This window comes from Leptosomus discolor, chromosome 10, assembly GCF_034619465.1.
Source record: "Leptosomus discolor isolate bLepDis1 chromosome 10, bLepDis1.hap2, whole genome shotgun sequence".
NCBI classification, from domain to species: Eukaryota; Metazoa; Chordata; class Aves; order Leptosomiformes; family Leptosomidae; genus Leptosomus; species Leptosomus discolor.
This window is the reverse complement of record NC_141400.1, coordinates 16570041-16639865: the sequence shown is the minus strand read 5'-3', so window position 1 is coordinate 16639865 and position 69825 is coordinate 16570041. Positions and strand designations below refer to the sequence as shown.

Genomic DNA, 69825 nt, shown 5'->3' with positions numbered 1-69825 from the left:
CGGTGCCGCCCCGCCGGGGCAGGCGGAGGGGGCTCTGCCCCGGTCCGGCCCGGTTCAAACCCTCCTGCCAGGCACGGAGCAGCACCGCTGGCTGCTCACCGCACAGCCTGGCGTACGCCTCGCTCCTCTGCTTGATTTCCCAGATTCGGGCTTGTGGTAATAATTTATAAAGCGAGTGTATAAAGAGCCCCGCGAAGGAGGAGCGAGAGAATGAGAGAAGACATTTCTTCTAACGGCAAATTTTCGCTTAAAGCAATCTCTGCTGACAGGCACGCTCCAGAGCCCTTCCCAGCAGCACAGGGGCCGACACCAGCGCTCAGGGCAACGTTCCCCCGGCCACCACATCAGGTCCAAAATGTGAAAGGACAAGCTCAGTAAGGCCTATTTAAATGAAACATTTGCAATACATTTACATATCCATAAAGTCCACTTACATTAAAAACAGTGGGAACAAAAAAATACATCAGGCCGAAACTGGCCAGCTCTCTAATTCAATTAATCCTCTAATTATCCGCTTGGCAAATGCCTGCTGTATGAACCGCTGTGATACTGGAATGATACACTCTCCAAAGAGTTACTTCGGAGACGCCACGTATCTGCTACATATGTTTGCTAAACCCAAGTTTATTAACAAAGTCTGTGTGTTTCCCTGTGGTCAGCAAAATAGTCAGTCTGTTCTGTCCCATCCCATGCACCAGCAAAATGTATCCTCACAGAGTCTGGCAGTGGTGGCTGATGACATGAAAAATACAAATTGATTTTTGGACACACTAGCTTTTAGTTACTGGCTTGACTGCTGAAAGTTTAGATAAATATTGTTCTGTCTGATGAACTGCAGTTATTTTCTCTGGAGCGCAGCCTGTTACCTGAATGATCAGGAATCCTGACCGGAGAATGAGATCCTCTATTTCTTCTTCTTTATCAATGACGTCTGGTTTGATGAGGGCCAGAGTTCTTTCCACAAAAATCTGAGGTTCGGGCATTAACATCTGCATCTCGGCTTCTAAATTAGGAATCCACGCGCCCCTTTCGTACTGCAATGACACCAGTTCATGACAGTTGGCACTTGTGTACTGCGTGGTCACCTGTGGTGACATTTACCAGGTACTCCAGGAACAGTGAGGGTCACCCCACTTCACAAAATCCATGTGAGATTTTCTCTGGACTAGGCAGTGCTCCGTAGTGCTATTCAGTGCCATAGCATTTTGTGGAAAATAAGCCACAAATTAAATGTTGTTAGCCAATCGTAAAATGTAAACTATTCTAATATTTCACTAATTAACTCATACAACGTATGAGAGAAAGAGAAGCGTTATCATACACTCTGCTATGTGCAAGAGCCAGCCAGGTTCACGGGCTGTCGGCACTCCCGCATCCTCCATCCACCACCCTTGTATTCCACCAAACCCACAACCTGTATGCTCACACATGCTGACCGTGGTGGGGGACTTGGTACTCTGACCTATTCCACCTGTAAGCCCCAAGGTATTCCTCAATTGTTATTTAATTGTTGTATTTATGGGCTCAAGACAAAGTGCCAGTTTTCCAACGGAGCTGATCAGGCCATTAGCAAGCTATTAGGATACAAAATCGTTCTGTGAATAGAGGAACTAGCGCAGATGGGTTTCCTACAGACTTGTGACCACTTCTGACCTTCTTTTCCCCCTTTCCCCTCTGCCTCCAGGCTCCCAGCCCTGGCTCTCTCCACCTGCACCAGACAAGGCACAGGTACGCAGATGACTGGTCAGCTCGCTGCTGCAAAAATCATATATCATTGCTCAGTTACACCTGCCTTCTCGGGTGGGATGATCTTTTCTGCACCTAGATCTTGAAGCCTCCTTGGTGGCTTTCAAATTTGAACAGGCTGCAGCCTCTGTTGAGGAGGAAAGATGGAGAGCTGAGCACAGGACGGCCGGGCCTGTCTTTCCCTAGGAACCAGGCGGAATGTACACACACCGGGGCGCTCGGAGCAGCCGGCCTGGAGCTGGAGCACTCCGCCACGGAGACCGGCAGCCCGAGGGGCCCAGGACTCGATGGAGACCAGAGGAAGCGTCTCCCTCCTCTCCACAGACCCCTCCTCATCACCCGACCCGCAGAAGCGCTGACCCGCCGCCACACCACCAGCTCCCCCTGCCCTGCCCCCACAGCGGCTGCGGCCGGCCGAGGGAGACCAGCACAGACCCCGGCCCGGCCCAGCCCCGCGGCCCGGCCCCGCGGCCCGGCCCGGCCCGCCGCGGGGCCTTTCCCGCCCGCAGCGCCATGCCACGCACCTTCCCGCTCCGCCGCCGTTGCTAGGCGACAGCGGGGCCGGCTCCCCGGGCGGAGCGGCCACAAGATGGCCTCCGCGCCCCTCGGCTGTGTGCTGAGCCGGGGCGGGGGGGGGCGCGGGGGATAAAAGATGGCGGCCGGGGAGCGCTGGTGTGCTGGCAGCGAGAGGCCGCCGCCCTGGGCCTGCGCCGGCACGCGCCTCGCGGGCCCGGACAGCCGCGGTCTGCGGGCAAATAACTGAGGGTCACACCTGCCTGTTCGTGGGCACCTCGTGTGACAGGAGAACAAGGAAGGGAGCGGCGCGATCGGGGGGCATGGGCTATCAAAAATCTCATTTCTCTGTGACAATAAAAGCTGTGTGTCAGTTTTACCTCACGCTCAGGGCTGCTGAGGGAGGCGTGATCTCACAGCAGATGTTCATGAACTGAGGTAACTGGAAAAAAGAATAAGCACGCAAGCCCTCCTTCAGGTTATTTAAATACCAATATTTATTGTGGGAGCACGCACGAGGTTTCCTGTTTACATGCCTGATCAACACCAGCGGGATCGGGAGCTTTACAGTGTGCAGCCTTCAGGCATGCCAGACGCACTAACCTGAATATACATCTCTCTAATTCTGTTTTTCAGCATTTTTTTATTGAATTACAGTGTCTAGCCAGTGCTACTTCACTTTTATGGCGAAAACAAACATATAATGAGTAAGAAAGTCAGTGTTTTCCATGTTAAACCATAATGACATGAACCATAAACAGGGCCAGGGAAGCCATGCTCCCTGGAGATTTTTACCAGTTTTGCCACCATCGTGCCGACACATTTGCTCCTTGCACACTCCCCATTTCCCCAGCTCTCCAGGGCCCCTCCAGCTCAGAGCGATGACTGTACAGCCATCATCCATCCGACATGACCTTCCGCACCGTAGCCCAGCCGCAACCTGGGAGCCCGAGCGTTGGGTGCTCCAGCATCGCCTCCCCATCCGCCCTGTTTACGCCGACAGGGCTGCGCGTGCTGGGGCCGGCTTGCCGGGCTGAACGCCTGCCAGCTGGCCCAGCACTATCGGGGTGTGGACCGGCGAACGGCGCTGATAACTCTGCAGCCGTGCTCCTCTCCTTTGGGCCTCATCCCCTCCTTTTACCTATTTCTCAAAAATTGTGGCATCCGAGGCACTGTTAAGACCTCTGGCCTGCTGGCGAAATCAGCTGAAACCGGCCGTTGCATTTGAGGCCTTGAGGTGACACTGACAAAGGGACAGAGAGAAAACCCAGGTATATGGGCTTCAAATTTGTTCATAAAATCAGACTGAAAGTAGATGCAAAGGAGGAAAGACGAAAAAAACCCGCCAATTTGAGAGCGGTAGATGCTGACACTGTCAACCCTGGTTAGCAGAGGAAATAGCAAATTTACTGCAAAAGCTGGTTTTAGTGTCAGAAAAATCCACGTTGCCTTAATCTTCTTCATGAGTAATGTAAATAATGTAAAAATAGAAACAAGAAACAAAACTATGCAATTCTTTCCTTGCAGCCAGTTTGAAATATGTTTAAAAATCAAAGACTGAAGTTTTTATTCACATACCTTAAAAAAATAGAGGTTCCAAGTGCACAAGACTGAGTAATTCAGCTACAGACATTCCTTTACTGATACAGGCACACGGTGTTTGTTTCTCTAACAGAGATACCTTATCCAATATTTAATTTGAAGACATTGTAAACACTGCAACTATACACACAGAGATAATGGATAAACAAGTTTTATTAGAAAAACCAAACCTGATAGAGTTCACCCGTTTTTTAGCTTAGTTCAGAATTAGTTCAGCAGGAGTTGTTTCTTTTCAAAGTCAATGAGCACAAGCCCTAGCTTAGATTTAGCAGTTCAAAGGCTTCCTCAGCCTGGATGAATACTTCAGAATTATTATTACATAAGAAACCTGACATTTAATATCCATGTAAAACACTGCTAACATTAATCGCTTGCAATTTCTTTATTGTGTGCATTTTTTTTTCGTCTAACCAAGTTAAAAAAAAAACAGTATCCTTCTGTGCACCCTTACACGCTGCAGTTTTGCCAGGAGCTGGGTCATGTGCGCTTCACTCCCCACCACGGGCCCTCTGTCTGTGGCAGAATTTCTCCTCCTCGCTGTTTCCAGAAGCATTTCTGGAGGGTGGAGATTGTCTAATTTTAGCACCTCGGAGAATCCTCCGCTCGCCAATGACCGAGCGGCTGCAGCTGGAGCTGCAGCCAATTACCCTGGGTTTCCTCCCGCTACGCTTCCCACGACGGTTTAATAATGCAGACTTAGAAATTTAAAGCAGCCCCACACGTTAAGAGAAAAATAACGTTACGTGTCCCCTAACAAAGACATCTCTTTTCACAGCAGCAGAATCTTGGAAGATTTCTTCTAAAACCTGTGTTAATAGCATTATCTTACGTATATTATCTTTATAGTGCTTGAAATGTATTTCTGGTAACTAAAAGCATCTGAAGCACCTTCCTTAACTTCTGTAGGCCAGGGATGTGGCTTTAGGAAAAGAAGCAAAAATAAGTACAATTATAATTACAATGTAATGAACCGTTACTGAATACTTCCCTGGGCAGAGCTTTGCTGCTGTATCTTATCTGTTAAGCGGTTTAACAAGCCTTAGTTGCCTCACTTATTTTTAGCTGGCACGGCGTATAACAACACTGGAAGATTGTGGCTGCAGATGCATTTGCATTCTAGTAACAACAGATACGTAACTTTTTAAGGAAAAATATTATTTCAGAGCTTTGTACTCCCCTACTGCAAGAAGTGGAGAAACTAATGTCTTACAGACTGTTAAAAAAAAAAAAAAAAAAAAAAAAAAAAAAGAAAAACAGAACTGTGAAATAACAGAGTGAAGAAAAGCTAAAGAAGTAATACCAACTAGTTACATTAATTAAAAACGAAGCTTGCACGTCTTTTAGGTTTATTTGCATTTTGACGTTAAGCACAGGAAAATTTATTGCTTCAGTAGTAATTTACTAACTGTGCATTTACCACAGGTACAACTTGCGTCCACCACTGACTGTTTTTTGCTCGTGTCTCATGACACGCTGCCTTACCTACCCACAGCACCAGCTTACCTTCAGCACTTGCTTCATCCACGCTTGCTTTTGCAGTGCAAAGTGTCTCTGACGGAAATCCTGTGATCAAGCTAACTTCCTCTCCTGCAAGCCCGCTCTCTCCTCCATTTCTGCCTTCTTACAGCTAAACAATTCTACTTCTGCAGCTTATCTGCACGCCTCTAATCCTGGCTAGCTTTTCTTTGCTGCTGACTAACCCTCATCAAGCCTTCCTTTCTGCTTTCCTCTACCTGCTATCTCACCATTTTCTTTAAAGATAAAAATTAACAAAGTATTCTCTTGATGTTTCCACTTTCTGCAAGTCTCTAATGGCAATAACAAAAATCGTACCTACACATCTGTAACTCCATCGTTTGCCCTATTAACCTCACCCTATTTCATTTCCTGATCTTCCTCACATGCACTTTCATTTGTTCACAGCTTTAGTCATTCAGTCTGCTCTGACCCCCCAGCACCCACACAGATATGCTTGTCTCTTTTACATTAAAAAAAAAAAAAAAAAGACAAGCCTTTGGTAGAAGTGCATCTCTCTTCTCACTCTTCCAAGTCTTCCAATCGCATCTCTTGTCTGGTTCTACCCTAAATCCCCTTCAAACTTGGTTTTGCTTCCTCTTGCCATCTGAAAACTTCTCAACTCACTTTAATCCAGTCTCTTCTTCAGCCTTCAGTCACGTTTAGCACAGCTAGCTGGTGTCCTGCCTTAGCTTTTTGCAATTATTCTCACCTCCTGCTGCTTCTCCTGTCTTTGCTGTTTTTCAGCTGGGCTTGTCAGGACCTTCCATGTGTGTTTCCTTCCCTCTTCTGCAGAGGCAGTGGGAAGCGCCGTTCTTGGCTCTCCTCCCTTCCCTTCTAGCTCATAGCTCCACATCCTAAGGAGCAGGTACAGATGCGATTGCTTCTCATTGCTGTCTCCTTTCACACTTCAGGTGTCTCTGTTGCAATTTACTGGCTTGGCAATGAGCAAACCACCTGCCTGAAACCCAGCCACTCTTCTGATGAGTTATTGTACAGCCAACGGTGCAAAGGAGTGGGTGGAACCTTACAGCCAGGAACAGGGGCTTGGGCTCAGATTAGTCTAAATGGCCAGGGAGATGTCAACCAAGATGCAATCTTTGTTATTTATTGACGTGGCTGGGAATCTTGCTTGAGCTCTCCTCAACTCAGTTCTTGTTGACATCCTCTGGCTTCAACAAATAAAGCATTTGCTTCCACTCAGAAAGCTCTGCAATGCCATTTTCTCAGTTCTGAGTTTAACTGTGTGAGTTCTCCACAGCTTTCCAAAGAGAGTCTTCTCTATCACACAAACTTACTCTCCAGTTGCAAGCCCATGCACTGACTGATCTGGTCCTGAGTACCTTCTGTTTGACACTGAAAGCATATCTCCTATCTCCTGCCAACCCTACAACTGAATCCCACAGCTGCACTTTCAAATAAAGACCTCCCTGCTTTATCCCACATTGGCGCTTAGGATGAGCTCCCGCTGAACACCTGTAGAGGTTGGCATCGACAGCTTATTTTCCATAAAGCTCCTCCTCATCAGTATATAGCCACCGTGTATCGATGCTGCAGATAGATATTAGGCTTTTACCTAACCTTTTGGAGCAGAAACGCTTGCACGCGTTGGCTCTTTCATTGTTCTACATAATGTTTAACATAATACTGGCTCGGATTATCCCTGAGGCCACTAAGCTCAGAGATAAGTATTCAGTGTGATACTCTCCACAATGAATAAATGATTGTATGAATAAACCAATAAAAATCTTTTATTGGGCAAATTACAAGAGGCAATCTGTTAAACAAGGCTTTTTTTTTTTTGAAGTTATATTGTCAATTCTTCCTTAAATGTCTTCATCGTAACTGCATGTGGCATAGGGCATCCTTTTTGCCATTCTTATATTGAGCAGTTACTTTCAGCCGTGCTGTTAAAGTCAATGGGATTACTTGCATAGTTATGAATAAAATTTATTTATTTATACCATGCATAAAAAAATAACTCAGGCAGAAGCTTCCTGTAGCACGATAGTATTTGGTACATAGGAGGCAGTCTGTGACCTGAGCTGCTTACAATCCATCTAGACAAGACAAGCATAGGGTTTGGGAAAGAGACAAATTACATCAACAATTTCAAGGCAGTGAAGGATATGTTGATTCTCTTTTTTAGAAGAGAACTAGAAAAACCAACACAATGGAAGTAATGAGGAAACAGAGAGGATAAAGAAGAAAAGGAAGGAAGCAATGGCACAACAGTGGTATGAACAGGCTGCAAGTTTACTCAGGGCTTAGAGTAAATAGCAAGTTTGATAGAACAGCAAAATTAGGCCCAAGATCAGGAAGTCCATAAACAAGTAAAATTCAACTGAATTTCAGTCAACACCATGAATAATCACAGTAACTACAAGATTAAAGAAATGGCAAACAGAATGACAGTGTTTTTTTTCTTAGCAGTAAATGTGTCATGTAAGGAGGATTACCACCTGAGAAGGTATGTGTGGGTTTGTCTTTGATTAACCACAGGCTCTGAGTGGGGAGCGAAATGCAAGACCAAAACCCAAGTCACAACCCAGAGGAATTCTTTAATGCATGATGGGGCTTGGTGAGACAAGGAATAATCATAACACCCCATATGCTCAAGCTTCTCAGTCTTCGATGTCTGGATAGGTAAAGGGCGACTTTCTTAGTGGTGGCAGTCACAGTTCTCAAACCAAGCTGCTTGGCCAGTCTGCAACCACATTGTTACCCCGCTGGTGGAAAGGGGCCGTAAGGCATCAAACAGCTATTAAACTGGGGCAACTGGGAATCGCAGAGAGCCATGGCAGTTGGAAGCTGCTATCTGGAATTGCCAAGGCGAAAGATTGAGCTGGACCAGACCAGGAGAAATGGGCAGCTGGAAAAGAGCACGGCTTCAAAGACAGCACAGTTAAGCAGGAAAAGGGTAACACGGGCAAGTACCAGTGCAAGGGCTATGAAAGGAAGGACAAGACAGGTTCAGCAAAGGGAGAAGGAGAACTGGGAAAAAAAAAAAAAAGAGAAAAGAAAGAAAAGGGAAATGTATGGAGAAGTCCAAATGAAATGACAATCATTCAAGTCCTTAGCAAGGCTTGATGAAATACAAAGGAGCTGTTTGGGGCAGCGAATCTTGCAGGGAAATTAAGTAATAAATATATCATCAAAAGCACTCAGGTTACATCCATCAGCTGAGCCTAAACTTCCATGGCAGGCTCCTACAAACTGCTGCCAATTTCGGTTTACTGGTCTATAAACTTCTAACTTCAGCGCAGGTGTATTTCTGCAGCCAGCTCCCGCAGCTGCACACACAAAAACCTACAAAAAGAAGGCGGACAGGGCACAAGTGCGGCAGCATTTACCACTTCAGCCACCCCAGTTAGATCAGCCTGCAAATACCAGTTTGGCCTTAGTCTCCTGTAGTCACTTAAGCAAATGCATGATATTTTCCAACTAAAGCAGGCTGACAGCATGGTGTAAATGCATGCAGTCAGCTAACAGACAGTGGCTTGGCTGTTTTTAATCACAAACGATACCTTTTTGGTACAGACCTGATAGGTGACAATCTAAGCCAAAGCTGCCTAAAAAAAAAATCAGAAGTTTTCTTGCTGGGTGTGGGGTAAGTTCCTCTGAGGTGGTATAAATTAGGATAAAGAATATCTTATTAAAAAAATTCTTTGCTTCTAACATTTTATTTAAAGTTGAATACAAGAAACACAATTAACAATCTTTATCAGATAACAGACACACCCTGTCCTGCAGACATTACAATTTTCAAGGGTACTGGTTAGGTCCTCTCTGTACTTTCTTCACTAGACCTGACCCCATATAACATTGTTTCACAAACTTCAGCCTAAAGAGCTGGTTGTAGAGCTTGTCATAGTACCCTACCCTGTCAGCAGATAGGTTGAGATAAAAATCTCTAAAGTTCTGAGCTATTGTAGCTTGGGCTAAAATTGTGGCAGAATACTTACAAATTAATACCCTTCAGAGACAGAGCACCTGGCTGACAAATCACACATGCCACGCTATGCTCGTATGCTCTTGAAATTACTCATGTTGGACACTTATTGCTGCTTTAATACTTTTCCGTTTGTGAGCAGCGAGAATGTGAGGGGTGGGGGGAGACTTAGGTAAGCAAATAGCCACTATGGCTGGGGATTTAAAATCCAGAAATTACAAGAGAACCAGTTGCAATTCCAGAAACAAATGTGATGCAGTCCTGCTGCACGTGTATCAAAGCAGAAAGCTCAGCCTGGACCAGGTGAAGTGATGCTCGTGGCAAGTACCACAAGCACCAAAGCAAAAGTGTGGCTTGAAATTCCTGTCTGTAGTGAGGGGCTATTTTTCATACAATCTCCCAATATAAGCACAATTCCCACCCCCCGCCTTCCCCTGAAGAGGTCTGGCTTATAGCCTGAAGCAATGGAATGTTTTTATTAAAAACAAACAAAAAACGGATCAGGCCCTTACCCTTAACATACCATGTTATTTTGTGTTCAGCTTTAACGCTCTGCTTGTTGCACTGCTACAAGGCTTACAAAACCAAACCTAACGCCCCCTCTTTTACCAAGTTTGTACTTCAGAAAATGAATCCTGTAGAGGATAAAAAGCGCTCTAAAAGCAGTTCACTGAAGGCCAGCCTGGATCCCAGACCAGATTACTTAACCACAAAATGCATCACCACATTCACAAGCGGCTGTGTGCACTCCTTCTGAATTGTAATAGCAGACGAAAACACACAAGTTGAGCCAGAGGAGATATTTGACAGAGGGTGGAGCAAGCAAGTAATAATGTATGCATTCATTACTACAGAAAGTTAGGTAATACTTGTTACTTTTTGCCCACAAGCAAAGGGCTTAACTTTTTTTTTTTTTTTTTTTAAGATGTGGCAGTAATCTTTGGCTCTCTATCCAAAAGGCAAACTCTGTCCCTTTGACATGGACAAGTGGGATATTAGGAATGGCATATCGTACAAGAACTTGAGTATGATTACAAGGAGGAGTTGTCTTCTGCACTTTTCACGCGCAACTTTGTCAACAAGGTTGATATATCCTCGGGCAAAAAGAATTAAGGCCTAGGCACATGCTCAGGACTCCCGCTCCTGGAGTTATGTAATATCCAAATCTAAGTTTCCATTAAAAACAACAAATTCTGGCCTTCTCGGTTGCAAAACCAGCAGAGCTGGAAACATTAAATAAACCTCTCGTACTGGAGTAACTGACTCAGTGTACATACCACACCTTAAGTTCAACCAGCACAACGCTGTAAGTAAATACTGCGCTCAAGTCACAGGCGGGTTTCCAGCACCGCACCGTGCGGGACCCGAGGGCCCGGCCTACCACGGCAGAGCCCGGCCTGCCCGCGGCGCCGCGGTCCGGGTCCCACCGCGACGGAACAACGGGGGAGAGTTGGGAAAGCGCCGCCTCCCACTACCCCGCCCGGGCCCCGCACCCTCAGGGGTTGGTTTCCTCCCTGTCACGCTTGTGCTTTTCGTGAAGCGCCTCGCCAGGACGGTAACGCTCGCCGCGGCGGCCGCCGGAGCGGGCCCTTTCTCGGCCGCCACACGGGGACAACGCACCGGACCCGCGGACCCCGAGGGAGGGCGGTGCTCCCCAGGCTGCCCTGGCCATAGCGGCACGGCGGCCACCGCCGCCGCCGCCGTCCTCCTCCCCCCCCCTCGCAGACGGACCGGGGCGGCCCCGCGGCGGGGAGAGCCACCCTCAGCGCTCAAGCGAGAGGCCCCCGCGCGCCTTCCCTTCCCTCCCAGCCCAGTCCCGCGGGCCGCCATTCACCTCACTCCGCCCGCCCCCCGCAGCAAAGCCAATAGGAAGCGTCAAACGGCGTGACTGACAGGCGGAAGCAGCCAACGAGGAAGCTCCTTATTGCTGGGTGGCTGTGGCTCCGGCGGTATAAAGGCGGCCACGCGTTAAGGCTCCGGGCCGGAGAGTACGTGTCTCAGGGGGAGGAGAAGGTGGCGGCGGGGCCGGTGCGGAGCAGCCGAGCGCCGCGGGGAGGGGTGTCAGCTCCAGCGCGTGGGGGATTTTAATCCGATTCCGGCCGGCCCGGATTTTATTGGGAGCGGGTTTTAAAGTGAGTATGAGCAGGATGGCGACGGCGGAAAGGGAGGGGGGGAGGGGCGGGACCGGACCGGATCAGACCGGCCCGGTGGCGGGGGGGGGAACCGCCTCGCTGACCCGCGGGCCGCGCTCGTCTCTTGCAGGCGCCTGTCGTCCCTTTTGCCTCTGCGGACGGGGCAGCATGTCCGAAGCGGAGCAGCAGTTGGCGGCCGCCGCCGGCGCCACCCAGAACGGGCACGAAGCGGCCGAGAGCGCCGGAGAACAGCAGGCCGAAACCGGCGGGGCTCCGGCGGCGGCGGCGGGCGGCGCAGCAGCAGCAGTGGCGGCGACGGCGGCGGGAACGGCAGCGGCGGCGGGAGCTGGACCGGCGGCGGGAACAGCGGGAACGGCCGCCAGCCAGAACGGAGCCGAAGGCGACCAGATCAACGCCAGCAAGAACGAGGAGGACGCGGGGTAAGCGCCGCGCCTCCTTCGGCGGGCTGAGGCGGGAGTAGGCCGCGCCCCCCCCCTTCCCTCCCCCGGGCGCCATGTGCGGCGGCGGAGCGCGGCCGCTAGGCCCCGGCGCGGCCCTTCGGCGGGAGCGGAAGCGAGGCGGGCGGCTGGCGCGCTCCGCCGCCCCGGGCTCCGCTCCGCCCGGCGGGGGAGGGCGGCGGGCGGCCCCGCTGCGGAGGGATCGGGCGGGCGGTGAGCCGGCGGCCCTGCAGCACCAGCGCTTCCTTTGTTCTGGAGCTGCCTTTTGTTGGCGCCATGTGGTGGCGGGGGGGAGGGGCGGGGAGCGGGTTTGTTGCCGTCTCACGCTGTAAAATGGAAGGGGATTTACCTCGGCTCGCTTCGCATCCCGCGTTTTCCTCATCCTTTCTCTTTTTAACGAAAGGAGCCGGGGGAAGGAGTTGCTTTCTGTCGGGGGTGGGGGGGAACGGTGGGCTTGTTCAAACTTTGTGGGGATTGCGTGACCGATCGCGACCGGCGTCGGTGTAAACGCGATCATGTTTTGTGTAACGCATGTATATATATATGTATAAATCCTGGCTTTGGAGGCCAGTTGGGGTAAGCGAAGTATTTTTTGAGGAAGTGCTGGAAAAACAGCGTGATGGAGACTGTGTACGGTGCGCTTAAACTACTAAGAGCGATTTTGGTGTACTTCGCAGCATTGTCAGAAAACGGCTTGTCTCTTGCGAGTGATTTCTGGAGGAGTCGGTGTGGTTTCCCCTGTATTTTGGTACTACATCCTTGCGTGCAGCAGTAATTTCTTTCCTATCGTAGTTGGTTTGTTTATGAATATGCAGGCTTGATTTGAAAATTACCTGCCTGTTCCTCAAGTGGGACTTCGTGATTCAAGCTACCCCATGTATTGAATTGGAATCCCTTTGTTATCACTGGGCCCTGAACCAGAGGGTCGGGTCCCTCAGGTTGAACACGGAGCTGAAGCCACAGTAGTGCAGTAGGTTTTGGCTTTAAGGGAAGGAGTAAGATGTGCACAAGTTTCCTATCAGCGAGGGCCGGATGTGCCTTTGCAAACACTAGGATTGAGAACCAAGCCTTTTAGTTGTGTGCGAATTCTCTTTTTACTTTTTTAGATTCTGCCCTGAAAAGTGGGTGATACTCTTTCCCTTTCTCACATAGGAGGTCAATCTGTGTGAAATGAAACTTCTAAGAAAAGCAGTTAGAGGGGTTGATCTATGTGGAATATTTAGTGCTGTGCTATAACAAGAGCTGTCCAAGGCAGGGTTCAGGGTGACATTATTTTGTTAACAGCTGAAACATGCTTTGATTTAGCTGCACTAATACACTCAGGAGGGGAAAAAAAGACACTACATGTTAAGAGTGCAATTTTCCAGTTTGCGTGGCCTCTGAGGGCAGAGCCACATGCTAGTATCTTAATTTTAAAGGCTCTATGTGTTATTTAAATGTATGTAGGTATCAATCATTCCAATTGCAAAACAAAGGACTGTAAATTACAAAGTGTAATATCTACCGTGGTGATAAGAGGTGAATTCAGCATGTGGCAGTATCTGTGTGTGTACCACAGCCCCAACACGATGGCATAAAGCAGCTAAAGCTGCCTGTGGACTAATTCCTGGCATCCCCCAACCATTGAATTTCCCTTGATCGTTCTGTATGTATAGTCAATGATGACAGGGTGTGGGAAACCACTGTCAGTCTGTACAGATAACAGCAGTCATGCTTGGTCAGTAAGCTGTTGTGATGAGAAGAAATCCATCAAGTTTCCTTTCAGCTGTTATTGAAAGGCTTAGTAAACTTTGTAAGGCTGTGCTGTAATGGCTGCAGGAAGCACACAGGCTTTACTTGGACCCTATGTATCACGCTGCACTTGCCATTTAAGAGTTTATAGCTTGATCTGAAAAAAAATAAGGGTTTAGCCTACAAAGGGTATGGTTTCATCTAGTTTAAGAGGGGAAAAAAGGCAAAAAAAACCCCTACAGCATGTACAGCTGCTTCCTCATGTTGCCTTTTGAATATAAGTGGATGCTAGTTCTAGCAAATCAAAATTACACATAAACACCAAAAGCCAATTTTATTTAAACATAGTCTAGTTTCTAAAGTGCTGCTAGCTTCTAGTGCCAAATCTAGGTTGCCTCTAAACAGAGTAATGACAACTTAAACTGCTTTAGTCTATAGTTAGATAAAAAGGCTTGAATGCTTTTAAAAGCTTAGTTTGTTACCTTGGAAACTCTGAAAATAGAAAATACAGCCATGTTATTAATGTTTTCATTTGAAGTGAGGCATTTCAAAAGTACCTTATTGACTGACAGAAGTTTTTTTTGTTAGCTTCACTTCTGTATTGCACTTGACTAGTATTTAGTTTGGTGAGATGCTTCAGAAGATACTTTATGTGGGAATGTGGGCAGGGAAGTACTGTATTGGCCTTTTGTGAGAGTAAAGACTAATACTGGAGGTAGTCCAGTAGTACTGATGAAGATGGAGCTAAGATTCAGTAACTAAGCAGGAAGAAGTGCACAGCATAGTTAAGGCAGGTCCAAAGTCCTGCAGTTGTATGCAGCTGTTCTTGGAGGTCATAGAGACCTGGTTTAAATTTTGCAGATTATTCTTTGGACTAAAATTTTTACAACCATTTACAAACCTAAAAGAGCTCAAGTATTTTGCTTTGCTGGTTATTTTATCCTGAATGCTTCCAAAGCAGTAGGAATGATCATCCTAGGCTCTTTCTAAAAACGGAGCTGGCAGTACTTGATAATCGATACTGCTTTGTTGCAAATAACTGAACACTGTTGAAAGAACGTAAGTTATTGGTGAGGAATATTTTTGGCAATTTTTACTGTTGCTTATAGCCTGTAATAAACTTCAGGGTACATTCCCTCAAGAAGTGGTGGGGGGAACCCACTCTTGTGCACTCCTGGTGTATCACTCGCTTTTGATAAGATGCAAAAGTGTTCAGCTTTCAACAGTTGGTCCTGTTTCTGACAGTGCTGCTGAGGTGTGTGTACCACTGTAAGCATCCTGCTGCTTGTGCTTTTCTGTGGTGCTCCCCGAGTCTAAATAGCTCTTACCTCTTTGACATTTCAGGAAGATGTTCGTTGGTGGCCTCAGTTGGGATACAAGCAAAAAAGACTTGAAAGATTACTTCACCAAATTTGGTGAAGTGACCGACTGTACGATAAAGATGGACCCTAACACGGGAAGATCCAGAGGCTTTGGATTTATTCTCTTCAAAGAACCTGGGAGTGTTGAAAAGGTGAATTTAAGATTCATATTTCAGATTCTTAACTTCTAGGGGAGACTTTTCAGTTTAAGTTAATCCTGTCAAAATCTTTCAGGTTCTGGAACAGAAAGAACACAGACTAGATGGACGACTAATTGACCCCAAGAAGGCCATGGCAATGAAAAAGGATCCAGTGAAGAAAATATTTGTTGGGGGACTTAACCCAGAAGCCACAGAAGAGAAAATCAGGGAATACTTTGGAGAGTTTGGAGAGGTGTGTAATGCATCTTAGTAAGCACTGAAACACAGTCTCCAGTTGCTGTTTAGCTTACTAATAATTTGCAAATTGCAAATTAAATTAACTTGAGATGTATCAAGCCTTCCATAGCTGATCCAGAGGTTCCCCATCTTGAGAGCAAGGGAGGCACACACTGCAGTAGATGCTCCCGGTGCTAGTTAGATACCCTTGTCTTAAACTCAAACCATTTGATCTCATTTGAGTTGTAAAATTGAAACATCTGGTCTGAAAGCCAGTGTTGGTATAGAAAGACTATTGCAACTTTGGTGTTGCATAATATGCATAGATAGGAAACTTACTTACAGTTTTAGTGTCCCAAATGCCATGCACTTAACTGTTCTGCTAAAAAGCAAGTCTGAAAATAGTATTTAATGTCTTCAGATTGAAGCAATTGAACTTCCAATGGATCCAAAGACCAACAAAAGAAGGGGGTTTGTGTTCATCACTTTCAAGGAAGAGGATCCGGTGAAGAAGGTTTTGGAGAAGAAATTCCATAACGTCAGTGGAAGCAAGGTAGAAACTTTGATTTGTACATTTTTGTCCCAAGTTACTAAGCATCATACCACTAGATCTGTAATCTGAAAAGGATTTTGTAGACCTCTGATCTGAAGGTACCAAAATGACAGGAAGGACAGCTTGCAGTTTACCATGGGGGGGTGTGTTGCAGTAAGTTCAGTCGCAGAGGCTAGCAAGGTTCTTTGCCAATACTTGGGGCTTTAATACTGGCTGTGTTCTAGGGGCTTTTGTATATGGAGTATCTAATCCTATTCATTCAAGATATGTGGAAAAACTGGCTTATTTATGTATCAGTCTAGCAATGTAAGCCACTTCAACAAATACACACCTGTTTTCAGCACAGAGCACTTGCATAAATGTAAGGCTTACAGACACTTTGTAAGCATCTGGCTAAAACTGGCTCTGTCTGTTGTGGGGGCAGCTTCTAGTGTTTACTCTGAGGCACACCCCCCCCCTCCATGCAGCCCCCCTGCTACCAAAACTGTGTCATGTTAACCCAATACAAGGATCCAGAGAGTCAATGTATGCTTATGGCAACTTGCAGCTGGTCAGCTGAACTGCTGTAAAAGTGGTGTGAGCTGCTCTGGGCAGCTGGCTGCACATCTGTGGGAACAGCTAATAGAGGCTCATGTGTTGAGCTAATGAGGGGACTGGAGGCAAATGATGTGTGCTGGCTGGAGGCATCCCTCTTCCCTTGCTCTGTGGCCAGTGCTGACCAAACACTAACTTCAAAGCCCTGTCAGATCTGGTCATACTGTCTGACACAGTGACTTACGTTGCACTTAAAGACTGGTCTTGCCACAGCACAGAATAAACTTTGACAGACCTAATGCACTGGTAGTTGTCAAGACACTGTTGTTAGCAATAAAGTTTGTTTTCAGGAGAGCTGAATGCTTACATGCCAAGGGAGCTGAGCAATACCTGTATCTCTTAACTATGGCTTGTTTTTCTGTCAGTGATAATAAAAAGAACAGGTTACCTTAAAGCTCCTGTGGTGAAGAATTCCAAGCCAGGCTTGCTCAGGTGCTGCTGTCGCAGGGAGTTGTTCCTTTCACAGAGCAGTAGCTTTCATCTCAGACTATGCACAGATTCAGGAACCAGGAAGTTGGCTGACAGCTTGAACTGCGGCTTGGGAACCTGTCTTGGAATTGTCAGTTCTGGTTGTTTTTAGCTGTTCTTAGTATTCGATAAGTGATGACTGCAGGTGTTGGCAGGTGTACTGTACAGTCCAACACAGATGCTCAGTGTACAGGGTGTACGAAGGCTGTCAGGAAAACTTTCCTGGTGCATTTCTCAGACCCTTGTTCTTCCAGTGCAGCTCAGGTGAAGGGGTCCAACAGCAACAGCCTTGTCTTGGAGGTTGTGCCAGGAGAGAGCAGCCCCATGGCTCCTACAGGAGCGGTGGCCATGCTGAGCATCTCTTCCATGGGGATGTTGATAGGAGAGAATAGGCAGTATGAAGATAGTCTGAAAGCAGTCGCCTGCCTTGAGTGGCCAGTAATGACTGACCTTTCTCTTCTGTGGTGAAGTTGGTGGTACGGAATAAGTGGTATAAGATACTCTGAAAGCAGTGGTCTGCTTTGAATGGCTGACAGTGACTTACCTTTGCCCAGGTGGCACACTAAATCAGACGCTTCTGGCTATGCATTGGTGCTGCTCATATGACAGGGAGCACAGCACGTACACCTCCTTTGCCTCTAGAGTAACCTCTGGCTTTCCTGGGTGGTTAGGCTGGGCCCTGCTGCTATAAGACACTATACACACTCTTCCTTATTTTTTACTTTCAGTGCGAGATTAAGGTAGCACAGCCAAAAGAAGTATACCAGCAGCAACAGTTCAGTAGTGGTGGAGGAAGAGGTAGCTATGGAGGAAGAGGCAGAGGTGGAAGAGGCGGCGGTAAGTACTACACACACTACTTTAGTATGGACACATTCTAAATAAGTTGTGTGTACTAAAACGGGATTTTGTGGATGGTTTTCCCTTCTATAGCTCAAAGTCAAAATTGGAATCAAGGTTATGGCAATTACTGGAACCAGGGTTATGGGAATCAAGGATACGGCTATCAGCAAGGTTATGGTGGCTATGGAGGCTATGATTATTCAGGATATGGGTATTATGGATATGGACCAGGCTATGATTACAGTAAGTAAAGAGAACTGTATTGGGTATAAGCAAGCGTAACTAATTAGCAGTTTAATGCATTTGTTCTCTTGTTCATAGGTCAAGGCAGTGCAAATTATGGGAAGACACCGAGACGTGGTGGTCATCAGAATAACTACAAGCCATATTGATCAAACTTATTCAGGTATGCAGTGGCATGGTCTCTTTTGGAAAATGACTGCATAGGTTTTGTATACAATGCTGTAGATGGATATTTCAGTTCTGTACCAAATTTAACTTTACAATAAATTTCTATGGCCTGTTAAATGTGCATCTTACTTGGAAGAGCTCCCTGGAAATGTTTTACATGTTTAATACTTACAGATAACTAGTTGTCTAGACAGTGTGGTGTGTAAATTTCAGCCTTGCTGAAGATATTAATTAATGATTTTATTAATAGGTTAAACTGAAACTGATTTTGAGGGTCTGCTTAAAGCTGCAGCTCTGCATCTAGGGACTGCCTCTTGGAGTTAACTATGGACTCTGCATTACTCCAGTTGTACAGAATGAGATGCATCTTAGGGAACCAGTGTCACTTTCCACCTTTTTATTTTGTATTGTTTTTGTGTCATACATTTCCTGTAATGGAAGTGTTAATTTTACTGTACTTTTTGGTACCTTTTTGGAATCTAATGTATTGTAAGGTATTTTACATGTGTTCTGATTCACCATGACATGGATATTGAAGCTATCCTAGCTTTTGAAATAAAAAAGGCGTAATCTAGTGTCTTGTGCCATTCTTCAGCTTATGTATTAGTGAAACGCCAGTATACTGTTCCCAGAACTTAGTTCATGGCAGTACCTTGATAGATGAAGAGTTGTGCTTTTAAATGTTTTTAATCTTAAAACTAGAAGGCTGTATTGGTAGTTGGGCCCACTTGCAGTTAAGTGGCAGCTAAAAACTGCAGTCACTTCTGCCTGGAGGTTGAGTGAGCTCGGGCAGAGAGCCCCAGCTGTTGTGGAGGCTGTGCTGGTCGCTCTTGTTGTAGACAAGCACAGAGGCTCAGCATAACTGTGTTAGTGTCTGCATCTAGGGCTCTGCTAGGAGCCAGAGGCGTTAGGCTTCAGGTAGGGTGTGGGACTCAGACAGCATTGCAGGAGGAAGCTAAGAGGTGTGCAGGAAGCTGGCTTCACTTCCTTTACGTTTCACTGTCTTGAGTCTGAGACTTATCTACAAGTTCTTAGTAGTATGTATACCTGCCTTGAAAGACAGGTTAGACAGACATTAAATATTACCAGTGCAGAGTCTGAATTTTTACAGCCTTTTTATGTATCAAAAGTCTAAAAGAACACCCACTAAAGTTGTGGGTGGAAAAACCAACAAAACATCTCTTTTTCTAGAGATGAGTGGCCAGCTAGAAATGTGCTCTCCTTTTGACTAGCTCACCACTACTTTAAGGCAATAACTATCATGTGATTTGCCTGTCTTGCTGCAGGATAGTCCCAATTTCAGATTTATAAACAAGTAGCAAGTGCTGCTGCACAAAGTAAACTTGTAATATTTGCTGCAGTAACCAATTTGATTTTTACTTACCTTTTAAAGCTAAAATCTGACAACTTTATAATACATTCTATTTGAACAAATGAGAACCAGAAGTGGAATCAAACTAACTGAGACAAGACATAAACAGATCTTACTAGTGACCTTTTCAGGTTTTTTTAACAAGGGATGCAGCTATTCCTGCAGGGACTATATGATATGCTGCTCCCTGCTGGCTGTCCTTTGAAAGAAATAACTTGCTGTAAAGTTAAAATCTGTAAGACTTTCTGGGGTTAAGTGGAAATCTTGAGTACAAAAAAGGTAAATCAGATTTTAAATCTGATAGTTGACATGACAACTTTACAGCTGGAGTATGTAACCTAATGCCCAGCTTAGTTGCAAATAAAAACTACAGATCATTGAAACAAATTAGTACAGTATTTAAAAGTATTACTGTCTCAAGAATTAAAATTTTGAAATGCTTTACCCTGTTGCATACTTCTACTCATTTTCTTATGAAATAAGGGATAGCAGTATATTTTTCTAGCAACCAGTTTGCCCTCTAACTGGGAATTTGCATAGTATCAGGATGATACTGCTGCAGTACTTCTGGCTACTCTATTAGCAATAGTTTGTCAGCTGGCTTGTGACTTTGGTGTGTTTTGGAAGTAGGTTCTCAGGTAATGCTTCCTTGACAGGTGATGTGGCCTTAAGCAGAAGTCGAGGATACTGGTACTTAAATGCAGAGCTGGCTTTCCCTTTTTTCTTTGCATGAGAAGTTTGTGATACAAAGAACATGTAATTGCTGGTGGAAGCAAGGGCTTGTACATGAGGTTGTTGCTTATGGCTGTAATGTACTCTTAATTTACTAATCTGACTTGGATTATTTCTTGAGGACAGAATATTTTGTAAGAACCGGTTTGGGAGCCATGGCCCTCAGCTGTCTGTTCCTCATGAATTTGTTGTTATGAAGTTTTTGACTTAATCTGGTCACCGACATGGTTGTTTGAGTAGAGTGCTACTAGGGAGCTTGTTATTAAACTGGCTACTGAAACTGGTCAGAGGAGACTGGGAAGGACTGTGTGTACTGGCAGCTAGAATGGCGCTTGCATCTGTAGCAGCAGATTTAAAAAAAAAAACAAGAGAACCCATTGGCTCGCCTCAGTTTGCAAAAGTCATAACCTGAAAGAGCATAAATTTAGAAAAAGTAGTTTATGGTAGCTACTAGAAATATATTCCTTTATAATTAGTTTTAGATACGCTGTTTTAAATAAAAGGCAATTCCACACTTATGCCAGAGTTGAAACAAGCTCTTGTAAAATTTATTTCTCCTAAAGCTTTTACTAATAACAAGATAACTGGAAATAACAAAATCAAAGGTAACTTATCTGGTCTAAGACGTGCTAGGATGAAGATTAAATGTGCATTATTATAGTAGAATAATGTTTCTTAGTAGTAGATCTTGAACATTGTTTGAAACCTATGGAAAGAAAAGAATGTTACGGGTGTTTTTTTGTAAAAGCATCATTAAAAGGAATCTATTTCATTGCCTCGTTTTCGCTTACATTATATGTAAGTGTCATACTAGTACTGTACTTAGGAAGAGGCTTTTTGCATTCTTTGTTTCCTGTAGAAAATAAAAGCATTTTTCTTGCTTAGTTTAGATTGCAGATGAGCACACTAAGTTATTAGGCCTTGAAGTTAAACTGGCACTGTTGAATAATTTTTCTGTTCTCAAGAATAAGTAGTACAAACAGCTGTATGTCTTTCCATTAACTTGCTAAATAAAATATTAACACATTTTTCTTGTGCCTGCTATACTAATATTGCACTGAACTAAAAGCATGTTTCTCCTTAGCTCAGGGCCATAGCACTGTGAAATTAGTATGGTGCTTGAGGCCACCAATGATTACACTGATGACATTAGGTACATTCCTGTCCTGTACCTGGAGTTTTACTGGACACTGTGTTAAAAAAGACATGGTTGTCTTAGAGTAGGTTGAAGAAGTACTCAGTGTACCAAAGTAACTGCAAGCATGCATATGTTGAAATGAGTTGCAGCTAGATATTCTCGGGAAGCAAGCTATAGAGAGGACCTCAACAGACACTAAGATTTACTGATGCCCACAAACTGCTGAGTAAAGGAGTAAATTAATGCTTAAGCATGAGGTAACAGCCATGAACCTGAAATGATCCTATGAAGCAGTCAAAAATGCTAAAGAGAACAGAAGGCAATGTTATTTCAAAGTCGGATGTTAGGCAAAACAGGAGCTGTAGTAGTAAAAGTACTGTTTATAGCTCTTCATCATGCTGTTAGCATAAGTGGAGGTTCCCAAATTGTGGCGTGCAGAATGTGCACTGCTCCTGCCCTTAAGGGCAGCTAAGGGAAGACTTGCTGAGAAGCATTTCTGCAGCTGGAACAGCTTCTGTCTAGACACTTAAGGCACTAGGCAGCTAGTATGAAAGCTATGTTTTTGTCTTGATGTGCATATCACTTGCATGCCAAGGGTTAAACACAGTCCCTCTTACAGCTTCCCAGCCAAGCACAGCATGCTCTAGTGGTAGGCATTTCTGGGACACGTTGGACCTAGCTTGCAAACAAATCAATACACGTAGTGTTACTAGAAGTGTCAGGCTCTGATAGAAGGTAGCTGTGAATGCCAGATGTACACAAGTCTGGTCCATGTTTCTAGGCTGCCAGAAATTCCTCCAAACCAACTTCAAGTAAAAGCTTCTCTGAGGAAGCTTGATCCTGCTCTACTGCCAGAGATGCTGCTTGTGCAGTTATGTTTAGGAACCTTGGCTTTTTAGTAGAAAAGGGTATAAGATACCTGCTCAGGTGGAATGAGTGGATGTTTTCTGTTGGTTCAGATATTCTTTTTCCATATCTGGAGAGAGAATAAGCAACAATTAGGCAACTCATGACTTTGAGACAAGTTTTCTCACTAACTTGGATAATGCTGAGTGTGCAAAAGCTCTATAAAAAGTAAGTGGCAAATGCACTCAGATCAGGGCTTTCAAGAATGGAATCTGGACAGCTTTTACCAGTTGCTCTTGTTCAGATAAATGAACACTTCAACCTCTACCAAAGCAAAGTTATTTCAAAAGGCATGTGTATGTATGGAGTAAATAGTTTTGTTAGAGAAGTTTAAAACAGAACAATTCAGAAGTGAAGGCTACATTGGAATTGACTAAGACTTATTTTCCTGTGTGCTTAGCATCTACTGTCTTGGCTCTGTTTTAGCACTCTGGAAAAGCAGGCTCAGCACTGGCTTTAAGGCAGTCCAACAGTAACCCTCTATAAGGCAGGTTTGATCTGTACTACCTGTTAGTAGCTTGTCAATTGTGTCCACAACAAATTTTGCATCCTCCATACTGAAGCACATCGGGGGCTTGAATTTAAGCACATTTCTTCCTGGCCCATCTGTGCTCAGTAGAATAGATTCTTCCTTAAGTCTGGAAAGAGGAAAAAAAAAAAGACTCATGTTTACCTTTGCATGTAGTTAGAAAAACTTCACAAGCATCAGCATGTGGGCTGTCCAGACAATGCCCTTCTGCACTGACTGGTTTCTTTTTCTGCCAGTTGGCCATGTTAACAAGGGCGGAGGGGCAGGGTTACTCTGTAATGGGGTGCTCGCCTGGCACAGTGAGGAACTGCCTGATTGCCCCTTGTACCTTGTTATTAGATACTCTGCTTCTGCTGTGGCTGGGGTCCTTTCTGCTTGATCCTTGATTAAGTCCACTCCAACAAATAAGCCAGAACCCCTTTAAAAGAAATAAGAATAGTCAGTGTGTGTCAGAGGAAGGAAATACCAGTGAACTAAAAAATTGAGACAGGTTTTTTTGTGAGACCAAACCTGTACTGCATGAGAACTACCTGATGTTTGGCTAGCAACAGAAAAGGTAGTGCTGGTCTAAGAAACACAGTAATACAGTACAGACTTTTGTCTGCTCAGAATGGCAGCACAGGACATGGTGGTTAAGCATATTTTCTGTTCTTTGTACTTGAAGTAAGAGTTCAAACAGGAAAGTGAATTTCTTTAGCAACTAATAAATCAATAAAGCAGTACTGGCCTAGAGTGCAAAGTATATCAGACTTGATAACCTCAAGTTTGTTTTAATCTAATGTATAGTAGGCTCTTGATTTTTGCTGAAAACACAATGAATTTCTTAAAACCACATCAGTTGATTGACTGCCTGAACCAAACAAAAAGTATAAATGAGGCACTGATACCTGACATCACCAATGATGGGATGCTTGATTTTCTGCTCCTTGAGTAGCTTCATCAAGAAGTTGCCCACTTCTGTGGCATGAGCCTGAAGGTGTTCCTTCTCAATCACATCTAACACAGCTAATCCAATTGCACATGAAACAGGGTTTCCTCCAAACTGAGCTCAGGAAAGGAGCACACAGAGCCAGGGAAAGGGGAGACAAACACAATCATGTCACTGAAAGTGTAGCCTCAGTGCCACAAAGAGCATACTGGCATTTTTTTCAGATGGAGCCAATAAATAGAAAGTTATATACTAGAAAGATGCAAATAATATAAACAGTAACTGTGGGAGTGATAAAGATTAATGAAAACATGGCATGATTATCTGACTGTAATACTTAAGAGTCCTGCAGAGAAGTAGAATTTGGACAATTTTTTACTTACTGTATTAAAATACTCTACTCCTGTGGCTGCAAATGCTTCTGCAATTTCTGTTGTTGTTGCTACGCAGGCAATAGGGTGCCCATTTCCTATTGGTTTCCCCATAGTGACAATATCAGGTGTAAAATCCTCTCCCTGAAGCTGGAATCCCCAAAAGTGCTTGCCAACCCTGCCAAAGCCAACTTGAATTTCATCAGCAATAAATATGCCTCCTGCCTTGTGCACATGCCTGTAACATAGCAGATTGTATTGTCTCTTAAGAGGAAACAACATAATAGTTACTGTTTAAGGACACACAAAAAGCATTACTTTGCAGACTTCCAGGAAACAAACCTGTACAGGCCTGTATTCATTATCATGTGTTTAAAAGCAGAATGTAAACTTTGTATGGCAAAGGCCTAACAGGAAGGCATAGGCTGTTTCCTGGCTATCAAGCTATGTGCTACAGCAGGCAGGGAAACTCCCTATCATCTGTATTTAGCAAATATGTTAAATTAAAAAAAGTTAAGATAATGAATGACCACTTACTCTGCAACCTTCTGAAAATAGCCTGCCGGTGGAATGATTTGGCCACCCACGCTTGGCAGAGATTCAACAAAAAATGCAGCAATCTGAAACATACGGAGCATGTAATGTTGGAAGCCGATACAGAAAGTTGTGGGAATTGTGTCAATGATTAGCATGTGCTTTGTCATTAGACGGTTTTTGCATTATTATGTGATCTTTTCTTTTTTGCCAAGTCTGTGCCACCTAGCAGTGACAGTCAGCCATACTCATTTCTAAGGCAAGACAAATGGTTAAGGAAATAATTTTTTACCTTTCTGCCTCTCTTATGTGCTTGCTCAATAATAGTTTTCACTTCATTAGCATAGGCTGTTACTGGATCTTCATGGTCTTCTCTATAGAGTCCTCTGTACGTGTCTGGAACAGGAGCCTATGCAAAGGAACAGTATCTTACATTCAGTATATCATAAATAAGGCTTTATTAAATTGAGAAGTAGTTGGTAGTGATAGGTTGAAGTACATACCACGTGGACCCATTCCTTTTGTCCGTCTAGATTTCTGAATTTATATGGGCTTATGTCAATCAAGGATGTCAGATGTCCGTGGTAAGCACTTAAAAACAATTAGCAGAACTAAACAGTGATTTCCTCAGTATCAAGAGTTCTTTAGGATGAGCATTAGGGATAGCTAAAGAGTAGCTAGGCTCTGTCACCTGGTGGGAATACAGCTGAGAACAGCCCTGTAATTTCTGTCAATAAGCTTAGTACTCTTGGGGGGTTTTTTTGTGTATCTGAATATAAGGGATGCAGAGGGACAGTGCTCCGTGTCACTGGTTTGCCTAGACCAGCGGCTAGACTCAGAGCAGTGTCAGTCAGTCATGAGCAGTATTATGAGGTGGTGGACAACTGAAAGGGATGTGTCTGGCCTACTTCTGAATATCCCCCAAGGATGGAGTTTACAGCCTCCGGGCATCCTGTTCTTAATATTTGACCACCTTCATGGTAAAAGAGTTTTTCCCTATGTCTCACTAGAATTCCTCAGGTTTCAGCTTATGCTTCTTGTCTTTTTTCCTGTCACCTGACATCTTCAGGACTGGCTCCATCTTTTCTGCTCCTTCTCATTAGACAGTTATAGTTGCAATAAGATTTCCCTCTAGTTGTCTCTTACAGCTGAACAAATCCAATTTTATTAACCTCTCAAGCCTGTGGCTCCCTACCCCCCATGGTGGCAGGCCACTGCTGCCCTCCTTCCAGTATGTCAATGGCTGACATGCACTGGAGAGCCCAATCTGGACACAGTCCTCTGGACTGGTCTTGTGAATACTGAACAGAGGGAAAAATCAGTTCCCTCAGCTTCCTGGCTACGGCCTTTCTGCTGCTACAGGTTTTCAGAAATGCTCTGACCGTGGACCAGAACTGAGCCTCGTACCCCGCAGCAGATAAAATTGCCAGTATACTTACTGGTCTAAAACGATAACATCCTCATGCTTTGTATACTGTCGTGCCAATCTCAGGGCAAGATCATTAGCTTCAGATCTACAATTGAAAAACTCGATAAGTGTTTCATTGTGGATGTCCGAGTTCCGAAATTCTAACCTCCTTTGCAAGGCTGTTTGTGTCTGCAAATAGCAAACAGAACTCGAGGTGTGTTACTCGCAGATCCCTTAGTAATCAGCACTCACTAGGTAGGACTGTTCCTCAGTTAAGAATCCATCTTAATCAGCTGGAGTACAGAAACTACTTTAGAAATAGTTCTTGGTTTTGTTTTGGTTTTTTTTAGCTAGTTTGCTTGGGCATATGCCCCTGCTGCAGAAATACGCATTGTTACATTTAATTTTGGTAACAGAAGTAAAGTCAGACCAGAAACTAATACAGTAAATATTTATGTTAATGTTTTATAGTCCAAGGCCTTATAAATAGAATAAACCCTTTCTTAAATCACTAATTTAGTTTCCTGACAGAGAGCTTGCTCAATGTGAACTTAAAAGAGTCACTGAAGTTCTAAAAAGGACACAGTTCCTTCAAAAACAAACCCCCAAAACTATGTTTTTTGTCAATATCTAGTCATCCACAGCAGATCATACAACTGGCTGCTGATAAGAAAGTATGACACGCCTACTGAAAGCACAGTATCAATTCTAATACACCCGACTTACCCAGAATTCAAAAAATAGAAGATGCATAACTTCTCCGGTAGCATTTTTGAGAGTCTTTCTGCATAACTGACTATGTTGTCATGAAGATAACGAGAATTTGTGTTCAACAATTGATTTTGTTCATCGGCTGCTTTTACTATATCAGGGTGACAGTGTCCAACTGCAAGAGAACAGAGAGTGGTTTGAGAGTTCTTTCGTATTACCCGTGCTGTTCTTTCACATACTAATGTAACACACAGATTTCTCTAACAAACAGCACAGCAGTATTATCACTGATGATCATAATTCATCAGTGGGGCATTAACGATGCTGTCAGCAGAACACAGTGTCAGCACGCCTCATAAGCTTGCTCTAAAACCTTTTTTTTCCCCCCCCTCAGAAAGTCTGAAGTTCCCTGCTACTTTCTTTCAGGTTTGCAGTTAATACTGAAAATTGAATTGCTAAACCATAGTCTAATTTGATATTTGGATTTAGACATTTACATAATTTAGGGGTTTGGGAATGTGCAGGTAAAGTTTTACCATCAAAGAATTACCGGCCCTGCTGGGGTGTCAGTGACTGCACTGACCAGTGAGAGAGATTTCAAATAGTGTAAGAAAGCAGCAGCTGCTGTGTAACACACGATTGAGGCACCACAGCGAGCAGTGGTGCTGCCACTGTATGCTTAGCAGTAACTTTTACAAACACAACAAAATGTCAAGCCAGTTTTTAGTTTTACAATTAAGTGTTTTACTTGTGCTTTCATAGAAAAAAAAAAACAACTCTGGACGTTTTAGACAAGTATGCTTCTAGGAAGACAGAACAGGAAGCAGGTCTGGAAAGCGCATTAATGCACACAGAAATTCAAACACAAACTGTGATTTCCCAAACTCCAGGCTCAAGAAAAGTTTCTTCCATGTTTACAGTTAAACCGCCCCTCCCCCAACACAGTGCAGCAGTGGTAAAAAGTACCAATTGTGCCTTGTTCTGGTTTGAAAAACGGGGTATCAAAGAACATGACTTTCAGCTTACCATGAGCAACGTTATTTATGCAGTCGAGGTATTGTCTGCCGTTCTCATCGTACATGTACTGGCCTTTTGCCTTTACGATCTTCACTGGATCGTTCGAAAAAAACAGCTTGCAAGAAGAGCTAGTGCGAGCATCAGAAAGCAAAGTAAATCTTAGGGAGGTCTAGAAGTCGCATAGTTTAGTCTGCTGGTAGTACTTCCAGTTCAGTCAGTTACTCGAAAGACATTTCCCCAGTTTGACGGCACGTGCTGTCACTTCTGGCCCCTAAAACAAAGCTCGGGATGGGGAAGAGAACAGGGCTCATGCTCTAAATCGAGTCCAATTTTGTTAAAGGCTTGCAGGGGCAAAACATGCTCCAGATCTGAAAATCCTTCACTAGGAACCTAGCCAGAGCACAAAGCTAGGCCTTAACCTCTGCAGTTTCATCCAGTCTTCACTGTGGTTCCTTACTATCTTCCCTTCATGTTCCTGAAACCCTCTCTGCTGTCTCTTACCTTGTGATTGTTTTTATTCTTGGTGAGGTCCTGATTTGCCAGGGTGCAGGTGATGTGATGATTGTTACATCGGTATAAAGCTTCACTAACCTTAGCTGAAACCTTGAGTGGTTTTACAGGGCTGGGTCTACTTAAGTGCGTTTGTTTTGTTTTCATTTTTTAAATAAATTGCCAAACAAGTAAAATTGAAACACATGTCTGCCTAAGTAGGAGTTGCAGAGATTTGACTCTGAATGCCAGACTTTCATGGTTCATTTGGTGAAAGATGGCTTACACAAAAATGAAATAATTGGACCATAAATGAAAAATCATTGTTGAATGAACAAAACAACAAAAGGCAATGATAAAATGAGAAACTGCTTCACTATCCCTCTGCTACAGGAATCCTGTACTTTCTGGGTGAGCTGGCAGTAAAATGGTAAAACAGTCAGGTTTTTTGTAAGCTTATCCTGACTGTTTGACAGATACTAAGAAAGCCCTTAGAGAGGCTGGGTCTCTGTTCCCAGTGATAGGGCAGATCACTCACATTTTACAAAAAGATTAAATACAGTGAGTGTGATTCTTCAGGTTTGTGTAACGGGCACAATTTTAATTCCAGCATTTACTTTCAGCCCAATTTCTGGATTCATTAGAAAGATTAACGTACCTTTGTTTTTTAAAATATATAAGGTACAACGAAAGCATTCCCACAGTTAAATACACCAGTTCACTGCCGTTCCTGGTAGCAGTCTGCAGAATTAAGAATTTTTTAGCTCAGTTGAAGCAACCAATGCAAGTAATTAGAAGTTTGGAACTGAGTCTCATACTTAATTCACTGGGCAGACATATGTTGTGAATTCTGTCACGGTTTTGGTGTAATAAACGGTTTTCTGGAAGACAGGCTCTAGGTACTGCTCGGTCTGCCCGAACCCCTGCCCTGCGGGAGACGCTCCGGCAGCAGTTCAGAGTTCAGCCGGGCACCCTCGGTACAGATTTCATCCTGCAGCCCCGTACCCTCCTGTCCGTAGCAAACGCGAATTGCTGATAGTTGCAGCAGCAAAGCCAGGCTTTGCTCGCAGGCGGCACCGGCTCCCCCCGCGGCGGGGCCAGCCCGACCCCAGCGCTCGGTCGCTTCAGCCCCGGGAGCCGCAGGCCGGAGCAGCCGCCACTCGCCGCCGCGGGGGTGGAGGCGAGCAGGGCCGCTCCGCCGCCCGCCCGGGGCCGGGGCCGAGGCCGCGGCCCGGCAGCCCCGTCAGGCGCCCCGCGGCGGGGCGGCAGCTCCCCCGGCCCCTGCAGCGCGCACTTACCCGATGAGCTGCCGCCGCAGGGCCAGGGTCTCCTGCCGGGAGCGCGGCGCCGGCCTCATGGCCGCTCTCGCCGCCGCCTCGGAGGGGCCCGGGAGGTGCCGCCTCCCTCGGAGGGCGGCCCGGGCCGGGGAGGGGCCCGCCCCGCCGCCGCGCCCCCTGCGGGCCGCGCCCGGGAGCCGCCGCGGGGCGGGTGGTGAGGCTGGCACCGGCGGTGCCCCTTGTCGCCGGGCGCCCAAGGACGCGTGTGGCTGCTCTAGCGGCCCCGTAACTGTGCGCCTCCCTCGGGGAGGGCTCGGCCCCCGGCCTCCCCAGAGCACAGCAGTAACTCACCTGCGCCCTCGGGCTCCTCCGGCGGTGGGGCTGGACTCTCCCCTTCCAGCATCAGGGCTGGGGACTTGAGGTCCTGTAGCGCGGACGGGGGCAAAGCTGCACCCCCTGGGGTCCTGCAAGGCTGGGGGCAGCTCCTGTGGCAACTGCACCGCGTGGTGTCCCCCCACAGGTGGGGGCGTACGGCCCCAGATCCCACCCCCTTATCTGGCACCTCTGAGGGAATAATACGTTTTTGAGAGCTCATGAGGATCGTTATGACAGCTGTATCAGAACGTTCTCTCTTTTGAAATTCTTGCATGTTGAGGAAGTTTCTTTTACAGTTGAATGTAATTCGAGGTGGTAGCCTGGGTGTTAGAACTGTGTTAAAAGGTCCAACAGATACATCACTGTTTAAGCAAAAGTAAAGCCCCAAAGCGTTTATGCCGTTGTGCTCTTGCGTTCAGTCAGTGACAGGTAGACCTGATGGCTTCCTTCAGAGCCAGTCCTCGGCCAGGCGACAGTTAGGATTGAAGGAGGAAATGCTGCTATCGGATTAGAACGGTCATTCCTCCATTCCTGTTTGACTGGAATTACTTAAAAGAAAAATAGGAAGATAAGGAACCAGAAATGATGTTCTGGGATGGGTTGAGTCCTCTGCCACTGCAGGGGTTGTATCCCATAACGGAGTTCATAAACTTACCAAGCTTCCTTCTAAAAGATGCCAGATTTTTTTTCCTTCCAAGTACATATTGACATTCCTTTGTTTTAAACTGACAATAGGAAGACTCTAGAAAATGGAGCAGACCCTCTCAAAACTACACACTTGGCAGACTTCGTTGCTGACTAAATATAGCCAGCAATAATTATCTCTAGTTGCAGTTACTTGATAAACACAGAGCCATTTAAATTTTGTGTCATATGGAGAATCCAAAACCAAATTGCTATGTCCTTAAAGTTAGATTGGACTTAAAAAGTCAAACTCAGTTGTTGCATAAAAGTCAGGTTCGAAGTAACAGAAGACAGTGGAGGAAAAGGTAATAATGGCTGTTAATCTTTATTTGAACTCTTGTCTGGTTAAGATATTCAGTAGCTATTTATAGTAACAACCTGAACATTTACAATTTGGAACGTTTGTTCTTGGTTACAAATGCAGAGTTCATTATACATATTCACACAATCTGTAAGAGCAATCTGTACAGAGACCGTTTTTGAAAATCTAGTCTTCGCTTTTATCACAGAAAGCACAAGAAAAAACATTGGTAGAGGTCTCAAGCTAATGTACAGTCCATTACAGCTTTAAACTAGAATTACATGATGCAGTACTAAAACCACTTTAACATGTTAAAACAATGGATAAGAAATACTGTTATCAATGCCTTCATTTTTAAAGTAGTTGTTCCCCAAAGAAATGAGTAAATAGAATACTTTTCATGGCACATACATGATTAAAAATCACAAAGAGTCTGCAGATAGAAATGTTAAGTACGTTTTCTGTATTTTTAATACCTATATATATTTCTTTTTAAAGGTGATACATTTTACAGAGCTTTAGTCAGCTTTGTATAAAATACCATGTAAATACATTCAAAACAAAACCCATTTTTGCAAGGTGGCCAAGCTGCGCACACCCCCCCCCCCCCCCCCGAACGGCCCTTTCTCCTCTGAACAGCCTTGCTGGCGTGATGCAACCACTCACATAAATAAGGGACACTTGCATAACAGAGGATTAAGCCTTACGAGCATAATTTCAAAACACATACAACAGATAAAGCACACCCTACATGTATCCTCCTAAACTATACAAATAAGCGAGATATTAATTCAGATTTTCAACACCAGCAGGTGTAGTTTCTCAAATTGCATTGTTTCAGAAATGCTAGTGTACCTGCCAGTTTTAAAAGATTTCTATGTCCAAAGTAATTCAATGCAACAGAGCAGGTGCTTTTCAGTTCTGACTGTGGTATTTTGTGCTGAACGTTCATCATACTGAATATTTTTGATTTTTTTTTAAGATACCACCCCCCCCCCCAAAAAGCCCCCAAATAGTAGTGTAAAAAGGTGCTATGTTATGAAATTGTCTATAAAACTGCACTCTCTGCCACTATCAGGCAAACACAACAGGACTCCAACTCTCATTCTAGCTGACAGCAATTTACTGCTTAATTTGGAAATTCAGTAGGTAACGTGGGTGCTTTGCTTTGCAAAGCCAGGTACCTAATTATTTTATGGAATTGCAGAAACGCAAGTGTGCTTTGCACCCACCTGTACTTGAAAATGTCATTTAAGATGCATTTTCCAAAGTTACGCGTACAACGCTGTGTTGACCAGCATATAAACCAGCAGCAAGTGGTCTTAGTTCCTTTACAGGTACTCGGGACGTCTCCATTTTAAGTTTCTGTTTGTTAACGCCTGCATTATATAGGGAACCACACACAGACACACCAGTGAACCAACTGTTCAACAACACTGCACAGCTATGAGGCAGCTTGTACCAGAACTTAGCAAACAGGGGCTGATTGTTGTCCTAAGACGTAGGAAAACTGCAAACGTTAATAACGTGTTTTTTACTCCAGTCTTGTCAATAACTCCACTTCTTAGGCATCCAACACTCACGCTCCCCAGCTTTCCTGGGGTTTCCCCTAGGTTTTCTACAGTAGTAGAGAGTCATACAATCTATTAAGCCCTTCTTCCATGGATTTCTAAGTTTTTGGTACTTACTTGAGGTGCAGATTACAATAGTTAGACATCCCTTTTGTTGAGCCACCTAACGGTACACAAGCACATAGAAAAGTTGCAGTAGTTCACCTGGGGACGTGAAAATACTGGAAGTAATTTTCAGCTTACAAATGTACATGATAATCAAGGAAAGCAAAGTTTAGGAAATGGATTTTTTACTCACTGGATTGCTTCAGAGCTGTGAAGTGTTTCAGACTGCACTAATCACGGTCGGGTTCACTGCAGTGCCAGGGACACAGCCAAAAGGCAGGTGACTCCAGTAGATACCAGTAAGGCTGGACTAACTCGAGTCACCAGATGTTTTCTCGCTCCCCCCCGGCTCCTTTTTTTAAATCGCTATTGCAAAAGGGTCCAAGAAAGATTCTTACATAAATGCTGTCCTGTAAGGCTGCCAAGGTTAGAGATGCCACAGGGACTGCCCTGGCAAGCTACAGTGTCTCACACCTCTTGAAATCTACCCAAATACTTCACCTCTCCCTTGAAAATCTTCCTGTTAAACAACGGGAAGGCTGGCTGTGCTACTAGGCACGTCAGCAGATACTCAACAGGTAAAACTTAGGAGCTTCCAATGAAATAAAGCAGTAAATAAAATAAAAAAAGCAGCAATAAAGCAGTAGATAAGGCTTTACCCCACCCTTGGGCACCTACTGAGGGCACTCCAAGGTGTGCTAGTGTAAGTTGGAACCAAACTGACTGATCTGAATTCAGCCAGATACTACTGTATTGCCCAGGATAAGTGGTTTGGGGACATGTAAATTTTTACATTTTTATCATTTGTGGTGTTATTAATACTTTTGCGTATCTTAAATACAGATCTTGTCTGGAGAGAAAATAATTCAAAGCTTCCATGCTCTAAAATTTAAAAATGGAAGCTTGACAGGTAACTTACTACAGGGAGATTTTATTTGTATAACACTTTAAATTTTCTGGGGCAAAACAGGACTAAAAACCCAAAAGCAGCGAGAATATGGTGGTATTTCCTAAGAAAGAAATACCAGATTTGGAAAAAAGATTACAGTTTCTATCTATGCACTCCTGTTTTACAAGTATCCATTCCAACCATATGGTTATGCAAAAGATGTCCCCACCCCATGTGGGCTGTCAATTAAGGGACAGTGTCACAGCATAAAATTTGCATAAAATTTGTTTCTCTCTATTAAAAAAAAAAGATCTCCTGTAGAGGGCAGCATTAAATCAGTGTTCAATGACCAGGAAACCTAAGCTCTAATACTCCTACAATCCATGCTAAGTTTACAGGCTAATAAGGCACAGTTATATTGACCAAGGATGGTTATTCTCGTAATTACCGTTACAACAAAGATGGAAATTTCTGGCATCTTAATATTTTAATTAAGCTATGCATTACAAATGGGCGAGTTCTTTCATTCAGGCCCAAGACTCCTCTATATTTGGCTGACTGGAAAACCACGTGCTACGTTTTTAGTCACAGATTCATTCTGAGCTGGGGGCTGGCGAGAGAGTAAACGCTGCGGAGCGAGGTCGGTGCTGGTGTAGGCTAGTTCAGCGCCATACAGCCAGCACAGCTGCTGGGACACGGAGCTTGCATGGGGGGGAGAGAAGACAGCAGCCAAACGAGAGCCTGGGCTTTCTGGCACGAAAGCCTTGGTCATCGCAAACGTGCTTCCTGGGTAGGGGATGGCTACAAGGACCTTAAAACCACGAGTAAGGACCTGTGCGTTTGCCATGGATTGCCTTTCCTAGCTGCATAGGATGTTTGGAACTGCTGAAGCCTCACAGGTGTCTCACTGTTAAGGATTATGCTTAAGGATTTTAACACTGAATTTATGAAATGACAGAAGACAAAAGCTCACCTAAATATTTCATCTATTGGTTTTCTAAAAAGAAAACACATCAGAAATCTCTTACCGCTAGAAGAAACGTTCTTATTTTCAAATACACAGGAGAAAAGTCCATACAGAAATAAGTTCATCACCATTATATATACAGTGAGTGTTAGAAGCAGTGTACACAAGAAAGGAGACTTCCCCTATGAGGATAAAACAAAGCCTGTGGCAACGTCTTGATTTTTTTTTTAAAAAAAACCTAATATCCCAGTGCCTTAAGGCTTGGAAACAGTTTCAGTCTGGAGTCAGACTGGGTTTTCTCTGCTACCTGTTTCATAATCCAGAGAAATACTCCTGAACTCGCTGGCCAAGCCCACAGTTCAGCTGCAAAACTCTTAATTAGTCTCACATGCCCCCAGCAGCACAGGCCAAATTATCAGGTTCACACTCTGGCAAGGGCGCGCTGTCAGCACTGAACTGGAGACACAGACATGGGGGTTACTGGCCACGTTCCCCCCAAAATCTGTTCCCCCCAGAAGCTCTAGGGGGCGTTCCCCATGCTTGCGGTCAGGTGCAGCATCACCGCTCCCGGCGTGCCAGGGCTCAGGACCAGCACAAGCCCAGCGAGAGCAGCTCCAGCGTTAGTCCCGTCACGCGGGCAGGGAGCCCTGCCTGCAGAGCTGCGTGGCTGGAAAACTTTTCGGGGGTTTCATGTGAGTTCCTGTGCCCTTAGGAGTCAGTTTGGGAACTTTGCTTCCAAAATGGGTAAGGCTATAGCGTGCTAGAGAGGGGGATGGTGGTAGTAACTGAAAGATGGTCGTTGGCTACAATTTTAAACGGAACAAGCCTTAAAGAAAGCTGCTTGGCCTCTGCTCCTGGGCAGCAGGCAGGCAGGCATGGTTACCTTAACGTAATGGAAATCACCGTGCTTTCATGGACAGGTAAAACAGACTAAGGAATTTTTATCTTGGTCTTCTAGTTGACAAAACAAACGTATATTTGGCTGGGCTTCCCCCTCAATCAGCAACTTAAGTGTGTAATCAAAAATGTCTGTTGATGCATCCATGAAGCTGACATAGTGACTATTTCAGTGACTGAGACAAATTGATCGTTCGGTCTCAGACTGACCCACATTTCATAAGCATTAGCAGCCTCCCTGTCAATCACCTTCACTGCTGCTGACATCTAGTGGGAACATGGCGCTGCATTTCTGAATTCCTGCAAAACAATCTTACGCTCTCTCAAACCTAAGGGGGAAAAAAAAAATAAAGAGGTTTCCTAGAGAAAAAATGCAGTACGCTTTGTGAGAGGCTGAGATAATTACTGAGTTCTGAGCGGGACTGCCAGTACTACCTACAAGTAAAATTTATCTTCGTGAGCTGTTTGCAAACGCAAAGTATTCAGAAAGGCCACATAAACATTTTCACATGAAAGGAGTAAATACTCAACTGATCTGGCATGAATTTGCTGAGCAAAGCACAACTTTTTTAAACTCTTCTCAGTAAGATCACAACTGCTCTGAAACAATTTATCATTTAACAACCTACTCTTCTAAATACGTGTGTGTGGAAAGCACATGGAAGTCTGAACAGATTTCCTCTTAGACTGTGCAATCAATACAGAAATCCAACAGTTCCTCTAACACAGTCTGTCGATCTGCCTGACAGATCGATAAGGAACACCGAGTTCAGAACACAAAGGCCAGATGCGCTGTCTCAGAGGCGGGGAAAGACTTGAAGTGCAGATCATGAGCGCAGCCCCCCAGGGATCTGCACCTCGCTGGCTTCCCGGGAGCTCCGCTTTCTGCAGGTCTCAGCTGCTTTGGGGGTGGAAGGGGTTGGTAAGAGCAGCTGCACCACCAGCAGATCCTTGAAGATCTACTGGTTAGGTCCTCGTAGCTGAAGTGGCGACAGGCGCTGTGTACAGCAGGATCCAGACCTGCTGGTGTTTCTAATGGAAATGGGAGCAGCAGGAGTCCCCAGGAGCTGCTGCACTCAGGCTGCCAGTCTGTACCGGTGCGGGAAGTCCGGTGTCCTGATGGTACCAGACTTGCTGCAGGGGCATACATGGATCCCCCTGGTACGTGCTGGACTCAACGTATTTGGGATGCAGAGTAAACCGATGCGGAGAGGGCATTTGCCTGGGAGCTTTGAAAGCTGATCACCAAAAGGTTTGGCAGCTGAGGTGCGAGCGCTGGTGGGTTGGGTACCAGCCACAGCCCTGCGCCGGGGAGATAATTCGGGCCTTCCTCCTTGACTGGCGTGGAAACGCTGCGAGTGGTCAGGCTGTGCCTCAGGGACGGGGAAGAACGACCCCGGTGAAGAGGTTTAGTCAATTCAAACGAGCTCTCTTCCTGCGTTACGAACAAATGTCTTGGGTTCCGTGGCAGCAGAGGCTCTGTGTGGGGAGGGGGACGGCTGCCATGCAAAGCGGTCAGAGCAATAGGTAAAGCACTCTTCTGGTATTCTGTATCAATGTTTTGCAGGCCTGGCAGTGGTCACAGTTGATGCCTACAAGCACTGGATATTCCACAAGTTGAAGACGGAATACTGACTTGTTTACCTGAAGATAATAGGACTTCGGGGTATTTCCTCAGAGAAAATATAAATTTTAATATAATTTCATAAGCTTTGGAGGTTAGCTTGTCTTGTAGCTTCAGTGATATCAAACTTCTTCAAGTAGGAGCTAGATAGAAAGCTGTTTAGTTTTTGCCAGCGTATGTAAAACAAGACTTTTCTATCTGCATTGTAGATTGTTTGTGGACACTTCCAGATTCTTGTGCTTTCTGCAGTCATTCTGGGGACTGAACTCTCATTGATACCGATAGAGGCTCCATGAACAGGACACGTGCAGGAATTTGAGTGTAGAAGCCCACGGTGTGGTTTGGAGTAGTGAACTGCTTTTAGTTTGGAGATGACTGAGGGAGATGGGAGGAGCAACTGTACATTAAGGGAACAATTACAGATCTTCTTCCCGGTGACATCAGACATCAATGAGAGATTTGCCTTCAACCTTCCACAGAAGAAGATTTTTAGCTTTAATTCGGGGACAGTAAAGGGGTTTTTCAAAAGCACTAAAAGCCAGTGGGAGCTTGTTCAACTGCTCCTTATGCCTTTAAAAACCCCTACACCAAAAGTGATAGCTAACAACATGAAATGGAAGTAAATAAAAATGCATTTTCATTGCTGTTTTGAGTTACATAATTTTGTTTCTTAATTTGTTAGTCGATCTGAATGTACATGGATTTGATCTATACAGTGACCAAGAAAATGGTCAGTAACTGGTAAAGATGTAAAGTATAGCCACAAAGCAAGTAACGTGTAGGTGTAGGCCCTAAGCAGCTAACACAGGTAACAAAAGTCCACTGCCCACAGCCGTAAGTCATTTGCATCCACATCTACTGAGCTAAATGGCCATTTCGGCATGTACCGGCAGAAAACAAACACTCCCAGCTGACTAAAAGGATCAGCTCGAGGACACCTAGGACCCAGTCACAGCTAAGACCTCACAGACATCAGCCAGACGTCACCCTGCCCGCCTGGAGCACTGAGCACGGCCCTGCTGTTCTGCAGAATATCGGAGCAAGACCTCCCTTAGCGCCAGGTCAGCTCGCGCAGAGCAGATCGCCCCCGGATGGGTGCGTCCCTCCCTCGAGTCCTCTCTGGCAGTAGCTGCCGTAAGAGATCCAGTGGAACAAGGATCTAACAGAGGGTTTGGATCTGCCCAGGGTACCAAGAATGACTCCCTTCTGTATTCTCTAAGATCAAGGCCACAGAGAGCCCTTACATCATCTGGTTTGATAGCACTGTCAGGGTCTTAATTTCACCCAAGACTCCTGCACAGAGCCTAGCAACTTGTATTGGGCTGAAGTATTTCCTCCAGAAATGATCTGTTAAATCAGAAAGGCATTGAAGCGATGGGGATTACATCACTGGTCTGGTTAGGATTAACCAGTCTCACCATTAAAAATCCATGGCTTGCTTTATTTGATTTTGTGTAGCTTCAGCTTCTACCCCTTGGACAGATATTTGTACATCTCTCTGTTCCATTTCAGAACTTGTTAATATAAAGTATCTCCTCCCTGTAAAGGAATCCAACTGCCTCTTGATCTTCATTGTAAGCTGAACAGACTCGGCTGTAAGCCATTTTCTTCCTCCCTGAAATAATTTTTTATGGCTTTTCATTGCACATTCGCTATTTTTTTCCAACATCTTTAAAAATGTGAACAATGGAACAGTTTGCGAATTTTTAATTGATCTCACTTAATGCCATATGCAGATACCAAAATCATAATCCTCCTTCTATTCATTATCCTGCTCTGCATGGGATGTGCCCGAGATGAGGTAATTTAAAGAAAGAGACCAAAAAAGGGGAGAGAAGGAAGAGGACAAGAGGGAGTGTGCAGAGTTACAGAGTTCACAATTAAAACCACGTAAACCAAGAAAAACCCAATTGCAAATGAACCCTACAAACCAAGACAATTAAATACTCCCAACTCCCCAAGTTTTGGGAAATCCAGCAGCAACATTATGTGCTCTGTTGTTTAAGAAAAGACTTCAGCAGAGCCCTCCCTGTCCTGCAGCTCTACACTGAAAGTGTCGCTGGTTTTTGTGTTTTGAAACTCCGCAGTGGAGGTTGCTTGGGGAAGTTGGGTTCCACGGCAACAAAGCGCTTGCCCATCCTCAGCCCCAGACCCAGACCAGGACCCAGAGGCGCTTCCTCTTGAGAACAAAAACAACAAAAAAAAGCTTTTCTTGACAGTAGCGGAAATAACCACAGGTAGTCAAGGTTGTTCTGAATTGCTATTCCCGTCATACCGACAGCAGGGAGCAATGGATGGAGCTTGGCTTTGTTCCTCTGCAAGTTGCAAGTCCTTCTCCTGTTGGACCAGATGGTGCACAGCAGCTTCGTCCATCTCTAGGGCTGCATCCTGTTTTTCTTCTTTGTTTTCAGCCAGGTTTTGTCGCCCTTTTAATGCGCATGTGCAATGCAAAGACAAGAGTTGAGAGACAGATGAGGACGGGGATTTCTCCCTCCTCCATGCGGTCAGGCACACCGGGCAACGCGCCGTCTCAGTACTGTTAGTTCCCGCAGCAACGTCAGCAGGGAATGCCGCTCGTTCCCAGCTGCTGCCGTTGGTACCTTGATCAAATCCCGATGTTATCATGCGTATCTTATGGGTTTGGGAGCTTTACAGTATTTTCAAAGTCCATAAATGACAGAATCCAGTATAAAAAAAGGTCAATATATTACTGTTGAAAGTTTTTTTTTTCCTTTTTTTATACAAAAATTAAAAAGATCAAAATATATCACATTATTTACAATTGTGCTTCATGCTTATAGATCACTGAAAAAGAACACACAGAAAAAATGTTTTAGTCAAAGGGAAATGCTCCATTCATTACACTTATTAATCTTACTGTTAATATTATAAGGACTGGCATTCCAATTTCTTTCAATATCAACAGTACATCCAAATGACTTACCACAGAATGAAGGATTTTTATATGCTAAGGGCGTGCTCACATTCTAACTGAGGGTTTGCAACCAGTCGATAACATGCTCGCTGTTAACTCGAACTGTGTCCACATGCTTGAAACTGGGTTAGTAACTGCCCTCGGCTTCAGTGCCATCCCCTTGTCGGAGGATGAGGTTACAGCATCCTCCTACAAGGCTGGATCAAATCCTCATCTCACTGGGGGACACGTCTCTCCTCATCCTCCCAGGCTGCCTTTGGCACCTCCAACCCCTGGCTGTTCGGGATGCGAGGCAGATTTCCTGGCTGGAGCCAGCGTAGTGGTTGTGGATCGTCATTACAATGGCAGAAAAGTCTTTGTTTGGAAAGAAATGTTTTGTAACTCTACGGCAAAGAGGTAACCCGCTGTAAAAGTCTCGGCTGGAGGGCGTGGGCTGAGTCACCCCAGCACATATTGCAGAGTGGTGCAGTCTTTGCACAAGTGGTTCTTAAACTGCCCGGGCTGTGAGAAAAGCCCAGCCTGAGCAAGCCTGGCAAAAGGCACTGCTGCCGACAGGGCGGACAAGAGCGGGTTTTCATGCTCAGCCAGGTTTTGGAGCCATGTTCCCATCGCCAGTCCACAGCTGTGGGGAACAAGGCGCAAGGCTGGATGGACTGCTGCTCTCCTGGGCGTGCAGCTTGTGGCTTAAAGGATGTGCAGCCGTGCAAACAGTCACTGTGCAGCAAACAAAATTACTCAGGACCTCAGGATATACTATTATTATTATTATTATTACTGTACCTTGTGCCAACATCCTGCTACTGGCAGTCCGTCTGGTCCCTGCAAAATGGAATTTACAGATTTAATTTCTGTTGACCCTGACTTTTTAAGTGTCAGACCCCAAAACCCAAAGCTCAGCCTTCACAACGACGGAAGGTTTAGCAGCACCATTAATTACCATGCAAAACCCATTTACTGTAGATGCACAAAAATAAATGTGCAGGCAATGTAATCCGTGTGTCACAACACAAAATTGAAGACAACCCAGGGTAAAAAAAATAATAAATAATAACCCCACACTTCCTTTTTCCTTTAAACAAAAAAGAAAATGTGAACAAATATAACAATTTGGAACCACAGTTAATTAACTTCATAATCTGCTTTGTAAGGTAGTGGTTTTTGCAATCAGACATCTGTGTGGAAAGCATGATGTGGAAATGTATTTTTTTGTTAATACGTGCTTTTTGGCTTGGGGGCAGTGATGTAGTTTTTTTTTCCCCCCCGGATGATATCCTAATTGTGTTAAATTCGATCCTGCAGTACTTAGTTTCTTTAAGAAATCTTGAGTTGCCGAACTGATTGACATAGGATGAGTTGTGGACTATGCAAAGGGAGTGAAAATATTTGTCTTTTTCTGATGGAGATAACAAGAAACGTACAGAAATGAGAAAGCCAGAAGAGCTTACTTACCAGGAGGAAAACCCTGAAAAGGAAGGAGCCCCTTAGAAGAGGAATGGACTATGTGTGACCAACTCTTTCAAGATACTTTAGAAGAAATAGCTGATTCAGCTGCCTTTTCTGATGCTGGATTTTTTAATGGGTCTTGGATCTCTGATCACATGACGTTCTGCCTGTAGAGCTACAGAGAGCACACGTGCACTGACCCTTCCCTCAGAGCCACCTCCAAATTAACTAGGGGTGGGAAGCCTCGAGGATGCGTACGCAGCGAGACAACTGCTAGCGCAAATACAGGTCAAAATGCATTTTTACATTTTTTACTGTAAATGTCAGTCATCACATTTTTTGTATTCTGTAATTGATTTTATATGTAAAATAGCCTATGCCCAATAAAACAGATGCAGTGAAGTAAGGTTACCCTCTCCAGCTACTCGTAGTGTCACAGGTCAAGTTATTTTCACATGCTTTCCTATAACATTAGTCAGAAAACATACACATTTTTCTGCTGGGACCAGTCAGTATTTCTGATCACAGCTATTCATAAAAAAAGGCAACACTTGCACATTTGCCAGAGCTGTCTGGGGGTGAAGGGTAAAGGGGACAGAGCGCAGAGCGCTTGTTTGACCTAGAAGGGTCCTGACCCGCTGTTAAAGTGCATCCTAACACCGATGGTCACGGCGTTGGGTTCTGCCCTGGGCAGCTTCTCCTTCCCCTGTGCTCAAAAAACTTATTTTGGCCATCAGGAACCTCCAGGCCTTCCCATCACGTTTCACCTGAGTGCCTCCAGCACGACTTGTCAACTTAAAAAAGAGCTTTTGCAACCTGCGTGTAAGGCTCGTGCTCGTGCTCCGGGAGGGAAAGCCATCGCTGAGCACCCGGCAAACCCCCACCGCACGGAGGAGGAGGACAACACTCCCAGCCAACATGCAACTCACCCTCACGTACCCAAGCAGGAAGATGTCCACGTGCTTTACTAACTAGTCACGTAGTAGTTACGTACAGGAGAAATCACCTCCTGCAGTCTGTAATGCCTTCAGTACAGATAGGTCTATACAGTTAAGATGGGAGATACTTGGTAAATACATCATCTCTGGGGAGTAAATACGAAGAGTTGAAGCGGGCCTGCTGCTAGTAATTGGTTTCTTTGACACATATGAAAGTAATTTAACTTTTTGAAAGAGACACAGCTTACTGCCCTTTTGTTTCTCTGCAGACAACTGCAAATCATCTAACATGCAGCATTTTCTATGGTTAAAAAAATGAAAATAAAACAATGACCTCTTTTAGCTAGTCCTGCAGAGCCCTTTTGGGGAGCAGAGCACGAACCTTCCCGCATAACCTCCAGGCTGGACTTCAACCTGAGCTCTGCGGGGCACAGCTACATGCTGATATAGCAAACGCCCTGCTAATGCCCAGAGTGACCCCCACTCCGCAGAACTGGCCGTTCATTCGGGGAAAGCTTTTCCAAACCCAGCTGGGAATCGGCCTCACGGGGCTGCAGCAGCACAGGCACGAGGGGAACCCAGCAGGGCCATAGGTGCTGAGAGAAACCAGAACTAATTTTTAGCATTTTTATCCTAAAGGGCCAAGCATCCCCTACGTGATCTCCCGTTGCTTATGCTCCTTATCCAGTCATTTTAACTGGGAGGAAGAAGGCACAACGCGTTGGCATCCTTCCCTGAATGCCAAAGTGAAACATCTTGTTCCAGCTCTCCTGCCTCGTGTCCTTCCTCTCCCTGGAGGGATTTGCTTCTCGGGACAGGGCTTGGCCACAGCAGAAACACACACAAGCCATGCAAGAAAGAAAGCGAGCAGATACTGTACCAGAGGGCAGGGCATGCTCACCCCATCCAGGCCTGGTAAACCTGGGTCCCTTTTGCTGCCTGCAATGCTACGATCTCCCTGTTTGAAAAAATAACTGCTTGTTGAGAATGATACAGGACACGGGAGTTACTCAGATGGACACCCGTGTTTTGGCAGAGGAGGAGGAGGATGGGTCCAGAACTTTACACCTCCATTTCTGATGACACAGCAGAAGAAGTTTTATGGTAGGGAATTCACAGACACGTAGAGTCTGTCATCTGGGAAAGATCTTCCGTACACAAACCAGAAATTCATGTTTGTAACAGAGCAGTGAAAAAGATGAGGGTTAAATCATCCAACATGTTGAGGGAGGAAAGGTGATCCATCAGAAACGAAAAAATTAATTGCAGTTTACATTCAGTCTCCAAGCAAAATAAAGCATATTGAGCGAAGGAGCTTTTTGCTGGTACAGTGGAGCTATGTAACAGCTTTGATCGCCATAGCTGTGCCAGTGGGGCAAGAAAAAGTCACACATTTAGACAAGAAATGGGTTTTTGGAGCATGGTGAAGCAGGTACCTGGCACTACTAGTTGGATACCTCTGAACTAAGGTCTAACAGCTACATTTCAGTAGTTTCAGTTCAATAGTTGATACAAATCACTTTTCCTGCAGCCTCAAAGCATTTTAGGGAAAGGAGAGTTCTGCTTTTAGTCATTATATGAAAAACAGTAATGAAAAGGAGGTAAATTGTACCAGGCCAAATAACTTCTTATAAACAAATATAGATTTTTTTCTCTATCAAAGGAATGAGAGCTCCTGGAAGTGGACTTGGGAGATGCACCTTCCTCAGGCTCAAACACCCGTGAAGTTTCCTGGAAAGCCCATCTGTACACACTGTACAGCGGTGGCCCGGGACGTGTCTGACAAGGGACAGACCTGAGCCACAAGGTGCTATCTCGGGCAGAGAAACACGAGGAGGTCTCTCCTCCCAGGGGCGTTTCTTTGCAGCCTGGGGAGCTCCAGCTCACACATCGCTTCTCTTTGGCAGTACTAAGATGGTATCAACTCCGACCCACGTCCCCACAGAGCAGAGCTAGAGCCAGGCTCTTCCCTTGCTCAGTTTGCAGAGATGAAGGGATGGAGCTGACCTGGTTTTCGGCTCCCATCCACTGCATCGAGTTACTCCCTGATTTCAAATGCACTCCAAAGCCAGGCCGGCAGCTTCACCAGGGCATGCTATCTCCCGAAGAGCGTTACTGAAGCCCATTGTTCCCAACTACAATAAGAAGGTCTTCACACAAAGATTCTTTATTTTTACTGCTGTGGCTCACTCCCATCTGGCCAGTGAGGAGCCCTTACAGCGAGCAGTGAACTTCCAGCAGTGCAGATAAAACAAACCATTAAGAAAAGTGAGAAAACAATAACCATCTGCTCTGATTTACTGCAAAATAAAGAACTACCAAATCCTCCCTCCCTTTCCCTGCTGCAAAGCTGCGTCTCCTCTTCAGTCCTGGCAACGCGCGCTTAGGGTGAGTGAAATAAAAAGACGTACCACGGGACAAGGCTGATCCAGTCCGGGAGGGCCTGGTTCCCCCTTCTGCCCTTTGGCTCCTTTTCTCCCCGGTATTCCTCGCTCACCCTGTTGGCACAACAGGAAAACGTCAGGAACAGGAAGGGCAACACCTTGGCTTTAAGTCACACAGCACTTGCAGAGTCCCACATCTCACCCCGAGTAGGAATGTTTGCACTACTGTAACCTCAGCTGAGTGATTAAATCACTGTGAAAATCTTCAGTTAAAGCTGGGGGGGGGAGATATTTAATAGATAGTTTTATAAGAGAATGACTAAATAACTGCTTTCTGCTAGAAACCAGGTTGGTATCTGACAGTTAGTGGGAGCACCAGCTTCCAGCCATTGCCCTGCGCTCAGCTGGGCTTCTACCTCCGGCTGGGCACCCTGTTATTTAAGGGTCCCTGTAACAAAACCTTTGATTTGGATCCATTTTCAAGGTCTATAAACCAAAACTAGCAATTCTTTGCAACCTGGAGCTGTCAGGCTGCTCCAGTTTCCCACAATGGCTGTGCTGGGGGTGGTGGGGACAGGCTTCCAGAAAGCACTTCCAAGCGGGTAGGAATTAACTGCATGTCCTGCCCTACACTGGGACCACACAAATACTTGTGTCACTGGAAAGACCTTACAGCAGTGACCCGAGAAGCACTGCCAGGCTGGAGAGGGAACCAGCACCCAGGGCAAGCATCGCTGCCTGCTGAAAAGAGCAGCCACTCCTGCCCCCACAGGCATCTCTATAGCCATAACCCGCTCACCTTCTCGCCTCTTTCACTTCTCTCTCCTTTCTCTCCTCTGAGACCTGGGAAACCCTATCGTGGCAATTTTTAGGTTGGGGGGGAAAAAAAAAAAAAAAAAAGGTTTTAAGTTTAGTATGTGAACATCCCAGCATCTCTGTTCAACTTAAGCAACCTCCAGCAATCAACCAATCCTCCCATGGCGACAAAGATGATGTTTTCTTCCTGTTGACTGGGTATGTCAGCCATTTCTTGGGAAAGCTACTGCTTTACCATACCCCAGTAACAGCTATTGGAGATTTTTGTTTCACTGAATCCAAGACAAATATTCTCAGTTGGGAAGGGAAACCCCAGTGGCATCTTCAGCTGAGCAGTTACCACCGTGCCGTGGAAGTAGTCTGGCAACCGGCCTGAAGTAAGCCCTTTCCTACAGACATCGTTCCACGTGCACCATGTGTAAGGGAGGGTAGTCTGTACAATGTGAGCTACGTATTTTTCTGACAATCTCAAGCAATCTGATGGCCTTTACATGCATGTTGTTCATGTTTCTACAGAGCACAATTAATGTTTTTCATACTCACATCCAGTCCTGGCTCCCCCGGCTTTCCCTGCAGTTGTAAAAATAAAAATTAAGACATGCCACATGGAGTTTGGTGTTGCAGGCAAACTTGCATCCAGTTGGTGAAATCCAGTAGCGACAGCACGGGCTCACCCAACAGCCCCTGGGCTTTGAGGGCAGCTCCTCGCCATGCATTGGGATAACGACAATAAGCCCAGCTCTGCAGTTCTGGCTGGACCCACCGCAGCAGGATTCTACAGCCCCTATTTTAGGGTTACACCACATCACTGCTCCTTTCCCCCACCGATGATTACCTTCTCTCCTTTGGTACCGGGTAAACCGATGAGCCCTGGAGCACCCGGGAGACCCTTAAAGAAAACAGGAACAAGGTGTTGGGATAGTCTCTGTGCTTCTGTCAACCACCAGAACTGCAATGGGGAGAACGACTCACAGCGGGTCCGGTGTCGCCGTGATCCCCCTTCTCACCGCTGTCGCCTTTTTCTCCCTTCGCACCGTCCAAGCCCTGCATGAAGGAAACGGCATCAACCAAGGCGACCTGGCAGCTCTGCGCCCACCGCTCCATCCTACCACATCTCTGGGATGCTTGTACCCGCGCTGCTGGGAACATTTTCCTCCTGACCAGACCATAGGAGAAAATAGTTGAAAATACAGGTTTAAGCCTGTGGGTTTGGAACCCCTGACTCGGATGTGCCACTGGCCCTTAGGACTCTGTGCTGGAGAAGGGTTTAAGATTGTAAATGTGTTTAGAAGGAAAAATGGCTTGTTTTCCAAACAGCACAACCAAGGGATGTGTTGTCACAAACAGTGACAAAAAAATCAGTCCCCAGAGCTGACAGGCCTTTGTGAGCCTGTAAATAATGCACTGGCAGCCTGGAAACAGTGGGTGACATTTAATTTATTGACTTACTTTAGGCCCCTGGATTCCTGGAGGACCCTGTGGGAAAGACAATGGTGCATTTGAAAACCAGAATGTAAAAAACAAACCCCAAAGTTTGCTTCCCAAACCAGTTCTCGCTCAAATTATGGGCTGACAATGGCCAAACAGTTCTTTTCAAGACAGGTGGCGGTTTATTTGGTTCTCCGACGTCAGCTCAGGGGAAAGAGGAACTGCAAAGGACCGCTTTGCGTAACACGCAACAATAAAGCTCTGCAACACGAGCTTTAAGGAGCGAGCACTGCGAGAGCTCTGCTGAAGGAAGTGACAGCAAGCTCCGGAGGGCAGCACCGTGCCACCGCAGCCCTCCGAGCCCGGGCAGGGCTGGGGACACTTCCCGGGTTAGGAATGCTGCCCGGAAAGCCGCGGTCTCAGAAAGTGCGTCTTGGACACATCCTGACCTTCCTGATGGCCTTGACAGCTCCTCAGCCTTTTGGAGCATCGCAGGTACCAAACACCTCAGATACCTGCATCAGAAGTGCTCCGTGTGTTCTTCACCACCCGCATCCTCTCCCACTGCAGATGGCGAAAAACTTGGGCAAATTTATGGGAATGCCGACACCGTCGTGGTGGGGAACAGGTTTCCCCATCCCACAGGGTTTTACCTTTTCCCCATCCCGAGGAACAACTTGCTTATTTGCAAAGGGTGCCACAAACGCTGAGGTACTCTCCTAGATCAGGTGCTTCCATCTCTCCAAAGACGGCACCCAACGCTGCAGCTCTTCCCTGTTTTTTTTTTTTTCCCAGATTCACAGGAGCCCACAACAATTAAACAGAGCAAACCACCCTCGTCTGTAACTATTCGCACGCGATAACAAATCTGCAGCAACACTCAATTGCATGAGCTGCTTTCTAGAGTCCTACCATAGGGCCGGGTAATCCGGGGGGTCCGGGCTCAGGTATGATCTGCGGAAGGGGATTAAACGGCACATTAATGCGGCTGGGCACAGAGAGAAGACAGAAGTTGGGAATGGAAATGTCACACGGCCCAAAATCATGATTTAATGACCTCTCGTTTAATGGCTTTAATCAAAATATCTGCTAATAAAAGAGTTGCTTGTAGTATTTATAGATAAATTAATCTTAATAAGCACGTGGATCAAGTTAGGGTCTGAAATGAGAAGCGTGACCCACGCTGCTCAGTGTATTTGCTGGTCACAAAATGGATGTAATGGAAAATGATGCAATTTTCTGCACAGACCAGAGGAAACCAGCCTTTTTGATTAAAAAAAAACACCAAAGAAAAAAACCCCAAACCCCCCCCAAAATTAAAGCTCTCACGTCATTAATAAAAAAACCTCTCAAAACCCACCACTTCATTATTTTTTTTTTTTTTTTTAAGCAAAAGGCATGAATAAGGAAAAAAGGACGCAGAAATCCTATAAAACTGCAAGGAGCCAAATTATGTTTTCAAAACAAAACATAACAGCAGCATCCAGTATCTCAACCATCGATGCAAAATCTAAAGTAACTTAGCGGTGCCAAGTGTCCAGAGAGTCTTCCCCTAACGAATAAACCCCGTTTAGATGCATTTGAAAGTCCTTGTAGAAAACAGTTGGGTTTTGCTCCCCCTTGCTACACGGATGGATGCAGGACCGGTGCCTCAAGCCTGCACCCCCCGACTTCGCCTGACCCCGTGTCACGGAAGAGGCTGCATGGTGCCAGGATCTTACGTGATTATTCTGCAAACACGGTGACCCGGTGTCTCCTTTTTCTCCTTTGTCTCCTTTTGGCCCTTCTGCTCCCTAAAAGATAAAAACGTAATGCTGATGTGGTGCATCCTCCAGGAAAGCAAAACAGAGAGAAACACATGTGTCTTCCTCTAAATTCGAGCCTCAGCTCAAGCAAAGCTCACATTCATCCCCAGAGGACTTTAAGAAAAGATTTTTCTCCTCCTTGCTACCAGCTTAGATCACCTTCTGCATAAGCTGTTACCGTCACCATTAGCAAAGAAGATTCAAAGCTCCCGCATCCTCCAGCTCAGCATATTGCGGTGTGGACAGGCCATTGCTTAGATCAGCAAACCCGGCCATATTCCGAGCATTTGCAGAAATCAGGACGTTAAAGAACCAAGCAGTAAATGTACAGGGACAGGAAGAGGGACGTACCGGTGGACCCACTAAGCCCATTTCTCCTGTCTCTCCTTTCTGTCCAGCGATCCCCGCACTGCCCTGGTCACCCTTCGCTCCTTTGGGACCCTGGAAGTTTACAGAAAACAACTTGCTTAGGAGAAAACTGTTAAAAAAAATCCCCCACAAGAGCCATTTTTGCCTTTCTGCTGTTTGTCTCCATAGGGCAGCACGAGGTCATGGAAACATGTTTTAACGTTAAAACTTACATATGCTGGTTTTGTAGGCGCAGCAGAATTTGGCTGGGCCGTAGCACGGATTGCAGCCGTTTAGGGTTGGGAAGGTTTATGACAAAATCTGAGACCGTGTCTGACGAACCACTGGTAAAAGGAGCCCCTTTAGCTTGGCAGATGTGGCCAGGAGCAGCATCTGCACGCTCCCGGCTGAGCGCGGGGCCACAGTCAAAGGGTGATTAATTCAAGGAGATGCCACTGGAAATTACGGGGCACAGCTTGCTCCTGGCAGGCTGAGAATTGCTTTTCACAGCAACAGCTCTCACGGACACACAAGTAAACTTTTTAACTCAGCTCCTGCAAGGTCTCGTTCAATCCAGCCATGCCCCACGCACCTTCTCACCATCCAGTCCAGGTGGACCCGGCAAGCCCAGCTCTCCCTGAAACGACACAAGGAAGGGGAGCCCACGGTCACTTAAATCAGGAAATCATCTCTGGAAAGCATTTTGCAAGGAAATGAGTTATTCACGTTTCAACCGTTGGGGTTATGGGGTTTGCCATTGCCAGGCTCAGGAGCAGCAGCAAGGAGGTTTCAGTCATGTGCCAACATTACCGGCTCATCCAAATTTGGGGAGCATGGAGACCTCGAGAAGCACTGAAATCCCACTCCATCCTGTTCTTCTGAGACATTTTTTTTGTAGGTTAAATGCTTCTCTTACAGAAACTACAGCTGACTGTAGGTAACTGGCTATTGCTTGTGAAGCGGGAGGACAGAGCAGTCCTGCTTGGACACAGTGCTGGGGCAGCAAGCGGCACATGGGGAGGAAGGGATGGAGGGCGTCTCGGCACAGCTTTGGGACCACTGGCCCCTCCTCACAACGGCTTCTCCTGTTTACTTCTGCCTCCTGCCACATGCAATGAGGAAATCTCAAAGGGGCCAGGCTTTCACCCATCAGGTGTGGGATTGGGAGTGGATTTGTTTCTGGGACAGCATCCTCTGGAAGAGTCTGGAGACCAGAGACAGGCTAACAAAACTTTGGCTTTTGGGTGAACACGTCCTTTTTCAGCCCGAGAAAGTGTTAAATAGCATTCCCTTTACCACATGTAGCCTCAAGCCCCACAGCCGGCATAGCCTGCCTTGTTTTGGCTCGGGAGACACTCGCTACATGGAGAGCTGCCAACGACCATGTCACTCTCTAGGAAACACCATCTGCATGGCAGAGGTCTGGCTCACCTTGGGACCTGGAGCGCCTTGGGGGCCCGGTGGCCCTGGGGGACCCGGTGAACCCTGAAACACAGCAAACAAACCGGGGACAAGCATGACTAATATGAATATGGCACACTATTGTCGTGCTGCTGGGGATGAGCTGGGAGCAGCTCCCAGCCGCGATCTACAACAGACACTCGTGTGACTGGGGTTGCCCAAACACCACGATGAGCCCAGCTGACACTGAGCGACCCGAGGGCCCCTCCAGCACAAGGGATGCTCATGCAAAAGGAAACACAACTGGAGTAGCTGGGTGTACAGGTGCAGCAGTACGTGTGGTAAGAGGCAAAATGCCTTGAGCCAGAGGTGCAGCCCCAAATCTGATGGTCTCTTTTTTGCATTCTGCCCCCTCCAGCCAGCCCGGCTGGGGAGAAGCATCCTGCTGAAAACAGCGACACCCAGCCAGGGAGGTGCAATTAAAGAGGGGAAACAAAGGAGTTTGTGTGAGCACTAACAGCAGGAAAACCTTGCACACTTAAATAAGCTGTTTCTCCTGGGCACTGCTGGGTGCAGAGAGTGTGAACTGCCTTGAGATGAACAAATATTTTGCAACTTGCAAATTATCTCAAACAGCAAAGCTCACAGTCTCGCTCAGCTGAAAAAACCCACCATATCATATCCTTGAGCACCTTTTCCTGTGAGTGCATGCTCAAATACCACCACATTTAATCACACCCAAAGCTGTGTAAAGCCACCCCTTTCCAAAGCAATGTCCGTGAGACAGGTCAGTGCGCAAACACTGGAAACAGTGAATAAGCAGGAAAACGGCAAAGTTAGTGAGGTTCAATGACGTGCCCTGTGGCAATCTCCACGTGCAGCACACAGGAGAGGGTCTGGGCCCAGCAGATGAAGTCTCCAGACATTTGATGGAGTCTCTAACCACTGCACTCCATAAACTCCACTCACAACGCTGCATGCCGTGCAGACATCCGGCAAACGGTAATTACCATCACTTTGTGTATCCCTGCAGCCTGTTATAAAACAATTAGGATGGTTCTCAAATACGTCTGTAATTAATTTTATTCAGCTTCTTTCATCTTAATGAACATGGCAGGGCACTGCTCAGTCGGGCAGGTTAGGGCTTGGGCACTGTTTCCCTTCCTCCCGCATCCCGACCGCTGCTTGCCGAGAAAACCACTCCAGAGGCTGCTCAGTGAAAACCGCGGCTCTGCCCCGTGCCGTGGGAATAAGGCCCTGCAGCCGGCAGTGTTTGAACTGTAATTTGGCTGCTCACACTCGTTGCATCAGCTGTTTATATTTCACAGGCTGCTTTGGGTTGCTTTTACCTGCAGAACATTAACTCACATCCCACAGACGCATCCCACAAGCCTGGTACCCAGCCTGAGCTCACAGCCTCAAGTTTTGCCACTGTTTTTGCTGCGACATCCTAAGTATCCTCAGCCCCCAGATGCCATAAGCTCTTCCCTCCCAGCCATCTCTGTGCTGAAACCGAGATCTCAGGAAGCAGAAGTGGGACAGGGACAGACACAGTGCCACATCACCACCGTGGCAGAGCTCGGCAGTTTTTCAGTCAGGAATCGGCATGGCCTTGCTGCGGGGCTCACCTTGAGCGCATCCAGGATTCGGCCGTCATAGTCGATCACTACGGTGTCACCCTGTTCCCCTTTCAGGCCGGGGGGACCCTGCAACCAGGGACAAATCCTAGTTAGTTTTTGCAGCATCTGAGAAGCAGGTGGTATGAAAGCAAAGACTGACACCCGGCTGTTTGGGGATTATCACCTTACAAACACCATCGATTTAATCAGTGCCTGGTCTGGCAGCTGTAACTGTCATCCAACCAAAACTCAAAAGGGCATAAATTTGTGTAACGGAGAAGTGCACAGAAATCCTCACTTGATTACCCCTATTTACAGCTTCCCTCTTGAAAAAAAGGGTCACAGGATGGTCACATTGATAAGAAAATTGGACTTGACTGCATTTCCCAGAGCCATCTCCCACGGCAGCATGTGGTACCTACATAATGGTTTGTTTAAATATGCACCATCTCTATTTTCCAGCACTGAACTGATCCTGAAGCGATTCAACTGCGTGCTAAGCAGGACGAGGTGGTGGGGAACAGCTCAGGTTGAGACAAATATGCGACTCCAAACTGAAAAAGCAAAACCCTGAACCATCCATACCCGGGGTCCGATGGAGCCAATTCCTCCCTTCTCACCAGGTTCACCCTGAAAATCAAAATCACATTGGTCAAAGAGACCATGGAAAACATAGGCTATTTATCTTAAAAATACGGTAACTACATGAGATGCCAAGACATGTTTTAGATGAAAAAGTGTGGCACCAACAAGGAACTGCTTCTCTTAGCAAAAAAAACAGATCTGACTTCAGAGCAAATATATTTTGCAAAAAATAACGTCAGCATGAGCTAGTTACAGGAAGAAAATGTCTCATCGCAGAGGGAGCGGAGTGGCCCGCTCAGGGCTGAGCTCCCCACAACAGCGATGTGCCCTGCCACCCTCCGGCTCCGCTGTCTGCTCCGAGCGTGCCAAGCTCCGGCTCTTTGTGCTGAACTCTCACCTGGCCCTCTCTTTGGTTTAGGCTGAACTTTGTGTGTGGAACGTTTCAACTGACATGTTTAAACCATTTTTGAGGCAAGCTTAAGGAAAAGGACTGTGCCAAATTTTTGCTTTTATTATTTTTTCCTTCTCCCCGCCCCCCGCTTTTTTTTCCTTTTGACAATTGGGAAGCTTTGGAAAGCTGTAGCGCCCTCACAGCAGTGACCTGAAATTCAGCTCAGGAATCAAAAAATGTACCTTTTGCCATACCCATGGGAAATCCATTTGCTGGCCAAATGAAAGCCCTCCAAAAAGTAAAAAAACAGTATAAATGCAAAGGCACTTCATAGGAAAACTCAAGATCCTGGGGCAACAAACCAGCACTGCTACTAAGGTTTCAGCAAAAAAAGGGCTAAGGGTCACCTGAGCCCACATTTCTTCATCATACACAGTTTCCTGCCCAACAAGGAGGTACAGCTGTTTGACACAGAAACACGACTGGGTACAGATCCTTCTGAATAAGCAGCAGCTGAGGGGGCAAACAACAGCCCTTGAATGCTGTCCAGGTCTCATCATCACCACTGACCATAGCAAGACAGTCTTACTGCATTTCTTGGCAGTTTTGAAGGTCAGTGGAACAGGACAGCAAGTGCGTGCTCTGGGCTTTGAAGTGATGCCGCAGCCATCAATACCTGGGATCAAAATGTGATCGGAGGTTTAGCTCTTTTGGGGAAAAAGAGGCAATTCAATGAAAACCATGCAAGGAGACGATTTTAAAAACTCTTAGATTGATCTCAGTTTGAATCCAGCTTTCATTAAGTCACCAGGAAAAGATAAAATCCTTCCTAACATCCCTGTTTTGTTTCAGTTTGGGCATTTTATGAGCCTTTTATAAGGCAAAGGGCCCCAAACACCCACTCAGTTGAAACCCCCTGCCTCAGTAGCACTGTGCCCAGCTTCCCAGCTAATGGACTTTTATTTACCTTGGGTCCTGGCAAGCCATCTGTGCCGTTCTCTCCCTTGGGACCTGCGCTTCCTTTTTCTCCCTGAAAACAAGGCAATTTTGATGAACGCTACATGGGTAGGATGAAGATCAGATTTCTTCAGGTTATAATTTTCTTGCTTCATCTTTACTTTTACACACATGAGTGAGCAAAGCTCTGCTTTTAGTCTGAAATACATCATGTTGCCTAGGTGCAAAAGGGGAGTTTTCGAGATAAAAATGGAGCTTTCAGGCTTAACAGTTTGGCTGCAGGTGGTATGGTCAGCCATAAAGTTAGCCCCAAAATCGCAGCATCTGGAGAAGGCTCCCGTAAGAGCCCACTGCACCCTGATCTAAGCGCTGCAAACCGACAGCCCAGACCCCAGCTCCGTGCCACCCCCAGCAACACTCCCTTATTTACCGCTGCAAGAGGAGCCTCTAATTGGCAATTCTCTGCCACAGTCAACACGTTGTGATTGCAGACGACTTCTGGGCAGAGCTGCCATGGCAGAGGGGTGGCTTATGCTTCTCTTTGTAATTTTTTAAAATTCTTTTTCCATGTCAGGGGAGAGATGTGCTTCTCAGCCTGTCCTAACTGTGACACTGTGCCAAGAAACCAGATAGCAAAAGATGCTGCCAAGCATATACGTTAGATGGACATAGAGCAGAACATACCTTAGGGCCCATAAGTCCTGGTTCCCCAGGGATCCCATCATCACCCTGATGAAATAAAATATAAAAAGTGAAATACAAAGAGCTTATACACAGTTAGCATTAGGATCCAACATGCCATTTGACCCCAGTGGGGTCAAGAAGGTTTGCAGGAGGCCAGGAGAAAGCTGCAGAAAGGAGCCCAGGAGGCTCCAGCATGTTCCCCTGCTCCCACCCAGCTCTGTCTCTGCCTCCCCTGCTCCCAGGGAGGTGGATGAACATCTCCAAGAATTTGCTCACAGCAGGGCCTGGGTAAGATGTTCTCCACCTTTAATAGAAATTAGATATTTAATCCATTTAGGCTTTTTGGGTCCCAAAGACCTCCTCATGGACTTCATCACAAGTCACCAGCACACCCATCTACCAGGAGATTTTCTTGTTTCACTTGTTATGCTTTGTTTTTCCCCTGGAGTAAAACCACTTTGTAAGTGCTGAAGGCGTTCATTTTACTGGCCAGTTATGAAATTTTTAAAGCCAAATTCTGGCCTGAAAAACACCCATGGCCACATCTGTTTTGGGACAAAGGAGCAAGAGGGAAAGGCTGGGCTCTGTCAGCGCTTCAGCTTCAGTTAAAGGCAATGATTTACTTGGTGGCACCACCAGAAGAAAACATGGAGAGCTTGGACATGTGAATCTCCCGCAGCCTTCAACGCCCAACCCAAGCAGCGTGCCTGTCCTTAAGAGAGTGGGCAATCCCCATGAGACCGAGGCGCTGGGCAGCGATGCCCGTCCCAGGAACCTCAAACACATCCTGGGAGCCCCTGGGCAGATAACAGACTCCAGGCGCTTCTCAGTTCAGCTTGAATTATTGGAGCAAAAGGCCTCAAGACCTACTGCTTTGTTTGGCATTGGTTATTTTATTCTTTGTCTATTGGGTAGATGCAATTGTAACTTCTGGCTTCCTTGTGGTAATGAAAAACGGGCTGTGGGCACAGCCGTGCCTGTGCTTTGGGGTCGCATGGGCGAGGAACCCCGGGGAACACGAAGAAACGTTCGTTATGGACTGCCACGACCATGGCTTCTCCATCAGTCTCTGGCAATGGTTTCCCTAAGTCCAGCACCAAGCAAAACAAAGAACTACTAAAAAACCCAACAAAAATAAAGAATAAAATCACCATTTTACCTTTTTCCCTGGGATGCCAGGCTCACCCTTCAACAGCAACAAACACAGAGGAGAAAGTAGTTTAAGGACATAACAGAGAATAAGACCAGTTGTACGGAGAGTCAAAATTAATTGTAAAATTAAAATACTTGGCTTGTGTTGATCATCTTCATCCTCCCCCAAAATGCAAGCAAGCACATTCCCACAGCATACCAGCTTCCAGCCCCCACGGCTCCCTCCGTCCCTCCCCATTTCAAGGTTTCAACATTGAGTAGGTGACACATTCAGACACTTGCAGCTCCAAGTCAATGGCTAATGTGATACCTTAGAAATTTTGTATCTGGTATACACATATGAGTGCAAGTCCAGTGCAAAATATGTATGTTCATCTCCACCCCCCTTACACAGCAATATTTCAAGAATTCGTGTTAAAATTAGACAGATAAGAGATTACTTATTACTCACCTTTGGTCCTGGAGGTCCCCTGGCACCCTGTTGAATGTAAGAGTAGTGGGTATACTTGTTTGACAATAGAGTAGAACAGAATAAAAACATTTCCAAGAGTACTTTAATTCCCATGAAAAAAAATGGCACAGATGCCAACTTCTCCTCTTCCCTTACACATACAGTTGTAAGTTCTCTGTGCTCCCAGTAAATAATAAATATTCTTTTACAGCTTGGGTATTTACCTATAATAAGTACCTTTTATCCAGCCTAGACTTTAGTGAACTGCAGTTACAATGCCAGGAGGCTTCAGAGGGGCAAAAGTGGGGATACAGGAGCCGCACATCCCTCTAAAGGAGCCAAGGGGACAAAGACTGGCCTCTTTTCTCCCCAGGGCATAGGTACCCCTGGGCAAACATCCATTTTAGGGCATCTATAATTTCCCATGGGTTTTTTTTGGCCTCAATAAGCAACGACACAAAACCACTTGCTGCAGTGAGCTGAAGGGTGATGTAAAGCGAGGGGCAGGCACACACGGATGCTGCTGGGCAATACTAACCACGAGGCCGTCCTCTCCAGGCTCGCCTTTGAAACCCTGCAAAAATAAAAAGGCCCACATTGAAACTATTAACCCCCATTGTCCAAAATGCTCAGCAATAATTAGAATGTTTAGCAGCATTGTGGTTTAGCTTATTTTTTAATTAAATAAATTGCCAGTGATCTGGAGATTTGCAACAGGTTGTCTAAAGGCTGCAGATCAGGGAAGAGATCTCCTCTGGGCTCTCTAATTTACAACCAGCACCTGCAAATACATGCTCCAGGTCCAGCTCTGTGGTCCAAAACCGAAGATGGAAGGCCCCCTCCTGCTCCCTTGGCCTCAAGCCCCAAAGCATGTATGAGCAGCCATCAGAGCCCAACCACTGGCTCAGGCTGGGCACCCAGCAGTTGGGGTGGTGGCACCGGGGAAGGGGACACCCTTCACACCCTCCTCTCCCTCGCTGGGGCGGGAACTGCCCGGCATGTGCTTGCTGTGCATCTCCCGTCCTTACAGGGGGGCCTGAAGGTCCTCTTGGGCCATCTTTTCCCGTGTCACCAGGAGGCCCCCGGGCACCTGGGGGTCCTGGTGGACCAGGGGGGCCAGTGGCTCCATCTCGACCTTGATCGCCCTGGAAGAAGTTCACACAGACATGGTGAGACGAGGCGGCGTTGGCAAACAGTGGCCACAGGGTGCCGCGACACATGCACTGCGTCACCGGGCTATCAGCACCCTGGCCTCTGCTGTCCCAGATGAATTTAATTACAGCTTCCAACTGGGAAGGCTGGAAGTGAGCTCATGGCTGAGTCACGCCCTTCAGGTCTGGTTCTTCAGCCAGGATTTTGCTCAATGCCTTCCAGCGAGGTTTTATCTCATTAAGCCCTTGCCCAGTGACTGTCTGCATGGAAACCACCAATTTGACCATACCCAGAAATAACCCAGACCCAACAACATGCTAGCACAGAGCATGCACACATGTCCACAGCTTAGTGGACCACACCAAAAAACCCACAAAAAAAAAGTAGCACTTAGTATCCTTTAAACACAGCCAAGGTCATACATTAACATCCAGCGTAGCTCACACCCAGCATTGCTTGGATGCAAAGCAAAAATCAGCAGCTGTATCTCCGTGTGACTGTGAAGGCTTGGTAGGTGCCTGCTCCAGAGGGGAACACCCAGTGGGGCTTCGCCGCCCAGTTATCAGCTCCTGACCCCCCCCGGCCACCACAGCCCAGCCCCGCAGCTGGGCACATCCATGCGGCCGCACAATGGAAAGCCTCATGGAAAGGCCATCTTGTAAATCTTTTAGCAACATCTGGAAGGGTTACCACCGAGGCAGTACGAAGACTGTATTTAATATGTGGTCCACCCTCAAATCGGGGACAAGTGTGGGATTTTTCAGAAGTCCTTAAGTGACTTAGCAGCACAAATCCCACGGCCTTTCAACAAGATCTGTGCTCCTAAATCACTTGCATAATTTTTTTTAAAAAAAACCCTATTGCAAATGCAGAATGCTGCATCCAATTATGCCAAGTCAAGAGTCTCCCACTGAATTTTGCCTAATTAAAACGTCACGTTTAGAGTGTGAGGATTTAGACAACTCTAGTTTTAATGTACTTTATTTTACAATACCCGCACTGTTCATATGAACATTTATAGGACTCTGCTGCTTGATTCCCAGTTCTCATAAAGGATCAAATGCTAAAACCCATCACTTTTATATGTCTCTACTTTCACAAAACTCCCCCTAAATTCCAATGGGGTTTCACTCAAGTGCACTCCCAACAAGCACCTCCGAACATAGCCACGGTAGCGACGATTTAAAATAGCAATAGTGCACTTTCAGCCAGAAAGAAGAAACAACAGCAACTCAAAGAACCACAGCAAACCAGCAGCAGCAGATCTGATAGGTCTACCTTGAGCACTCGCCGGCTAAGGACAAGCTGATCGTTAGTGAGAAATCCGTGATTGAGCCGGGGAAAAACCATCTAGTACCCAGGTAAAGTGGGAGGCAGAGGAGGAAAGAGCAAGAATTTAAGATGAAAGCATGGCAGAAGAATGAGTTTTAAAGGCTGTAACAATATATAACAGGTTTTCTTTGATATTTATGTATGAAGAGGAAATAATCTAGGTAGCCAACAGAGGCTGTGTTAACGTTCTGGATTTACTGGAGCTTGGTAAGCAGTGAACACAGGGAAACAAGTATCTTTTCATTAGTTTACTGCACAATAGGACATTCAAAGCAGCTGGGGTACAGAGGATTCCCCTACTGCAGGCCTTTCTGTGGAATAAAGAGCATTATTCCAGTAAACTCCACAGGGGATATATCCCGGCATTTCTCCCGAGACCAAATACTATATTTCTTTTTCCAGAGGCTAAAATGAATACTGATGTATTCCCCAGCCTGCAAAACGCAGATAAATCTCTCAGATTTATATGATGCAAAAAACAATGTATTCAGACCATGTCAGTAGTCATTGCTATTGTCTTTTAGCCTTTCCACTTATCGATCTATGGAGAAGCAGTAAGACACTTCCTTTCTCAGGACGCTGCTTGCATCTCCCTTTCACCCCGTCCATCCCTGCACACATCGGTAGGAGGACCAAAGGGATGGAGCGAAGCCACAAGAAGCCTCGCGAGAACACACAGCACATCCTCCATGAGGATTTTGGAAGGTTTCTAAAGAACAAATCTCTTGTCCAAATTGCCCAGGTAGCTTTTAAACCTTTCAGACAAATAATAGATAACCCCAAAACTCAGTTTTTATTGCATAGGCAAACCCACCTCCTGCCCAGCCTCCCAGGTACATCGAGCATGGATGTTTTAACACAGTCACCGCAAAAAGGGATGTGAAAAGCAAAGTCAGATAGAAAAAACCCAAACTAATCAACCCTGGAAAATAAGCCCCTCCCAAGGACCTTTTTCAATCTGTACAGAGAGGCTTTAGCTCACCCCTGAAATACAGCCATTTTGGGGAGGCACAATGCTCAAATCCTGAGATTTTAAAACCCCAAGATGATGCCACTTTGAAATGAACGGTGACAGAGAGCCCTTGCACTTGGCCAGGCCCTCCACATACCACAGAAACCACCAAAAGGGCTCCACTGAGAGCAAAGGGTTTTGTGGTAGACCCAAAGGACCTAGTTTTATGGCTTATTATGTGCACAAAGATACGCAAAGAGCATTAAGTGGGATTTTCAGAAAAGCCCAAGGAGCCAGACAGGAGCTGAAACTTTTTTCTTATCCCGCAGATTGCTGAGCACCCCCTAAGTAAACACCTTCCTATCTGTTTTAATGGGAAATGACAATTTGCATTGCTCCGAGGCCAAACACACCACATCCCACCAAATCCAGCCATCGTGCCATTAATTTTAAACAACTCCTGTTACAGACGGGCCCATGAAAGGTGAACAACCCTGCAGGCTATTAAATACAGAGACGCCATCTCTGGCCCAAGAAACATCTGGACCGTAGATAACCAGTCTCCAGGAGAACAGTTAGGTGTGATGGAGTTACACATTCCTGCTCCATGTTTAAACTCTCCCAAAGCTTCTAGGCGCAGGGCACTGGGCTAACTGGCCGTTGGATCTGACTCTGTGTAGCTGTGGAGTCTTAGAGCACAGAAACCTTGAACAGTGGCAATTTCCAGCTTTATAGTACTTGATTTAGCCATCTCAATGTAATGTTCCAAAATAAGAAACAAAATGAAGTCAAAAAATAAAGTCAAATAAAGTAAAATAAAATATCCATACATCTCTCTGTCAACTATGAGCTCTGCAGGACACTTTCCACGCTGAGCTGTTATCTGCAACATGAACTTGGCAAGCACTTATCTTCTTGCAAAAAGTAAGAGAGGAAAAAAAGCTACTTTTCTATCTGCAGCCTAAACTCCAGCCTGTCACTATAGAGACAGTTCAGCCACGCAGCCAGCCCGTGTTCAGTCCCACAGCAGCTCAGGATAATGGTGAAGATGTTACTGGTGCCATCTCCACCAGCGCTGTCCTCCAAGCAGGATCACGCTGCATGGACCACTGGAGACAAGAGCATTTCTCTCACAAGCTGAAGCCCCATTTCCCTCAATAGAGAGCAAACCTGGTGCTGCTGCCATACACACTGTGCATTCACTAGCCCAGATGTGCAAAAATTCATCAATCCCATCATTTGTTCAAACATCTGAACTGTCAGTAAGAACAAGATCACCCAAGCTAAGGTAATAGTGATAGGATGAGGGGTAATGGTTGGAAGCTCGGAGAAGGCAGGTTTAGACTAAATATAAGGAAGAAGTTCTTCACCCTGAGGGTGGTGAGACACTGCAACAGGTTGCCTAAGGAAGCTGTGGATGCTCCATCCCTGGAAGTGTTCAAGACCAGGTTGGATGGAGCTTTGAGCAACGTGGTCTAGTGGGAGGTGTCCCTGCCCTGGCAGGGGGTTGGAACTAGATGATCTTTTGAGGTCACTTCCAACCCAAACCATTCTGTGATTCTATGAATAAATCCAGAGTGGTCATCCCAGTGCCGGCTTCGGGAGCAAGTCTGGCTTATAAAAACAGTCCTTTTCAGAGGGTAGCGATATGTTTGATTTTAAGAGAGAAGTACAAGCACAAATACCAGGGCACAGCAGTCTCAGCCTTGGCAGCATCCTGCTTCAACCCTACCTCTCCTTCCCAAAGCAGAGGGAGCCTGTTCTTGGTTTCTCCCTGAAAACACACTTACATGCATTTTGTCAGTATATTTGAGTGCGTTTCCTCCCCACCCCGGTCAGGTGAGGCTGCACAACAGCTTCCCTGACGCCGTTTGCAAGCACTAGCGTTCAGTGCCTAAGACAACCTGATGTGAACGCCTTCCTCAGCTCTCCAAAATCACCCTCCAACCTGTGCATTAGGCACACTCCCACGCGCAATGACCTCTTTTTTGTCCACACTGGCAGCAGGTGTTTATTACAGACAGAAAGAGAAGCAGCACAGACACGAACATACTCAGTAGCTAATCCCTTAACTGCCTTCATCTCACTCCCACAGCAGACAGTCCCTTCAAAGCCACTCCAAGCATTATGCTCTTTTAATCTATCATTCCTAGTAATAATATTTTTGTGTTCACTGACACACACTATTCCCACTCCACCGCCCACAGACATGCACACTTTACGAGGGAGGCGGCAGTGGATATATTCCTCGTTATTTATCCTCCCGTTGATGCGACGACTTGCTGCGACATGTTTCAAAATCAGCTAAACAAAGCCACCACCGAAACTTGAAGAAGAAAGATTAAATTAGGAAATAAAAAATAATCTGGGCCAGATGGTATTAAGAAGTTTCTTATCCAATCCACAACCCTGAGTGTCTGGAGATACAAAGGATGCTATTTTAAAAGTCAGGCACCAGTTGTTAGACCTACTTGTGCATGGCTCTGCCAGGCTTGTTTCTCCCCCTTTCCTCCCAAACTGTTTCTGAGCCTTTTTCTTACTCTTGTGCAAAAAGACATAAATAAATCTAAAAGTAAAGCGAAATCTGGACACATGCAGATTAGGAGAAAAAAAAAGCACGTATTTTTATCAGTAGATTAAAACATAGGACACGTGTTACCTTGGGAGCTGGGACCCGCCCCTGTGAGTCCAGACAGAGCCCATTCCCAGAGCATCTCCCACAGTGCAAACAGGAGCTGTTGGCAGGAGGTGGGCTCCTGCGTTATTTGGCAGCACAGACCACAGGGGCTGTGGAGCCTGAGCATCAACTCCGGCATCGCCCAAGTCATCAGCCCCAAAGTCATCCTCAGCCCTGGCCAAGGAGTGAAAACCCATGCCCGTGTGTTGCTGAATCACCTCTTAAAGCCTCTTCTGAGTGTGTGGGTGTGTACTTAGACAGGGTTGAGACCTTACACCGAGCCCCTCCTCAGCCACGCAGGGCACAAATCTATTGGAGAAATTTTAGGGACTCTCAGAGCCTGAGGGTGACATTTCCAAAGGCACCCAAGGTGGCTGGGAGCTGCTTCAGAAAATGACACCAACTTCAAAAAGTGACTTAACAGTCTCCAGGGGAAAAAATAAAAATTACTCCGAGGCATCTCTGCCCAACACTAACCACTGAGGTCCTGGCTACATTTCCAGTAATGACATCTACCAGATTCTTGGGTGCCAGCAGTGAATCCAGCCTCTGCGCAGGGCCTGTACGGCAGCATCCCAGCACATCCCCACCATGGGGTTTCCAGCAGGTGCCCATAACCCATGGCCAACTGCGCCTCTGTTACCACAACAGAGCTCACCTTGGATTTACCGTGCACCTCGCGGTGAGCCCTCCCATCTCATCCCTGACACGGGAGACTTCATGTTTCTGCTGCTACCACCAGCATCACAGCAGGAACTGTGGGACAGCAACGTCCCCCTTGCGCCCCATGGGGACCTATCCTGATGCACTGCAGTAAATCTCAACTTAATGCAGCCCCACGAAAGCCGTCTCCACAAAACTCCATTAATTTCTTTTTGTTATAGCCAAAACAGTTTTCCTTCATCACACAGGTACTTTAAACCTTTTATTTTCAAAGGCAGCCTAGATATTGCCTGTGTGCCACCATGCTCCCAGGTGGGTAGCTCAGCAAGAGAGGAGGAACTGTCCATCCTTCACAACACTGTGCTGGGCCTTTCCTTGGGACACCAGGTCTTACCACAACGTGCTAGTGCTCTAACGCAACAAATAAGGAGAACAGCTTCAAAAGAAACATGGAGTCTGTCTCTGACACCCGAAGAGGGAATCAGGGATAGGAAAGTCCAGGAAAAGCAAAACCTTTCTTGAGGTACCTGAAGATCTTCAGCTCTTGCTTCCCTGTGGTCAAAGGCAGGAAAACCACCACGGCAAAGAGCTCCAATGGCAAAATTAAACACTTCCAGAACTGCTACTGTACCTCAGTTTGCAGCGACTAAACAGTACGACGCCTTGTTTTGTGCAGTGACCACACCCAACAAGATTTTAGAATAAATCAACATGCTGTGTCACTACTTACCCTCGGGCCGATGTCCCCTGCTTCACCCTGCGTATCAGGCAAAACAGCAAGGGTCAGCTATTAGAGTTCAAATTTCAACCACGAAGGACCGAGCGCAGGGTCAGCTAGATGCGGGAACAGCACATAAGGGAAGTGGCAAGAGTCCTATTGCTTAACGTATTCAAAACCAGGGAGGAGAAGGGCTCAAGACAACACAATAGGCAATGACTCTGCCCTGGCAGGCGATGAAACAGATAATAAATCAGAAATAGTGGATTGTTTCCAACTCTAAGGCTCCCCTAGCAACTGCTTATGTCCTGCACATGCGAGGATTAACATCACTTTCGGTACAGTAATGACCTTCTTTGGCTGCTCTAATTTCGTGGGAGGATGTCATGCAAACACAGAGGGATGCAGCCCACAGCCTTGCTCTTGGAGGAAAGCAAGAAGAGAGTTGTATGCCACTAACACCCTTAAGGGGTTACCAGGAATCCTACAGCATGAATGAAATTTAAAGCCATACTTATTCCTCCCACATTTTCACAAATTCTTTCTGCCCTCCCCTTCCCGGGGCTTTGCCAAGAGCCACCTGAGAACCCGCTGTCACAGCTCCACGTCCCGACAAAACCCAGTGGTAATGTCATGCTGGCACATTGGAGTAACCTGAACTAAAAGAATTACAGCAGAAAGAGAATATACACCTGCCTCCCCAAAAGCCCCGTATTAATGCAGTCTTTACCTTTTCCCCTTTTGGTCCTGGAGGTCCCTGGAAATAACAAGAAGGATCCGAGTTAAGAAACAGCAGAATCATCAATCCATACATCAAAACCAAGGAGACTGTATTCATCAATTCACAAACCTGAGCCGTGTTCACTATTATTTTAAGGTACACATGCTATTATTTTAAGCTATACGCTGCTTCACGTAAGCAACATGCTACCGAAAGCACCAACGAGGTCCTGCCTGCTCTTGCCAGGACAGAGGATTGGAGAAGGACTGGGGCAGGGCAGGCGGTGTGACAGCAAACACGTGACTCTAAATAGATGCAAGAGATTTCTTGAAGTATTAAATCACTTCTAGAAAAACACATGCTCAGCATATCATTACAACAATTATACATCTGTTTGAAATAAAAAAGGAGGATGGGCTGCTTTCTTTGGCCTATTTGCCGAAGGCATAAGTCATCTTTCTTCTAAGCAGCTTTCTGTAAGACAGGCAGGCAGAGACACACTGCAGCCCCAAAGACAAGCCACAGAGCCATGCTTTGATATGCCTGCTCTGCATCCCCCCTTCCAACACAGAAAAACACTGAATCTTGGGGTTCAGCCCAATTCAGCGTTTGCCAAAGTGGGACCCGGTGGGATGCAGCGGGGGAAGGTCAGCAGAGAGGCTGACAGCAGCGGCATCTGCATCCCCGCTCAGCATCCCTCCCGCTGTTAATCTGGCTCTAAGCAAGGCTGCTGGCCCCTTGCTCTCATGGAAGAGATCATGAAGAGTCTGGTTTGAGTTTGGCCGTTTGATAAGTTTGCTTTCTCGTTCAGATTTTCCCTGCCTCTCACTCAGAAGTCTCACTCCTGCCCCGTGTACATGTACAACTTGCAGTCGTTTGCATCCATGCGCCTGCCAAGGGCAGCGGGCGCAGGTGTGTGCTGCTGGGGTTTGGGCTGCTCTTCCATCATGGGGTTTTGCTAATTCAAAGCCAAGCCCTGAGCACAACGGCATGAGCTGGCCTTCCTTTTTTCTTTTCTAATACTTTATTTCTAGATTTCTTTTCAATCATATTTGTCGTCTTCAGCAGCAGGATAGAAACCAACCACAGCAATGCACAGCTATAACAAAACACTCCCCAACTGGCTAGAAATAAGTATCCAGAGTAACTTTTTGATTGCAGAGATTGAATGACTTCTGCCCACTTTGAAAATCCCAGTTGGGTTAGAACCAGAGCTTGAAAAGATTTCAAATGGTGCCCTCTAGTGAACGAGGTGGAATAGAGTGAGATTTGGCCATGAAACACTGAGCTGCGACCTCCTGCAGCAAGCATCCACCCAAAGGAATCGGAGCTGGCTAGTGTTCAGCTAGCACAAAAATAAAAAAGTTTGTGTTTCTGTAAAGTAAGTAAGAAAAGACTGGAGCACCTGAGTATCCAAAGGGCTTTCAAGGAAAAATGAAGTCAAGAAAACAGCTCATAATGAAGTCCAGGCTGTTCCACAAAGTATTGCGTGGACACCGGGCACTCTCAAGCACTTCTCACCTGGGCTGCTTTGGAGACAAATTAACCCAGTGTGGGAACAATTATTTTTATGATACCACTTTGTAGTGCCAGGAGCATGCAACCAAGATTACTGACTTTACTTCTTCCAAGGTGCTACTGAAGTTTATTTCCCAAATTTGGCCTGCTGCCCACCTGTAAAGTCTCCGTTAGCTGGAGACTAATGGAGAGAGGGTGAGAAGCAGCTAAGATGAGCTGAGTGGGAAAGAAAAGCTCACCTCTAGCTGTACCGGCCAGCCCTGGCTCAGAATTTAAACTTGCGTGTGTTACAGACCACAGAATAATTTTCTGAAATACAATTTCGTCTCCTAAACAGTTATGCGTGTAGTAATAAACGAGTAATAGTGGAGGTTTTGCCTATTGCAGAGCAGCATGAATAAAGACATGTTACATTTGGTACTTGGTGCTACTTACTGGTTTGCCATCCAAACCAAGAGGCCCCTAAAAGTGAAGGAAAAGACAGTATTATTAAAAAAGAAATAACAATAAAAAATAATCAATTTACAAACATAGCAATATCAGTCATGCTCTGAAAGAGGCTCTACTTGCATATAGTACCATCTTTGGCTATGTTACTTACACACCTAATCCTTCATCCATGCAATCCAGTGGGAAGGTTTCATAGAAGCACAGTAAGAGGTGTCAAACAATTCACAGAGTATGAAGGAGCATGAAAAGAAGCGACAGGATTAGCGACAGGGATAAGGTGACACTGCTCTGGCACAGCGCTCGGGACTCCCTGAGGTTTTTAAAGACTAAAAGAGCAGCACTAAAACATGCCTGATTTAGTTAAACTGAGCAGATCCCAGGAGTGATTCACATCAAGCTCAGATCTGAACCACTTGTTTTTACAAAAGGACTTGCTGAAACTACCATTTTACCCAAGAGGTGGACATTGGCCACCACACTCAGTCCATGATGGTCTATATCTCAGTGATGGGAAGGGGTGTCTTGCTGCGGAGGAAGAAAGGGTGCATCTGCCCCACGGGCTGAAACCTAAGTGCTTTGCTCATTTGCAGCGATACAAAGCTGGAAATGCACTTGTATTTGCAGAACCAAGCACTTGGCCACCCCAGTTCTTCCCCAGGTCTCCCCTTTCTAGGGTTGCCACAGGAGCGCACGGTAAATCAATACGATAAACAGTTATTTCCCCGTTGTTTCTGGCATACAGCCCTTAATTAACGTGAAGCCACTGAAGGTATCGGGCCACAGGTACAGGAAACCTTGCTTTTGAGAAAGGATCCATGTGGGGAGAGGAAGCACAGATGCTCTAAGGTCCACAGACGAAGCCAAAGCTGCCCCTGCTGTCAGCTGGAGCTGGCACACAGGTACTTCGGGATGAAGAAAAGCAGTTCAAAACCCAACAGTTTCAGTAAATCCTGGAACAGCACTTCCACTGATCCATGACCTGCCACCCGAGAACTTCAAACCTTTCCTCATTTAAAACCAAAGAAGGTTCAGCCCTGCAAACCATTCCTGAAGAGACATGGCATGATGGCTGCGAGTCAGCAAAGCCCTCGACACCTGATTCATTCCCAGATTTCCAAGCAGTGCTCACGTGCTTTGCTGGGCAAGGATCCGCTCCAGAGGGAGCCACAGGCTGTGCTGAGCAGCAGACGTGACATCCCTGCGGCAAAGCCTGACCGTCGCTGAGCACGGCTGACTGCTGCTGTGATCTCAAACCCAACCCAGCCTTGTTCTTGTCGCTGCCTACTGCAAATTCAAGGGCTACCTTGGGATCAGCACCCACTCCGTCCTGCGCCTGCCCAGCATGGCCACATGTGTGCAGCCCACGCGCATCCTCCTGGCTCCTTCTGCAGACGTGCTGGGCTGAAACATCTTCCTGCATTGCAGCCCTGTAAACTGGGAGGACCTACCAAAGCAAATGTAGTTTGGACTATGGTATAACACAAAGATAAAGCATCAAAGTTTTCTGTATTTCTTAGGGAACCGATTAGGGTGAACCTTTTTTAGTTCAGCTTAAATCTGTGATGGTGAAATTGAGCAAAAAAAGAAAAAGGTGCATAAAAGAAGCCTAAGGGCTGAGTTAAAAATAGTGTCCTTCCAGCTTATAGCTCCGGCCATCGATAAGGAATAAATCAGCCGGCAGCGGCTGTGGTGCCAGGGCTTGGAATTCAAACCCCTGCTCCTGGAACATGAAACCACACAGCTTTGTTAGGAAAGAGAGGTAAATCCAGGCGGTTGAATCCTGGGCAGGGCAGCGGTATCTGTGTTATAACGACTGGGCGAGCTGTACAAGAGATGTTCACCAGAAAATAAATGAGGACTTCTTTACACACAAGATTTCTGAAGTGACCAAACATGGGTTATGTTGTTCATGTGATGTGTATTGTTTCTCATAAAGGAACAACCAGTACACAACTGCTATGGTAGCAGTAACGAAAAATATAAACTAATGCAGTTGCATCCATCAATGCAAAGGCTTGCAGGTCACAACCACACTACTACTACCAGCCCTGATGAACACCCCTTCCATACTTTATCTCACCTTGACTCCTTACATTATAACACCTGGGAAAGGCATCAGGTCCATGGAGCTTCTTTCCTGAAACTATGACTGTTTGAGGTGATCCACCTGAAGCTCCTGATGCAACTCTCTGACCTCCGGAGGACAAGATGTGGGACCTGAGCAGAGACCTTGCAGCACACTCAACTTCTCAAAGGAGAAGTCCCAGAATATATATATATATATATATATTAATCACAATCCAACAGCTTTTAGCTATTCTTGTATCAGTCCACAAAGGGACATCCAGAAGGAAAAACAATGGCCTATTCAAAGGATGTTTGTTTGAGGGAGAGCATGTAATGCTTGAGAGAAACAATACCCATCGGGCTTTCAAAGGGGCTCTTGGCCAGCTGGATGGACAAGAATAACTTAGACTTTTAAATGTTGTGTTAGTCTGGGCTGGAGATTTAATTGACTCTGCTCTACCTGCCCAGCCAAATGTCTGAGCAGGCAACAGGCAGGGTTTGTGAAAGCAGCCACAGGATTGCATGTGTAAAGTAGGAGAGAGCATCTGAAATCTGGGCTTGCTCACTTGATTGCCTGCAACTTTCAGGAGCAGTCATATGTTGAGCTCGTAATTGTCTTTTATTTGAATTCTGCTCCGTGTCATTTTAATTAAAGATGAAGCAAGCTTTAGTTTATTTGATAACTAAGGAATGGAGGAACAACACATAGCCCCCTATCTGCCCAGTCAAAAGTTACCTCTATAGAAGTTTTCATTCTGGGGGGACAAAAATCACTTCCACAAATGATCAGCACAAAGTGTAAAAAAAGGTGACTTTTCTGGACACACTGTTACAGGGCCCAAGTAAGGGAAAGCATCGCAGGGGCTTCACGCTGTGCTTTTTGCCCAGGGATAAGTTTCAGTCATGCCTTTGCCCACTCCCTGTTACAAGCCTTTTGCACTGAATCATACATACAGTGATCGTACTTCACATAATTAAATGCTCACTACATCAAGAGATGATGAACTTTCTGTCTAGGACAAACCTGATGCTTTAAGACTTGGTAGAGAAAGAAATTCAGTCAACTTCCCCCAAAACATGGTTCTGACCAAAACCATCACCGCACTGTCCAAACAGTACAAAATCCATCGATCCCAGGTGCTTTGAGGAAGATGACACTG

The 69825-nt window shown here is 46.0% G+C and overlaps 4 protein-coding genes across 7 annotated transcripts in view; 1 reads left to right on the top strand and 3 right to left on the bottom strand.

The window, feature by feature from the left end:
- NME5 (NME/NM23 family member 5) overlaps positions 1-1007 on the bottom strand; it is a 7075-nt gene extending 6068 nt beyond the window's left edge. The window contains exon 1 of the mRNA XM_086471157.1: positions 867-1007. Coding sequence (XP_086327283.1) covers positions 867-995 — 129 coding nt within the window. The 5' untranslated portion in view covers positions 996-1007. The remainder of the gene's footprint in view (positions 1-866) is intronic.
- Positions 1008-11596: 10589 nt separating this feature from the next.
- Positions 11597-37739, top strand: HNRNPAB (heterogeneous nuclear ribonucleoprotein A/B). 4 transcript variants are annotated; one of them, XM_086470819.1, is made up of 8 exons: positions 11597-11900; positions 14994-15162; positions 15245-15403; positions 15809-15940; positions 17731-17839; positions 17933-18085; positions 18164-18248; positions 37022-37739. In XM_086470819.1, exons 1-7 carry the CDS (start codon positions 11629-11631, stop codon positions 18232-18234), a joined length of 1065 nt encoding a protein of 354 aa, XP_086326945.1. In that variant the 5' UTR covers positions 11597-11628; the 3' UTR covers positions 18235-18248; positions 37022-37739. The 4 variants fall into 4 exon arrangements, with proteins under 4 accessions (XP_086326945.1, XP_086326946.1, XP_086326947.1 ...); XM_086470820.1 differs by lacking the exon at positions 37022-37739 and adding an exon at positions 18504-18827; XM_086470821.1 differs by lacking the exon at positions 17933-18085.
- Positions 20879-29745, bottom strand: PHYKPL (5-phosphohydroxy-L-lysine phospho-lyase). The gene is made up of 13 exons (XM_086470818.1): positions 29687-29745; positions 27909-28027; positions 26898-27057; positions 26203-26277; positions 25267-25354; positions 25056-25172; positions 24767-24849; positions 24242-24467; positions 23818-23972; positions 23259-23348; positions 22909-23039; positions 22415-22471; positions 20879-21063 (listed from the first exon to the last, which is right to left on the bottom strand). Exons 1-12 carry the CDS (start codon positions 29743-29745, stop codon positions 22419-22421), a joined length of 1356 nt encoding a protein of 451 aa, XP_086326944.1. The 3' UTR covers positions 20879-21063; positions 22415-22418.
- Positions 37740-39765: 2026 nt separating the features above from the next.
- On the bottom strand, positions 39766-68018 carry LOC104348397 (uncharacterized). Its single transcript, XM_009953675.2, has 24 exons — positions 67728-68018; positions 66584-66610; positions 64640-64666; positions 63922-63948; positions 57444-57560; positions 56954-56989; positions 56416-56442; positions 55972-55998; positions 54813-54857; positions 54139-54201; positions 52781-52825; positions 52205-52282; positions 50607-50660; positions 49768-49812; positions 49179-49268; positions 48744-48815; positions 47935-47976; positions 47044-47070; positions 46567-46638; positions 46430-46483; positions 46138-46164; positions 45578-45631; positions 44806-44892; positions 39766-40832 (listed from the first exon to the last, which is right to left on the bottom strand). Exons 1-24 carry the CDS (start codon positions 68016-68018, stop codon positions 40785-40787), a joined length of 1482 nt encoding a protein of 493 aa, XP_009951977.2. The 3' UTR covers positions 39766-40784.
- Between the last annotated feature and the right edge of the window lie 1807 nt (positions 68019-69825).

What these genes read in the sequence shown, in the direction of transcription:
- HNRNPAB (XM_086470819.1), top strand. Translation starts at nt 11,629, where the DNA reads ATGTCCGAAGCGGAGCAGCAGTTGGCGGCCGCCGCCGGCGCCACCCAG. An exon ending in ATAACGTCAGTGGAAGCAAG is followed by an intron (nt 15,941 to 17,730) that starts GTAGAAACTTTG and finishes TTTTACTTTCAG; the next exon opens with TGCGAGATTAAGGTAGCACA. An exon ending in CAGAGGTGGAAGAGGCGGCG is followed by an intron (nt 17,840 to 17,932) that starts GTAAGTACTACA and finishes TCCCTTCTATAG; the next exon opens with CTCAAAGTCAAAATTGGAAT.
- PHYKPL (XM_086470818.1), bottom strand. Translation starts at nt 29,745, where the DNA reads ATGAGGCCGGCGCCGCGCTCCCGGCAGGAGACCCTGGCCCTGCGGCGG. An exon ending in CACATAAGAGAGGCAGAAAG is followed by an intron (nt 24,850 to 25,055) that starts GTAAAAAATTAT and finishes CGTATGTTTCAG; the next exon opens with ATTGCTGCATTTTTTGTTGA. An exon ending in AATTGACAAGCTACTAACAG is followed by an intron (nt 22,472 to 22,908) that starts GTAGTACAGATC and finishes TTCTCTCTCCAG; the next exon opens with ATATGGAAAAAGAATATCTG.
- LOC104348397 (XM_009953675.2), bottom strand. Translation starts at nt 68,018, where the DNA reads ATGCAGGAAGATGTTTCAGCCCAGCACGTCTGCAGAAGGAGCCAGGAG. An exon ending in TTGGTTTGGATGGCAAACCA is followed by an intron (nt 64,667 to 66,583) that starts GTAAGTAGCACC and finishes TGTTATTTCCAG; the next exon opens with GGACCTCCAGGACCAAAAGG. An exon ending in TGGATCAGCCTTGTCCCGTG is followed by an intron (nt 40,833 to 44,805) that starts GTACGTCTTTTT and finishes TCCATTTTGCAG; the next exon opens with GGACCAGACGGACTGCCAGT.